This window comes from Poromitra crassiceps, assembly GCF_964638095.1.
Source record: "Poromitra crassiceps genome assembly, chromosome: 2".
In the NCBI taxonomy this organism is placed as follows: Eukaryota; Metazoa; Chordata; class Actinopteri; order Beryciformes; family Melamphaidae; genus Poromitra; species Poromitra crassiceps.
In genome coordinates this window covers 96,066,088-96,134,295 of record NC_139624.1, presented here as the reverse complement: position 1 = coordinate 96,134,295, position 68,208 = coordinate 96,066,088, and the positions used below count along the sequence as shown (strand labels likewise).

The following is a 68,208-nucleotide window of genomic DNA, read 5'->3' as shown; positions in this document are numbered from 1 at the left end:
CCGTCACCTAGGCAAGTGCGTCACTACTGCACTGACGACATTAACGACGTCACTCTGGGATTACTGCACTTGTCGTCACGCTAGGATTACATGTGATGCTGAGGTCGCTATGTCTCTAGATTACGTGTGGCGTGAGGCAGCGTGTCTGGTCTTCATCTTGAAACTAGGTCGAGACCATCATTACTTTTGGCTTTATTGCGTAGGGAACTGTTCTGGCCTTAAAGAACTTTGGTCTGCTGTCAGGCTTGAGGTTCAGTTTGACTGTGATTTCCTTCATGGTTCCTAGTTCTTCTTTGAACACCTCAGCATGTTTATCCAAGACTATTGTCAGATGTGAGTCCCCTTTACACACCTTGTGGATTGCCTGCCAGTCCAGTGTGATTTCCCTGAGCCATGAACGGCCTAGCAGAGATGGAAAATCCCCTTTTACCACGTACAGTGCTAGTTTCGCTTTTTGATCGTTCACCTCAACTGTGACATCAACGACCCCTTTGGTTGGCACCGACTCACCAGTGTAGGTTCTCAGGATTAGGCTGGTTGGCTGTAGTGGAAGGTGCTGCAAGTGTTTCTTGTAGACTGCATAAGACACTCTGCATAAGAGAGACTGCTGCACCTGTGTCAATTTCCATGCACACTGGTTTCCCATCCAGCAGCGGGGTAACCCTGTATGTATCTGGGCCTCCCTGTACTGACAGCACATACACTGTTGCCTCATCTGATGAGCTGTTGCCCACCTCCATAGTGTGGCTTGGCTGCACACTATGCACCGACTGTCCCTTTTTGAATCTCGCTTTCGGCTTTTTGTAGTCGTGCTTTGGTTTTCTGTCAACTCCCTTAGTTTTACATGCACGCTCCAGGTGCCCTTTTTTCCACATTTTCTGCAATCCACGTCCTTACTCCAACACTCAGCTGCAAAATGTCCGGTTTTGTCGCATCGGTAACATTTGTTCTGAGCTGCATTTTCTTCAGTCATAACCTTGTGCAGTTTTCCACTTGCGCTGAGCTGATGAGCCTCCCTGGTAGCTAACTCCATGGAAACGCTAATTTCAATAGCTTTGTCCAACGGCACTAGCTTCTCGTCCTTTATGCCGTTTGCTAGGACAAAGTACTCAAAACGTTCTGTGTAGGAGCTCCACTGTTCAGTATTTTCATCATAGGGGCCAATGCTATCAATTATCCCCGCCATTATCTTCTTAGCAGGTCACTGTCCTTTACAACAGCTCCGTTTTGCGTGACTGTAACGTTACTCACGCTGTTATTTTTCCTCTGCCACGCTGTGTCGTGCTTCCGACGATGAAGCTAATTAGCAGCTTGCTATTAGCCTCCAGCAAACACGGCAAAATACAGTCCAGCTTGGAATTTCCCTTCCCACCGAGCTTTCAACACACACAGATGCCGTTAATCCTCGTCGCCACTTTGTTGTGTCTTCCCTAGGGTATTACTTCAACTTATACCACTAGCTACAACATGAATTCAGCCAGAGACGGACTTCTCATTTGCAATGGTAGCTGGTTTATTTCTACAGTCACTGTCACGTGACTCTCCGAGTGGCTATACATGTCATGACTCATTATACCAACAGTAAAGGCAATAACCCCAATATATGACAGGGTTGGCAAGGCAGATCGGTATCTTCCCTGCCTTAAGGCACGCGCAAAGGTGCGCAAGCCTAACCCTAACCATTAACTAACCCTAACCCTAACCATTAAGTAACCATAACCATTAACTAACCATATCCCTAACCATTAACTAACGCTAACCATTAACTAACGCTAACCATTAACTAACCCTAACCATTAACTAACCCTCACTATTAACTAACCCTCACATTAACTAACCCTAACCATTAACTAACCCTAACCATTAACTAACCCTCACATTAACTAACCCTAACCATTAACTAACCCTAACCATTAACTAACCCTAACCATTAACTAACCCTAACCATTAACTAACCCTCACATTAACTAACCCTAACCATTAACTAACCCTAACCATTAACTAACCCTAACCATTAACTAACCCTAACCATTAAGTAACCCTAACCATTAACTAACCCTAACCATTAACTAACCCTAACCATTAACTAACCCTCACATTAACTAACCCTAACCATTAACTAACCCTAACCATTAACTAACCCTAACCATTAACTAACCCTCACCATTAACTAACCCTCACCATTAACTAACCCTAACCATTAACTAACCCTAACCCTAACCATTAACTAACCCTCACATTAACTAACCCTAACCATTAACTAACCCTAACCATTAACTAACCCTCACATTAACTAACCCTAACCATTAACTAACCCTAACCATTAACTAACCCTCACCATTAACTAACCCTCACATTAACTAACCCTCACATTAACTAACCCTAACCATTAACTAACCCTAACCATTAACTAACCCTCACATTAACTAACCCTAACCATTAACTAACCCTAACCATTAACTAACCCTCACATTAACTAACGCTAACCATTAACTAACCCTCACCATTAACTAACCCTAACCATTAACTAACCCTCACATTAACTAACGCTAACCATTAACTAACCCTCACATTAACTAACCCTAACCATTAACTAACCCTAACCATTAACTAACCCTAACCATTAACTAACCCTCACATTAACTAACGCTAACCATTAACTAACCCTAACCATTAACTAACCCTCACCATTAACTAACCCTAACCATTAACTAACCCTAACCATTAACTAACCCTAACCATTAACTAACCCTCACATTAACTAACGCTAACCATTAACTAACCCTCACATTAACTAACGCTAACCATTAACTAACCCTCACATTAACTAATGCTAACCATTAACTTATTCACCGCCAATGACGTCTTTGACGTGTTATCAGCAATGGCCTTCCCCGCCAAGGACGTGTTTGACGTGTTTTTGTTTTTATTGGTGCAGCGCCTGCAGCAAACACTTGCCCAGCCTGTGACACAGACACAGGTCCCTGCCTTCAAAGGGTAGCCGACAGCACGCGATCAAACACATACCGCAGCTGTTGTTTTGAAATTGAGCAAGAGGAAAAGCAGAGAACGGGTAACGCTTCCTTGTGCAGACAGGAGAAACGCCATTGAAACGCCCTCGGCGCGCTGCACGAGCTGGAGTCGCCTTCCTCTGTGCCAGCCAGGAGAAAACGGGAGAAAGTAATCAAGAGATGTGTTTGATCATCGGAGGAATGAGGAAATGATCGATCAGTTTGCGAGGGCGGTGAGGACGTGTTGAATAGCCGAGGGGAAAACGGGAACGATCAAATAGCAGAGTTGATATGACAGGGAGACATGGACGAGGACTGGTGTACCAGAACAAATCAAAAATAAACACAGGAACAGCTAGGCAGCAGCGGGCAGAAGGCACTCACAGCAGCCCGCTGTCCTTCTCAAGAGCTCTTCAGTTGGTTCATGAAATCGCTGGGCTGCGTGCCCTCCAGTGTTGCTCCTGGCCAATCCCAGCGCCACAGGGCGTGGTTATTGCTTATCCTATGTTGGGTTAGAAATCTAAAAGGGGGATCGTGTGTGTGTGTGTGTGTGTGTGTGTGTCTGTCTGTCTGTCTGTCTGTCTGTCTGTCGGTGTGTCTGTCTGTCTGTCTGTCTGTCTGTCTGTCTGCACACTCACACCGAGTAAACTGTATTGTTGAATGTAAAAAAAAAGCACTTCATGTGTGTATATATATATATATATATATATATTTTTTTTTTTTGTCATTTGTGTCCTAACGAATAATATTTACATGTCTGATGTCAATACAGTTCAAAATAAAAGAATTGAGAGTGAGTTATGCCTGAGATTGTGCCCTTTTACAAAAATGCTTTTTTCTCCCTTTTCTCTTCCCAGACAGGCTTTTTTGGTGAACATGGGGTGTATAAAAAGGGTTATAAGTAGAGTACAGAACATGCTAAAAGCTAACTTTCTTTTTGGGGGTGAAAGTAGAGACTTAGATCTTCATTTCGAGGTATTGGACATCACTGTAGTCCTAGTACAGAATTTACTGTGGGTCTTGAAAGATGACCAAACATTATGGAAATACTTGGCCTGTGCCAAAAATGCCAGTCAGATATTGGCAGTGAATGAGTTAACTAACCCTCACCATTAACTAACCCTAACCATTAACTAACGCTAACCATTAACTAACCCTCACCATTAACTAACCCTAACCATTAACTAACCCTAACCTTTAACTAACCCTAACCATTAACTAACCCTAACCTTTAACTAACCCTAACCATTAACTAACCCTAACCTTTAACTAACCCTAACCATTAACTAACCCTAACCTTTAACTAACGCTAACCATTAACTAACCCTAACCATTAACTAACCCTAACCTTTAACTAACCCTAACCATTAACTAACCCTAACCATTAACTAACCCTAACCTTTAACTAACCCTAACCATGAACTAACCCTAACCTTTAACTAACCGTAACCATTAACTAACCCTAACCTTTAACTAACGCTAACCATTAACTAACCCTAACCATTAACTAACCCTAACCTTTAACTAACCCTAACCATTAACTAACCCTCACATTAACTAACCCTCACCTTTAACTAACGCTAACCATTAACTAACCCTAACCATTAACTAACCCTAACCTTTAACTAACCCTAACCATTAACTAACGCTAACCATTAACTAACCCTAACCATTAACTAACCCTAACCTTTAACTAACCCTAACCATTAACTAACCCTCACATTAACTAACCCTAACCTTTAACTAACCCTAACCATTAACTAACCCTAACCATTAACTAACCCTAACCATTAACTAACCCTAACCATTAACTAACCCTCACATTAACTAACCCTAACCATTAACTAACCCTAACATTTAACTAACCCTAACCATTAACTAACGCTAACCATTAACTAACCCTAACCATTAACTAACCCTAACCTTTAACTAACCCTAACCATTAACTAACCCTCACATTAACTAACCCTAACCTTTAACTAACCCTAACCATTAACTAACCCTAACCATTAACTAACCCTAACCTTTAACTAACCCTAACCATTAACTAACGCTAACCATTAACTAACCCTAACCATTAACTAACCCTAACCATTAACTAACCCTAACCATTAACTAACGCTAACCATTAACTAACCCTTACCATTAACTAACCCTAACCTTTAACTAACCCTAACCATTAACTAACGCTAACCATTAACTAACCCTAACCATTAACTAACCCTAACCTTTAACTAACTCTAACCATTAACTAACGCTAACCATTAACTAACCCTTACCATTAACTAACCCTAACCTTTAACTAACCCTAACCATTAACTAACCCTAACCTTTAACTAACCCTCACCATTAACTAACCCTAACCATTAACTAACCCTAACCCTCACCATTAACTAACCATAACTCTAACCATTAAACATTGCAGCAGAAATTCTAAAGGTTCCTCAAAGAGCTTCAAAAGGTTCCTCAAGTAGGCTAACCCCAAGAATGGGTTATTCGAAGAACCTTTTCTTGAAGGTTCCTCAAAGCACCTGGGGGTTCCCCCACAGCGACAAGCTGAAGAACCCCTAACGCTTAGTTCACACAGACAAGCTACGCCTTGCCTTGCCTCAACCCACGCCTACGCCGAGCTGGGCATGAACCTGTTACACGCTTTTGTGATCACACCGCACGCCTTTTGCACTCCGAACCTGGAGCCGAGTCACAAGCGCCTCTCCTCTCTCCCGACTGTATTTTTTCACGTGTTGTCCAGAATTGTCATGGGTAGCCTCTAGGTAAAATAAATCTGATATATTTAATGTTCTATTGATGCTGGATATGTATAACCAGGTCTGACAGTCGGACATTTTAGAGAGGTGATCTTGCAAGAATATGTGCTGGCACAACAACATTGTCCATCTTGCTTCTTCGGTCGCTATTCTCTCTCATGAAGATTTGTTTGCCGACAGGGAGAAAGCCCCACGTGATAGCCACCCGTCAATCTCTCTCTCGCTCTCTCTCTCTGCTCAATACTGTTGTAGAAACTCCATTTTATTTTGAAATTCAGTTGACTTTGCCAGTTCCCACGGATATTGTCGCGTTTTTCTTTCATGCCTTGACAGAAAAGCCTGCCTGCACGCGCCTTGTCGGCGTGAAAATAGAACTCTCGCCTATTCGATAAAATCGGCAAGGCACAGGCAAGGCGTGGGTACACGCAGGGTTCAACCCAGCCTTAGGCTTCGTTCACACCGACGACCCAAGCCTTGCCTATGCCTTGCCTTTACCCACGCTTTTTAATAGGTGTCCGTTTTAGTCAACGAGGCTGTGTACACCGGCCGCCTGAGCGTGAACCCTGCGTGTACCCACGCCTTGCCTGTGCCTTGCCGATTTTATCGAATAGGCGTGAGTTCTATTTTGAAGCCGACAAGGCGCGTGCAGGCAGGCTTTTCTGTCAAGCCATGAAAGAAAAACGCGACAATATCCGTGGGAAATGGCAAATTCAACTAAATTTCAAAATAAAATGGAGTTACAACAGTGTTGAGCAGAGAGAGAGAAAGAGAGAGAGAGATTGACGGGTGGCTATCACGTGGGGCTTGCCTTTCTCCCCGTCGGCAAACAAATCTTCATGAGAGAGAATAGCGACCGAAGAAGCAAGATGGACAATGTTGTTGTGCCAGCACATATTCTTGCAAGATTACCTCTCTAAAATGTCCGACTATAGTCCAGGGCCGGCGCCAGGATGAAATGACTGAGGGGGCTGTTATAACTGGCAAGGGGGCTGATTTTTTTTTTTTTTTTTTTTTTTTTTATATGATATTTTTATATCGTAAAACATAGGTTATATACCCGCTATGCCTATTTCTGGACTTTTTAACCATAATAACCTCTGAAAAGCGCAATAACAACACAAGAAAGACTACTATTCAAAATCAAATAAAACATTTATTTCACAGCAGCAGATTAAGGCATTAATAGAGGTTCAAGGGTTCATATAGGTTCAAATTGAATAAATAGCTACATCTCTGACACCTTGTGACAACCAAAGCACAGCAAATAGCGCTTCCCTGCCAATTCTGAAACAACAGAGCTATGTTTACAGGGGGTAGCCTACATCAACTTAAACTGATCAAATTTGATGAAGACTGCAGAAACAGCAGCCTAAACATGTCAGGTACAAACATTGCCTAACTGGCCTTTATAGATTAACTATTCTTTAAAAAAAATATATATATATATATATATATATATATATATATATATATATATATATATATATATATATATATATTTTCAAGTGAGGGGGCCGAAAATTGAACTGAGGGGGCTAAGCCCCCTTGGGCCCCCTCGTGGCGCCGGGCCTGCTATAGTCAGACCTGGTTATACATATCCAGCATCAATAGAACATTAAATATATCAGATTTATTTTACCTAGAGGCTACCCATGACAATTCTGGACAACACGTGAAAAAATACAGTCGGGAGAGAGGAGAGGCGCTTGTGACTCGGCTCCAGGTTCGGCGTGCAAAAGGTGTGCGGTGTGATCGCAAAAGCGTGTAACATGTTCACGCCCAGCTCGGCGTAGGCGTGGGTTGAGGCAAGGCAAGGCATAGATTGTCTGTGTGAACTAAGCGTAGGTTCCTCCAGGAACTTATAGGGCCTATCTTTGTATGGCCGTGGGCCTCTAGCCTATCATCTCCCTCCCACAAGTGTCATTTTGCGCTCTGGCGAAGATACCCTCACTATATTCCAAGCGCAAGTTTGGGCGTTGCCTGTGCCAAAATAGGCGTTCGAGCGCAATGTGTTAGAAAAACACATTGACACCGGTTTAAACTGTGGAGAAAAAAAAACGCAATGTGACATGTCACTTGAATGAATGAATGAATGAATGAAAAAAATGTATTGGTCACCACCACCAAGCATATACACTTAGGTCACAACCAAAGGTTAGGGACAGAAGCAAACGCTTATGTAAAGCCCCCCCTTTTCTTACAATTAAAATAAGAAAATCATCATGTACTGAACATTGAATCCAATGCACTGTGCACATGCCCACATTGCACACTCACTATGTATAGTATGTATAGTCATATCAATCATTATATAAATAACAAACTGTACAGCTTTAGTTTAGTTATAGAAATAATAGAAATATAAATAATAGTATTATTTCAATACTATTTAGGAGTTTTTAGTTGATTTGATTTAATTTACCTACAGTTTCTGGGAAACGTAAGATGTAAAGGCGATGGAAGTAAAGTGGTATATATTGTATATTGTATATTTTCGCGTATTGGTTTGTTTCTTTTCTTATTGCAATATTTTAATACTGCTGTTTCTGCACCTTACCTTAGTTGTGTAACTTTTTTTATTTGTGTAACTTTTTTTATTGTCTAATTGTTTAATGTCATTGATGCTCTTGTCATTGATGCTCTTGTTGCTGTCATTGATGCTACTGCTGCTGTAACGCCAGAATTTCCCCTCGGGGATGAATAAAGTACTCTATCTATCTATCTATCTATCATGTTCATTCCTCAGACATTTTTGGACATTGTCCTTACTTGCCTTCAAATATACAACAAAGGATTTCAAGGAAAAATATCCTAATACAAGAAACAAAAAAAAGTAAATAAATAATACTTCTACTCTGCTTCTCATTGTCTTACCCTCAGAACAAACTCAGCCACAAATCAGAGGCAGAGTAGGGTGGGTCTTGAGTCAGACTTTACATCACTTCTTCTTCTAAACTAGTATGAACCCTTGTATTGGTGGAAATTCCCCCAGAGATAAATTACTAATATAAATTGATGATTTAGATATTGCATGCACTGGCCTATCTGCAAATGAAATGGTTTACTGCATATTCAACCAGTGTATCATATTAGAGAGACACAACTAATTATCTTCTTTAATTAAAATTGGCTAAGTGTGTGTGGCAGCAGTGTGGGTCACGATTGTGATGTCATCAGTGATGTCACTTGAGCAATTATGATGTCATCAGTGATGTCACTCAAGCAATTGTGATGTCATCAGTGATGTAACTTTGGCAACTGATTGCACAACTGTGATGTCACTCAGGTAGTTGTGACGTCATCAGTGATTTCACTGGAGCAAATCTGATGTGTGAGCCGATGGTGCAAAGTTGCAGGATGGCGCCTAGGTAGATGGGTGGGCGGTGTCTCTCTGTCTGTCAGTCACGATTTTGGGAGCCCGTGGAGCCGGCGATTTCCATAACTGCATCTGGAGACATCATCTCCAGGGATACTGTTATGTCAGATATCTATTGCTAAACATGGTCAAAGTTCCAAAACTTGAGGTTAACATGTAGAAATGCTGCCTGTGGGTCAAAAGCTCTCACAGAAGGTGATTAACAGCTGAAGTGAGGGAGAAATTAGCTGTGCTGAAAAACAGCTAAAACTGAAATGGAAGAACTGTAGTGTGTTAGAGGGTACACGAAGGAGAATACTGTCACAGAGGACTAAAGAGACGATTTACCATCTAAAGAAACCAGAAAATTTCACATTTGAGAAGCTGGAATCAAATCATTAAAGAAATGGCTCAAAATGATTAATAGATCATCAAAATAGGCAATTAATGTAATATTTGGCAATGAATCGATGGATTGACTAATTGTTGCAAGTAGTAGTAGTAGTTGTAGTTTATTGTCACTTCATGGTACAAGTATCACGAGCGAAATTCTGCTTGGTTCGCTCTCAGAGTCGGAGAGCAAAACCGGGTCGCCATTGAACAGCGCCAGCAATTTGGATTGGACAAAGCATATAAATGAAATAACTCAGAATTCACATTATTACTAGTTAGAAAAAGTAATAAAGGCACACTTCAATATTATACAATACAGATACATTTGTTGTAAATGTACAGGGTTACCAGCAAAGACAACCCACACCACGACACCAGGGAGGCTGCCATTACGGCGCCGGTTTGGTTCTTCGTGGGAGGGAAGGGGGGTGGGGGGGTGGGGGGGGTTTGCAAAGCGGGGGGAGTTGCTGGAGGCGGGGGGTGGGGTTTAGGGGAGGGGGGGCGGGAGGGGGGGGGTTTGGGGGAGTGCGTGCGTGACCGTGTGTTGGCCTGTGAGTCCTTATGGTCCATGGGTGTTTGTGTGTGTGTGTGTAGTCTGAGCCTCCTCCGGCTAAACACAGCGTTGCTGTGGAGATGGCCTCGTCAATTCAGTCCAGAGTTCAGGCGTCAGATGTCAGGGCGGGGGGGAGTGACGTTGGAGACGCAGGTTGCACTCAGGGCTTCAGGAGAGTTTTGCTGCTAGTGTCCTTGACGGCTTAGCAGGTGGCCAGATTAAATCCGTTGTTTTGGTTTTCCCCGGTGGGTGTAGGATCAACAACATTCCTCACACGAGTCAGTCCTGATCCTCAGTTTTAAACACTTCGGCGCAGCGACAGTGATATCTCCAATAAGTAATCAATTTTTACGATTCAGATCAGAAATCGCAATAGTCCAAGTACTCACTGCCCCGCTCATCTCGTTTATCGTGACGTGCAGCCTAGGGTCAATGACTGGGTACTGGGTACGGTGCGCCCACATCCCCTCGAACCCCACAGTGACTTAGGGTCACATATCCTACAAGCCAACGTGCACATTCAGCGGAGGAGTGATGTCATCTAGGACACCATGGCTTGATGCTGCTCAGAGAGCAGCAGCCAAATGGCATTTCAGAGAAAAGAAGAAGTTAGAGGTTATTGCATTATGATGTTATAATTCAGTAATTATAAGGTTTATGATCAGGTTTTGTTTATGTGTTTAATAGAGTACAAGTGGTAATCGATGTGTTCTAAATGTATCTGGCAGATACGTATGAAACTAAGGTTACAGTACAAGTACAGTAGAGTTAAAACATGAGTTTCACACACACAGGGCACACAGGGCCTGTGGGGTAACCATGCTGTGTGTGGCAATGTGAACGCATCCGGCACATGAGATGCAGCAGAACCAGAGAGGAACACTCACGTGTAGGATGTAACATTCACATGCATGCATCTGGAATCATAGATGGGCTTATAACCATGGGTAAAAGGGTAGGCAATGTGAGGTGTCAATGATCAATAATCAGTAATCAATTATATCTGTTGTGATTTGTGGTAACATGACTAAGCATTTAGAGGGCACATTCAGACACAAGGTAATGCAAAGTCATCAATGTGTTGTTATAACGATGGGTAAAAGAGGAAGTGGAACAGGTGCATGCTTGAGAAATATAGTGGTTGGCTGAAAGTGTGAGAAGATGTCTATGGAAAGTTACAGGCGTCGTAAGTGTTGACCACAATCAGGAAGGTCAAGTAGCGAACTCAGCCGGAAAGTGACCTGCGGTGAGGGGGAATGATCTAGACTCGCCTTATAGGGGTGTAAGGTGAGGCAACTTGCATTAGGAAAATGTGGATGCAAGGTCCTGTTTGGAAACAATGGACAGTGTTGTAAGAACTGCATGATTTGGCAGAAAAGTTATTATAAAAGACAGGAGAAATCATCAAATGGGGTCTTCGCGTCCCCCGGCGTGCGGATGCTATCTCCGAGCAAACCACGGACCTGAGACCAGCCAGCCAAGACCAGCCACGGAGCGAGAGTGAACACTTGCAGAGACCCAGTCTGATTTTGACGGGTAGGGACCTTTTCAACAACATTTAAAATGTAATTCGTATAAGGAGGTCATCTGTCGTTAACACAGATGTGGATAACACAGATGTGTGTCTAGATGGGCTTCTGGCTGATTTCCTCTGGTTAGGAAACAACAGTCTGCGAGCCGTCGAAAGAGCCGCCTGCCACAGGAAAGGAAGTGTGTTTTTAACTGTTAGATGATATTACCTTCCTCCAGGCTAGCGATTGGGAGGAAGTTTGATGTGTTTAAGCGGTAGTGAGCGAGCTGGCATAGTGAAATAGTATTGTGGGTTGATTTGATTTGAGACCGGTTAGCGGGGTGTTCATGGCTTAAAAAGGGTTGGTGAAGCCGTTTTTTCTTGAAACAGGAAATATATGATATGAGTGGAAAGAACTAATTTAAAACAGGAGATTACAATTTGTAACAAAGATTATGCATAAGTTACCTAGGCTGGGGCAATTTTATTATTGGATATATAATTAGAAACATAGCCGGCATTCATAGGAGTGGGTTTTGCTATAGAAAAGGACCTAAGACAAATTATTATATTTGGGGAGAATGGATAGAAATGATCCACAGTTACAAATGATTATTTCCATTATAACAGATGTGGGTACATAAATTATTTAAGTTTTTATTAAATGTATTTTCAAAATACAAAATACAAAATACGTATTTGTATTTCAAATACATTTTTCAGACCAGTATTTTGTATTTGTATTGTGATACATTTTTTGAGCAAGTATTTGTAATTTGTATCAAAATACTTTTATTTTCGCCCATCTCTGAGCGCAGACAGCTATTCTCTATGCAGTGCAGGAAATCCTTGCTTGGATACATTTACGCACGGCATGGATGTCACTCTCCAACACCTTGCGCGCCCACACACTCTTCTCTCCTCAGAATGTCACATTGATTTTCAACCATAGCCTACTGTACATTGCAGAAAAAACACACCTTGATTTAAAAATGAGAATTTGTTTGTCGAGGTTTTATTAGGCTACATAATTCCCGACCATACAGGTTTGTGGTGTGAGATAACAGTAGATTGCTTTTGAAAGTTGTGACGGTGTTGTGCCAAAAATGTATTTGCTGCCAGAAACTGATTTCGCTCCGTGGGACCGCGCACATCGCTGCCTCTCCCCACCCTGTGAGCCCCATGGCCGGCTCAAAACACCAAGGGCACCAACCTACCCCCACCACCCACCCAGCCTGCCTACCCGTCCAGCTCCCACCTTCTCCGGGGGAGACCCCCCTCCAGCAACCGGCGCACTAGCCGAACCTGCGCATGCCACATTAAGCATCCCTCCCCGGGCTACACACAGACTCCCGCCCCGCCAGACCCTCGTTCCCCTAATCCAATTCAAAACGCAAATCACTTTTTGGCACAACACCTGTAGTGTCCGGCCAGTACAGTAACCTCTTTCCCTGCAATTGCACGCATGCAAGACCAGCTTCTCCACAGCGTGGATGGCGTGACCACAGTCAATGGCTTAACCAGAGTGGACAATTCTGACATAGGCTATTGAAATAGGCTAGAAGTAAAATCTCACACATTCCTACCCTATTAAAGAAACAAATATTTTTAGATGTGTAGGCCTATGTTATAGCCTATATGAACGAAACGTCTAATTACAGTAAGCGCACGCTTTGGGACATGGGGATATTCACTGCGTAATTACGCGGCGGCCCTTTGTGTTTCAAATGGATCGTTCCATCAGCATCAATTTTTGTTATGAATCCGAACTGGTTCATCCTCCAATTCTCTCCCTCTCTCTTCCCTCACGAGAGAGAGAGAGAGAGAGAGAGGGGGGGGGGGGGGGGGGGATTCTCTCTCGACAAAATTACAGCCGCTGCGAAGATAGGGCCCATAGTTTTAACAGTGCAGGAGACCAGGTGGACCAAAAACAGGGAACAATGGCTTAGACTAGCTTAAAAGAACAGAGCAAGAGAGAGCATTGGTGGCATCAGGAGCAGGATGCTAACGACGTCGCTGCTGGCTCTGTTGCACCTGTCTCCCACACAGCAGTTCAGCTCTTTGGTTCCGATGATGGCCTCTGCCATGGTGGTGAGGTTAGAGCACATGGAGCTGGAGGCACAGCCCTTCACCATCGTCTGGTTCACCATCGTCTGGTTCACTGTGACAACAAAACAAGTTAGTGACTGGTCTTAATAGAGTTCACCATCGTCTGGTTTACTGTGACAACAAAACAAGTTAGTGACTGGCCTTAATAGAGTTCACCATCGTCTGGTTTACTGTGACAACAAAACAAGTTAGTGACTGGCCTTAATAGAGTTCACCATCGTCTGGTTCACTGTGACAACAAAACAAGTTAGTGACTGGCCTTAATAGAGTTCACCATCGTCTGGTTCACTGTGACAACAAAACAAGTTAGTGACTGGCCTTAATAGAGTTCACCATCGTCTGGTTCACTGTGACAACAAAACAAGTTAGTGACTGGCCTTAATAGAGTTCACCATCGTCTGGTTCACTGTGACAACAAAACAAGTTAGTGACTGGCCTTAATAGAGTTCACCATCGTCTGGTTCACTGTGACAACAAAACAAGTTAGTGACTGGCCTTAATAGAGTTCACCATCGTCTGGTTCACTGTGACAACAAAACAAGTTAGTGACTGGCCTTAATAGAGTTCACCATCGTCTGGTTCACTGTGACAACAAAACAAGTTAGTGACTGGCCTAAATAGAGTTCACCATCGTCTGGTTCACTGTGACAACAAAACAAGTAAGTGACTGGCCTAAATAGAGTTCACCATCGGCTGGTTCACTGTGACAACAAAACAAGTTAGTGACTGGCCTTAATAGAGTTCACCATCGTCTGGTTCACTGTGACAACAAAACAAGTTAGTGACTGGCCTTAATAGAGTTCACCATCGTCTGGTTCACTGTGACAACAAAACAAGTTAGTGACTGGCCTTAATAGAGTTCACCATCGTCTGGTTCACTGTGACAACAAAACAAGTTAGTGACTGGCCTTAATAGAGTTCACCATCGTCTGGTTCACTGTGACAACAAAACAAGTTAGTGACTGGCCTTAATAGAGTTCACCATCGTCTGGTTCACTGTGACAACAAAACAAGTTAGTGACTGGCCTTAATAGAGTTCACCATCGTCTGGTTCACTGTGACAACAAAACAAGTTAGTGACTGGCCTAAATAGAGTTCACCATCGTCTGGTTCACTGTGACAACAAAACAAGTTAGTGACTGGCCTAAATAGAGTTCACCATCGGCTGGTTCACTGTGACAACAAAACAAGTTAGTGACTGGCCTTAATAGAGTTCACCATCGTCTGGTTCACTGTGACAACAAAACAAGTTAGTGACTGGCCTTAATAGAGTTCACCATCGTCTGGTTCACTGTGACAACAAAACAAGTTAGTGACTGGCCTTAATAGAGTTCACCATCGTCTGGTTCACTGTGACAACAAAACAAGTTAGTGACTGGCCTTAATAGAGTTCACCATCGTCTGGTTCACTGTGACAACAAAACAAGACTGGCCTTATTACTGGGTTCAACATAACTAATAGGCCCATTTCACAGCAACCATTTAGAGGTGGTAAAGCAGGAAAGCATGTGTAATCAATAACATTAACGTGTTACTGTGCAGGTTAATGAGGGCCCTGGCCCCGGAACACCTAATAAGGGCTTTTCTGCTGCTTCCCTAGCTGCTCCTATGCAGTCTCATGTAGGAACTAGCTAGCAGCTAGCGGGTGTAGATCGGTCAAAAGAAAATAGTTCCTACATGAAACTGCTCATAACAAGGTCTGTGGGTTATCTTGAGTATCATGATTTCTGTAAAGAGACATTGCTGTTGAATTTATCAAATGTATTTCTTTGGCACTTTGAGCACCACAAGCAGAGTGCCATCCAGTTACATTGTATTGGAGAGAAGGCAGAAACTCTGCGGACGATGGCCCCTATTCTCCCACAGGCCTTCGGCGCTAAAACGGGCCTTCGGCGCAAAAAAACGTGCCTTGCGCCTGCCTCGGGAAGATATCAACATGGCTTTAGGCTGGTAAATGCACTTTAGACCGAATGGGCGTGGCGCACTCCCTGAATGTGCAAGAATGGGCGTTTCGGCGTTAAATATCGGCGTAATGATATCTTCCCACCTGGCGTAAATTTAGCGCTTTGCGCTTTTGAAAACCAGGCCTATTCAGTGCGCTGGTTGCGTGGAGCGCTCCCCTCTGGCTCCCCTCTGGCTCCCCTCTGTCACCCTTCTCTGTGTCACTCTCTCCCTCTCTCCTCAGTCTGACAGGCACAATACTCTCTCTCTCTGACTCCCTTGCTCAGACAGACACAACACACTTCTCATAGGAAAAATAAGTTGTAAGTTCACTGCCTGGGACGTCCCAGCATGCATTGTGGTACTCCATTTCGCTACTAAATAGCAACCAAATGAGCCGAAAACCTATATTAAGGGAGGATCTAAATAATGTGTAATGGTAACACAACCTGCAATTGTAGAACATTTCAATATTGGACCAAATAAAACATCGAAATGAAAACACCACCCTATGTGAAACATATATGTCTTCCTGGGCCTATATATATCTCTTGTCGATTTAACGTGATTTAGATAAGTGACAGCGGAACGCGCTTCTACTGTCATCTGCTATACTGTGATGTCCCCTCCAATAACTTGGCCCTACTTCACATTTAGTTTTACAATAAAAACACATTTATGCAATGACTTTACATAATGTAGGGTATATTTATGTGCATCATCCTTCCTGCAGCAGGCGAGAGAAAATGATATCTTTCTGGACAAACTTTCACCAATCTAATAGGCAATATTTTTCTAGCTGATGCATTTAGAACATTCTTTTCACTTTGATCTTGCTATAGTGTAGGGTATTTACATGCTTGCAGTATTTAAACTGCAGTTAGATTGGTTTGAGAAGCATAATAATATGGAATAATAGCCTATATATGGAGACAGACAGACTGGATGAAGGGAGGGGGGGGGGGGCAGAGAGCGCTTGGCTTTGTCTGGTTTTACCGGATTTGTCCAGGAATTGGAGCTTAAAAGGCAAGCGTGTGACTCTTAACTGCAATTCTCCAATGAGCGGACTATGCATAATTTTACGCTTAAAAGGCGTGGTTATAATGGTTGAGGCTGCGTGTATCGCCGATACCAAGATAGCGAGTGCGCTGGTCCACACCCACTAACTAGGCGGCCTAGCGCTAGGCCTTAAACGCAGTTTCTACGCCGATTGCAACGATAGGGCCCGATATCTCCAAAACTCAGCAACTCACACCAAAATGATCTAGATGGATAAATAGCACTGCGGGTGAGAGGGAAAATATGTATTTTGGATTTTAGGGTGAGCTGTCCCTTTAAGTTAAGTGAAGACCTTACTTAACAATGTGGTGTGATTACATAGTGAGTTGTTACAGCTTGTTACCTGTCAGTGTTGCTGTGACGCAGCGGTCCTCGCTCCCCCGGCACTCTATAATGCGATTGCATTCTAGCTCTCCTCCACCACCCATGCAGCCATAGCACTTTTTACCATTGGTAGAAGGGTAACGGGCATCTGTAAGAGAAAACTTACATTGTTTATAGTGCTACCAGATGAAATGATAAGGCTTTTCAAGCAATTCAGGAGACCCCCCTTACCTGTTACCTGTTGCAGAGGTAAGAGGAGTAAATATGGGGAGGTTACCAGATACAGTTGCACCGTTGCAGAGGTGAGAGGAGCAGCACTCGGTCGTCATGATGGTCCTGAAGAAGCCAAAGTTGACGGAGCCGTTCACACACTGAGCAGAGACGGCACAAAACTTCATGTTGAACGTGCGGTCTCTAGGAGCACCTGCACAACAGAGTGGAGCAAATTAACACGTTCACTGCCAATGGCGAGTTGACTCGTCAAAAAAATTCCAACGGTTCACTGCCAATGACGAGTTAAGACGTCAAAAAAAAAAAAAAAAATTTTTGACGGTGCTAAGTGGATCAATGCCCCCCACGTCTCCTATAAAAATATTGGAGCGACCGAACGTGTACAACCCATTCCACCGACCCACTAAGTGGCGACAGTGCTCTCCATTCTAGAGGAAGGCAAGCAAAAAGCAGTGTGGAAGCCATTCTCATGAAAATGGATTGGCGAAAACGCTTTCGCGCTTGGGAGCTGGCGGTGGGGTTTTGCAAATTTGCATAATAGATTACGGGTGGAACACACTTTGAAACACGCAGCATAAATAAGACCAGAATCGCAAAAGCTTCATCAAAGCTCTCAGAACCCCAAGAAACGAGCGAGCCCATCCATCCAGACTTGCCCAGCGGCCGCCAGGCAGACAGGCACAGCAGCAGCAAAGCAGTGAGCCTGGTGACGCGAGGTTACAGCAGCAGCAGCAACGAGCTTGTGACACGCCCGCTGCAGCCAAGAAGAACACACACGGAGGGAAGAGTTTGAAGGAGAGGGGTGTTTCCTGCTGTTATGGAGGAAATTACTGTTCAAAACTATTGTTTAGATGTCTGACGTCTTACTGATGCCAAAAATGAATGGTTAAAGTGACTGTTCTATCGAATTTCACAAAAAGCCGTTTATCTCAGAATAAATTTACAGACGCTGAAACCATGCTGTATTCAACTGCTAATGCTTACATAACTACTAACTCTACAAACTAACTCTTTTAGACAGAGAAAGCACACATTCTATTAGTTCTTTTGAGATATTGTGTGTTCACAAAATCCTAACAGAAACGAATCCTCGGCTCTTGAAAGATGAGCCAGAATCCTCAAAAAAACCCTCTGGCAGAAGCTAACTACAGTTTTGAAAAAACGGCTGGCAGTGAATGTGTTAAATGCTTTTTTATGGGGAATGTTCTTTTGTTGTTTTATTAGCCACGCAAAAATCAAGATGGCTGTCACACATGGGAGAAGTTAGCGGGGAAGGCTTTCTGTCATGAAGGGATACAACAACTCTTCAAACATGTTTCATTGCAATTAAAGGAAGGCTTTGCCATTTTTTCAACCAGATTTGTATCATTACAGTGTCAGTAGTCAGAGCAATCATAATATATATATATATATATATATATATATATATATATATATATATATATATATATATATATATATATATATATTATAATTAAAAAATATATATATATTTATATATATATATATATATATATATATATATATATATATATATATATATATATATATATATATATATATATATATATAAGCAATATCACACGAGAGGGAGTGCGGTTGTTGGCTAATATCGGCACTGCTGTGATTCGGTCGTAGGCACGAGGCCGCAGGTTTAAATGCACTTCCACATTGGCTTTATTTTTGACAGAGCTACCCTCTTGTATGTAACACATTTATGTGTGATGAATAGTTTACACTTTAGATTAGAAAGCCTTGTAAATTAATTGTAAATGATTTACACATCATTTATAACAGGTGAGGAACACTTAATTTACTAAAAGTTTATAGATGACTTACAACGCATTTGTGATCTGTTAACATAGCATGTATTAATCATCTACAAAAGTATATTCATGTTTTGTAAGTGATTAGTTCATCATTAACTAAAGGCTTATAATGACTTACAACTGAACGTTATTATGAAGTGTTACCTATGTGGGTATCTCATTTTAAGATAACCCTGGTTTTAACCCCTGTGTATACTTTATTCCTCTCTTCTAATGTGTCTTGTCATTTTAATCTGTGTTTTATATGTTTTTATCAGACTGTATGAGCTGCTTGGACACCCGAATTTCCCCAAGGGGATCAATAAAGTATCTATCTATCCATCTATCTATCTATCTATCTATCTATCTATCTATCTATCTATCTATCTATCTATCTATCTATCTATCTATCTCAACTAGACTAGTTTGAATTTTACTATGGGGCCAACTTTCACTGAGGCATAAAAAGTCCAAATTGGAGTCCTTGCCGACACCTAAAGACCACCTACCCAATGCCTAAACCTAAGTCCGCACCCGCCCAGGTGATGCCCCCCGCGTAATAGAGAGCCGCAGTAACGAGTCCGGAAATCATCGATGCTAACAGCCCTGGTTCTTCACAGTTTTCGCCTATGGGAGTTTTGAATGGGTTTTTGGCGCGATGCTTCCAATAATCTCTCTGGGCAACGCTGGCTTAATCAAACGCGAACCAGTGTTTAGTAACATCATCTTCACACATGAAGACCACTTTTATGAGTTTTGAAGCTTTTATGTGCCGTTAAAAGGGTGGCTAGCTAGCAAACGGCTAAATGAGACTACAATGTCGACGCGGATATTATACGTCATCACGAGTGAACGCGGAAATTCTTTCTCTCACAATCAATGCGTGGACGCCTATGCGACACTGTGTGTAGTTCTGGATTAGCTTAGCACAAGCTTTTTACCTCTAGGGCTCGCAGTTACGCTTCAAAACTCATGAAAGTGGTCCTCATGTGTGAAGATTATCCCGCTGAACCTTGGTTCGCATTTGATTAAACTTGCGTTGCCCACAGACATTATTTGAAGCATCGCGCCAAAAACCCATTCAAAAATCCCATAGACAGAAACAGTGAAGAACCAGGAAGTTCGGGACTTCCGCATTCAGCCTACAAAAATACGTCATCCCTGCGGCTCTCTATGCTTCTATACTTCCCAACTCATTGAGGATGATGAGCCCTTGACTTTTGGCATTCCATAAAACGCCCCAGTCTCCGCGGGACGTTAAGGAGGTCGCCAAAGGCACTTGACAAAGCGGTTCAGTGAGACGAGTTTGGAGTGAGAACGTGTTACAGATGCCAAAGAGTCTTACTTGCAGTTAGAGAAATGTAGTTAGTCTCCACTTTCACTGCTGCACATTGACTGGACGAAGAACAATTCTTGGCTTCGCCTATGCAGGTTCCTTCCAGGAAAGGGATGCATGGATTACTCATACAAGTCAGGTAGGTGTAGGCTGAGAGAACAGGGGGACAAGTCAAACAAGTTAAAAACTAACTTTTTGTAATATAAACATGTAAAGTAGTCTATTCTGTAGCTCACTGGAATCATTTAGACACCCCCACCCCCCCCCCCAACTTAAATACACAGGCTACCTACTGTACATCCAAAGCAGTTTAATGTTTATTCTACATTCCCAAACTTTTCACACCAAGTAGCACTCTGTACCAAATCCAATTTTCCAAGGATCACTTCCACTGCAGATGCCATCAATCCCTCCCACCAGGGTGGGAATCACACAGAGGCCATCAGGCCATGGCCTGCGTTGCCCCTCCCTCTGGCCGTGATGCCCTGAGATCCCTAAGGTCACCTTGGCAGTGCCCTGCTGCCAGCCTGCTACTGTCAGTTGCTTTAAAAGCGTCAGTGGTCTCAGTTGAATGTAGTCTGCTCGATGCAAAGAATGTGTACAGTAATTGGCTCATTTTAACACACATTTCAGAAAAATCACTCTTCACGATGTCATAGAGCAGTTGCCTTTGTGCCCTGGCATGTGACCTTGTGCCCTAAAAAAATGTGATGCCGAAAGCTAGATGGCCTTGCCCCTAAAATGACAAAATTCCCACCCTGCTGTCAATAAATTACCAAGATTGGACAACCCTTACCCCCATTCTAAATCCAAAAGAAAAATACAGCCCCTGATACCTGCACAAAATACCCAGGTCACATTAAACATGAAAACGCATGAAGGCCTAAGAATGAATATTGCTACAACAGAAGGAGGGAGTTCCCGGCTTGCAGCACAGGCAGCAATGAACATCTATCAGGGAGAGTTTCCAGAGAGCTTCTCTGGCGGGGAAAGAGGAACTGAAACTAGCCATGCTGCAGAGGAGATGGTCCCAACATGAAACAATGCAGAGAATGTTGCGCTGGACAAAGGCCTCGATGTCACTAATGCCATAACTAACCACAATGTGGAGGAATTGCTATCAGCCATCAATATCGTTGAACTGAAGGATGCCTGGTAAAGAAGGCTGGAGTAGGTTGTGAAAGACTGTCATATGCTGAAAGCAGTAACAGTATTACATTACATTATTAATCAATTCTGTATTAATCAATTCTGTAACCAGGCACTTAAATGTATGTAATGCCCCCCACCCCAAAATAAAAACTTTCTGACTTGCAATAGCATCAGAATATTCTTTCCATCGCCAAAATTTGTGTTATTTAGCTGCCTTTCTGACAAGCTAGTTAGTAACCAAATTGATGCCTTAGGCTGCTGAGTGTCCAGTATTGTCACAAGGGGGCCACTTCATGTATTTAAAAAAAAAAAAGAGAAAAATGCAACCGTTCGAATTCTCAATATTAACAATGTATTCAGTTATTTGAGGGACAATCTATTTTTTACATTAACAATTTATTTGTTTATATGAGGGACTTTGTTTTCTTTTTTTAGGGACAATGCACATTACTAAATTAGGCAGTGTTAATTTTCAACTGTCCCTTGGAACTCCAGCTAGAATTAGAACTGATCATAAATGTCACTTGACAGCTCAGTAATCCGCTCTGCCACTGTGTTGGCTGAAAGGCTGATGTTGCTTAAGTGACTTTTTTTCTGGACAGACGATATTTGCAACCGGCAACAGGCAACAGGCAGATACAGAGGGACGGCGGAGGAGGATAGGATTTGTGAATATTGTGAGCTGAAGGAAGTGGAGAATGAATTTCATTTTATTTTGTACTGCCCCTTGTATCATGACTTACGAGATATACTATTTAAAAAAGTTCACTCCCCTGAGTTAAACCTGTTAGATTTTGAAGAAGGTGCCATACTTGAATTTCTTTTTGATAACATCTTTGCTTTTTCCGAATATATCTCTCATGCGTGGGATAGGAGGAAAAAGATGACATATGATAGATAATTCATATATTTTACTTAATACACATTGTAGTTAAATCTGTGTTTTGCTGCTGATGCCGCGTGCTGCTGTGTGTGTGTTTGTACGGTTTTGTATTGTTCAAGCACCGTAATAGATATGGAAATAACTGTATGTTGATGTGTCTGATAATCCCATGTGGGATGGGTCATGTAAATTGTCCTGACACGTAAATAAAATTTTCATTCATTCATTCATTCATTCATTCATTCATTCATTCATTCATTCATTCATTCATGCAACCTGCAGCATGCAGTCTTTTAGAAACGTCAAGGTGTTCCCCGCTTTGGTGATCATCTCACCTACCAGTCACCACGTAACTTACTTCAACTGCTGCACCAGCCTCCTTTCTCCCTTCTGGAAGAGATGTTGTTGTATTGACAGCTCTTTTTGTCCCTCTCATCTCCCCGGTACTTTGCATCGGCTAACTGCTCTGCATGTTTAGTTGAATAATGTCGCTTCAGGTTATATTATTTTAGTATGGCGATTTTCTCTTTGCAAATGAGGCAGGCGGCATTCCCTTTGAACTCGACGAAAAAATAATCACTCTCCCACTTCTCCTGAATCTGTCTGTGCTCGTCATCAACCTAACGTTTGCCTTTTGACAGCGACATATTCACTTCTCAACAAAAGACAACATTTCAGCGTGCAAATGTTTTTATTTCACTCAGGTGAACCGAATCACCTGCTAATGAGGTGGATTTGACATGCAGTGATGATCCCGCTGGCCTGGAGTGTGAAGCGGTGTTGCCAGATACTGCTGATGGTTTCCAGCACAAAGAGTGCACAAAGAGTGTACAAAGAGTGTACAAAGAGAAAACAGCCCAAGGAACTGCACATCTATGTAAATTTATCTGGCAACCCTGGTGTGAAATGCGACTTGTCTGCATGAAGGCAGCGCCTCGTCCACGCGCCTCGGGAGAGCGCTCTGTGTTTTACAACGAGCGGAGGTGCGGGCCTGATTTCACTATAAGTTGATGTCAAGTGGGGGGCCGTATGAAATCGTTTTAGCGGCCGTGTCTGGCCCGGGGGCCGTGAGTTTGAGACCCCTGCCTTAGGTCTTCTAGTTTTATATGATCCCAGAAACTTCACTCTGGCTTTAAAACTGAGCCCACTACAGCCTCTAAAAGTAAATTTACAAAATCGTGATATTTCCTGAACATCGTGGTAGCCTACTCCTCCTGGAGCCGAAATCCTACAGTTCCCACAATGCACTGGGCTCGCGTGGCCTTAGATTCCACGCCCACCCCTCAGGCATTTGGCTGATATCAAACTCCAGTAGGTGGCGGTAATGCACATATATGTTTGCCAACCGCCATAAAACTCAAAGAAGAAGAAGAAGAAGGCTTCGACATAAAAACATTATGAGAAGAAAAAATCTAAAATAAAATTGCCTCCAAATTGCACCAAATTTAAACCGAAGTATATATGTCGGGAGATGTCTTCATAAAAAAAAATTCATTCATTTTAAGGCATTTTCCAAGGAGTTACGCGCATCTGATGTTGTAACTATTTCATGTAAAAATGTGTAAAAACGGGTACATTGCTCAGCGTTGATTTCGTTACTTCAACGCACCTACTACTAGATGTAAAATTTGACGAGCTTTCCAATGCTGCCAGTCCCGTGTCTGTCTGTGCTTCGGTTCCCGAGATATGGTCTCTTTGCAAGGAGCTATGGGAAGCTAATATTAGCTACCATAGGCTAGGCGGTCGAAAAAGATGGCTGCCTTTTGTTTTTCTTCAAGACCTCTGAAGGGGCGTGGAGGACCTCTAGAGGCGGGACCATGGCCCACATGGCCCACAGGCCCACAAGTAGTGTAGTTCATAGGTGCTCGACTTCCGCAAGGCTGGAATTGTCGCCCCGACGCGTTTTGCGTCAGAGCGTCATGGAAATAATGTGAGAGATGGTTGATAGCTCTGGCTGTAAACAACCAATTTCAAAAATTTCAACGGATTCGAAAACCTTAGGGGCGTGAGATTTAATATATATTCATATTCCCCATGGGAAAGCCATCCTTTAAGTTCTTTGGCGCAGAATTGTCAAAGTCATTTGGTGATTGAAACAGACAGCAACCAATCAGTTGGGGCTGAAAACTAAATACGTCACCAAATCAGTGGTGGATAGACTGGCATCCAGAGCCTAATGAAGGCTGCATTGGGGCTGGTTACCAGGCTACAAATTAAATTAGTAGCTAATTGGGTAATTGAGTGATGGGGTTACAGTATCCTACTGGTGGAAGTGCACGGACACAATGTGGCCTTCTGGTACAGTACTATCGTTTGTCGTCTTTCAGTGGTATCATATCATTAGCTAGACATTATTCTCTGTAAAGCCCTCTCAGATATGCTTCTGAATTACGGCTATACAAATAAACTTGACTTCGTAGTGTGGGGGGGGGGGGGGGGGGGGGGGTGGCACTGTATCATTAAAGTGCCCATCCCCTGATCTATTGTTTGTGTTGAAACAGGAACCTGTCAGCCAAACTGCACCCAGCACCTCTCCCTGAAGCCACAGCCTCTTTAGCCTATGCTAACACTGTGTTTGGATAGTCCAGCACCTCTCCCTGAAGCCACAGCCTCTTTAGCCTATATGCTAACACTGTGTTTGGATAGTCCGCCTGCCAACACTGTAGTCTACACTGTGGACTCTCTGCAGAGAGTAGACTCTCTACAGAGTATCTGTAACATTTCAACAGCTTATTCTTTTCCAATATTTTATTTTTCAATTTTCAGAACAAACAAAGCAACAGCCACAGCTGAAAAGAAGGTGGAGTGGGACTTCCACTCCTTCAAAATGAGTCTCTTTGCGACAGTCGTCCCCTGCGTCAGAGACTGTTGCACAGCCGTAGGAAGGAGCAGAGAAGATTCAGAACAGCCGAAGATGTGCAAGTTCCACCTCCGGCTGAAGGGTTATTTTATAGGCCTTAGAGTACCAGTCAAATATTTGGCCCAGAATCCGGATAGTGAAGAACAAAACCAAAAAGTGTGTGACAGTGTACCATCTGACCCTTGACACCTATCACATAGTGGTGAGACAGAAGGGTAGATCCTGTGCAACCTAGACTTGGAATAGTGAAGTCGGTGAGTGACTTTAAACTGGATCAGCTGGTGTCTGCTGTTGATTGAACAGAGTACATTTCAACAGCTTATTAGTTGACATTCAACAATTCAACCGTCTTTGTCTAGACGATGTGTTAAAGTGATACACCAACTTTTTGGGAGTGTACATGTTGTGACTCGGGTACTCACCACGAGATGGTATATTCATCAAAAATGCTGAGAAACTCAATTTAAGGTAAATAGATAGCCGGAACAACTTTCTAAACATGGCTGCCAGGCACAGTGTGCAGTGGTTTCACACTGCACCTCAAACAGACAAAGAGTAACCGAACTAATAGAGTATGACTGAAGTTACTTCCTTGTTTGCATGAGGCGCTGTATATAGCGCATGCACTGTACGCAGCCGCATGCGCTGTGTACAGCGGAAGCGCTGTGTAACAGGCAAACAAGGAAGTAACTCGGTGTGTGGATTTACTTTACGAAAATAAGTTTCACGTAACTGGATTAATATTTCATCGCGTGGTGAGTACCCTGAGTCACAACATGTAGCCTACATATAACTTTTTGGCGCTGTTAAAAATGTGTGTTTTTGGTGACTTTGAACGGCTGTACTGTTTCGTTCAATACTCACTAACTGGTCATCCAGTTAGTTGTAGCTCACTGTATACTGTACGGAGAGTGTATACTGTACGGAGAGTGTATACTGCACGGAGAGTGTATAATGCACGGAGAGCGACGGTAAAGGCATTGTGCATTTTTGCTGATTCACGCGAGGGGTCAAGCCGGGACATGTTTCCCCTTATCTCGGGGCATGGCAGGCTGCTGCCTTATCATGAACAGCCCAGAATACATTGATGTGCAGGGTATGCAGCACCGGGCCAAACCACTGGTCCATTGTGGTGGGCCGGTCTGGAGGGCAAAAATGCCAGGGCCAATTTTTTGTCCCAGTCCAGCCTTGGGTCTGAATCAACAATTTCAAGTATTTTTCATGCTCATATGTCCTCCATTTTTATTTATTTATTCCCCGTTAGTGCTAATTTTAATGTATTTATCCTGGTTGGTGCTCCACCCTCTGCCGATCTGGGGAGAGCCGAAACTGGCTCCATGCTTCCTCCGAGACATGGGCAGTAGCCAGCCGCTTCTTTTCACCTGACAGGGGAAGCTTCACCGGTAGGACATAGCACGTGGGAGGATCACGCTATTCCAACGAGTTCCCCTCCCTCCAAACAGGCGCCCCTAACGACCAGAGGAGGAACCACTTCAGCAACCAGGATATTGCATGTTTTGGTGTGGGGTTCCTATATGAAGGAAACCCCCAGGGGGCACGGGGAGAACATGCAAACTCCACACAGAAAGGCCCTTTTGACGACCCCACCCAGGCGGTGGCCACTCAAGGACATGCGAATGGGCACACACTCATTCAGCGCTCACAGCGTCCCAGGTGGGAATCGAACCCAGGGCCTTCTAGCTGTGAGGCGACAGCGCTTACCACTGCGTCACCGTGCCCCCATGCCTCATTTTATGATATCAAAAGCCAATGGGTGACGTCACGCTCACATAGTCCAGATATATACAGTTTTTGCACTACAATAACTTGTATTTTGGTGTCTTTGTGCAGGTTACCGCCCTTGCTGTTTTGCATTAGTTACATTTTAAGTTAAGTTAAGTTAAGTTATCCCGTTGGGGAAATTCATCCTCTGCATTTGACCCATCCTCTACTAGGAACCTTTCTAGAACTAGGAGCAGTGCAGCCGCAGTGCAGCGCCCAGGGAACAACTCCAGTTCTTTTGCCATTGCCTTGGTCAGGGACACTAACATACATGTCTTTTGGTGGTGGGGGAAACCGGAGCACCCGGAGAAAACCCACAAGAAACACGGGAAGAACATGCAAACTTCACACAGAAAGGACCTGGGACCCGACCGACCGGGGTTCGAACCCAGGACCTTCTTGCTGTGAGGCAACAGTGCTAACCACTGAGCCACCGTGCTGTCCATTTATGGTTTAGTTTTTTCCCCATTTTGCTCTAAGTGCCTGGTGTACTGGCATTGCCACTGGTGTGGAAAGGTTACCTACTCTCTGGTTTAGGAATCCCTTTTCAAGTTTGTTACTTTATATACTTTGAGTTTATTTCCTTTTGTTTAAATGACAAACCAGCTATAGGTAACTGCCCTTTGTGGACCCTGAGGAGTGTGGCCGTGGTGATGGGGATGTCCTTCCCTAAATCACTTGCATGCTATAGAGTTAAATGTGCACTAAACACCTTTGCTCACCTTTTTGCAGTGTGTGTGTGTGTGTGTGTGTGTGTGTGACCCGGACACAAACACGTGTGTTGTGCTTTATCGTTGGCCTTGTCCCGTCGGCCAGCCTTCCCTAGTCTTTGGCCTCTCCCTCAATTCCCCATTCCCCCTTAGTATGCAAAATATATTTTTATAGTAGAAATTCCCTGTTTGTGATAGTCAAAATTCTAACATAACAATCTTAATAAATGAAATATTTTTCCACTGTAGCTAACTTATTTTTCTTATAACTGCTTCCAGCGTTCTTTCCTTTACAGGCTTTTCATGAATACATATATTTGTGTGAGCTTGAAACCATGTGTTTCCTGACAGCTTTACCTGTGTGCATGTTATACTAAAAGGAGTGGGGACACCTCGGCATTCCGAAATGTCGGCACTCCGACAAAATTGTCGGAATGGAGATCTGTCTCGCCATTGCGAAATAACCCTAACCCGGGGGACCGGCTGGAGCTAACCTCTCCCAGCCCCCACGTCTAAACCTAACCTCCCCCAGACCCTAACCCTAAACCTAACCTCTCCCACCCCCCACGCCTAAGCCTAACCTTCCCCAGAACCTAACCCTAAACCTAACCTCTCCCACCCCTGTAAGCTAAATAACTCAATATACTATGTCGGAATGGCGGACCTAATATCTTTCGCAATGGTGAAACATTTTTTGGAGATAAAAAGGGCCGCCTCTCCGAAAGCATAGAAGTCAATGATCGGAATGCCGACACTTCGGAATGGCGAGATGACCCCAAAAGGAGTATTGCATTGAAATTCCCTAGGTGGGGTAGTTGGTATTCCAAGGTATCAAAGCCCGTTAGTAGGTCTGGTTACTTTTGCATATTTTTGTCTGTTGAAGCCGGTGAGACGAGTAGGCTACAGTAACACCACTTTATTTCTGGTTCCTGGGGGGTATTATGTCTCTATGGCCTCTATCTTCCGACAGGCGCTACCGCAGGCTTTGCGCACTGTTTGCGCATGCCTTAAGCCACGGAAGATAGCGTTCCGCCTTGCGCCGTCCGCCAGGTGTTCTGCCGAGTTTTGCTCCCCCGCCGAGCAGCAAAAAAAACATCCCCACCTCACGGGAGCTACTTGTAATGGTTTATACAGAAATGAAACTATTTCAAAGTGATATGATTGTCTGGTAGACATGACCTCCCTGATTTCTAAGTTAAAACAGCCCCGAAATATGTTGGGGATGCAATTCTCGGCGGGCATGCGGAAACGTTCACGGCACCTGTCGCAAGCGCAAATTAGAGCTGTGCCAATTCTGCCAAAAATCATCTGCGCCCCAAATGCCTGCGCAAACGGGATTTGGGCGGTCTTAAAGGAACACTCCGCCCATTTTCAACCAGCTTTGTATCATTAGAACATCAGTAGTATATCAGAAAACTGTAAACTGTTTTGAAGTCTGTCATTTAATTTGACAGTTATTGAGTGTTAAAGTGTGGACCAGTGACATCACTGGTCCACACTAACTCAAATGAATAACTCATTAACTCAAATCAACTCTCAATAACTGTCAAACTAGATGAATGAAGAATAGTTTGACAGTTATTGAGAGTTGATTTGAGTTAATGAGTTATTAATTTGAGTTAGTGTGGACCAGTGATGTCACTGGTCCACACTTTAACACTCAATAACTGTCAAATTAAATGACAGACTTCAAAACAGTTTACAGTTTTCTGATATACTACTGATGTTCTAATGATACAAAGCTGGTTGAAATTGGGCGGAGTGTTCCTTTAACTACCAGAATTATTCACAGGCGTGGCCAGGCAAGGCTGGGCATTACGTCAATCAAAACCAATCAGATTCCCGTCTCGTAATGGTTGTTTGCGCGAGGTGGCCTCGCCGAGGCATGCAATATGCTGTAATTCTCTCCATGCGTAATAGAGTGTACTCACTCGTGCGAGGACAGAGAGAGCTTATTGACAGATCGTCTGTGGTGCCAACGACCCTTCGGGTTATGAAGGTAATAGCCAATGTCCATTGTCCCACAAGTGTTCTCAATTAATTTCCCTCTTTGCGTTGGGATAAAAGTTTCTCAGTGAGTTATAGTTGATTGCCTCACTGAATTATCTGCTAATACCCAATTTTAGCAGCCGAATTTGATGTCTTGGCGTGGCAAGGCTGTGCTTAATGACATATCGTAAAGGAATTCCACTTTCCACTGTGCAAATACCTCTCTGCGCTGGGAGTGCACCCATAATCTTCGTGCAGAGCACCCAGCGCAGAGAGGTATTTGCGCGTAAGAGGTCCTTTTCAAAGCTCTTAGTGCAAAGTAATTGCGCGCTGCTGACGATAGGGTAACGCCATCTATCCCACATTTTAGCGCTGAAACGCCTGCTTTGGCATGGGGCAGCCAATGCCCAGTACAATTATCACAGGCATGCGCTTGTGTCCGCCCCCAATTTTCATTGCGCACGGCGTTAAACGAGCGCAAACGCAAAATTAGCGATTTTGGGAAGATAGAGGCCTATATGTACTGCATTTTTACTGTTCTTTTACATGAATGTTGTCTTTTTCACATTGTAATCTCTTTGTTATGCCTCCGCCGCCGGCGATAGCCAGGCCGGAGGCATTATGGATCCGGGTTGTCCGTCCGTCCGTACGTACGTATGTCTGTCCGTCCGTCCGTCCGTACGATGTTCGTTAACGCGATATCTGAGGAACGCCTTGACGGAATTTAATCAAATTTGCCTTAAACATCCACTTAGGCTCAAGGATGATCTGATTAGATTTTGGTGGTCAAAGGTCAAAGGTCACTGTGACCTCTCGAACGTCATTTTCAAGCTTGTTAACGCAATATCTGAGGAACGCCTTGACAGAATTTCATCAAATTTGCCTTAAACATCCACTTGGACTCAAGGATGAACTGATTCGATTTTGGTGGTCAAAGGTCAAAGGTCAAGTCACTGTGACCTCTCGAACGCCATTTTCAAGCTTGTTAACGCGATATCTGAGGAACGCCTTGACGGAATTTCATAAAATTTGCCTTAAACATCCACTTAGGCTCAAGGATGATCTGATTAGATTTTGGTGGTCAAAGGTCAAAGGTCAAGGTCACTGTGACCTCTCGAACGCCATTTTCAAGCTTGTTAACGCGATATCTCAGGAATGCCTTGACGGAATTTCATGATATTTGCCTTAAACATCCACTTGGACTCAAGCATGAACTGATTAGATTTTGGTGGTCAAAGGTCAAGGTCACTGTGACCTCTCGAACGCCATTTTCAGGCTTGTTAACGCAATATCTCAGAAATGCCTTGACAGAGTTTCATCAAATTTGCCTCAAACATCGACTTGGACTCAAGGATGAACTTATTCGATTTTCGTGGTCAAAGGTCAAGGTCACTGTGACCTCACGCATGCCATTCCCAAGTTCGTTAAAGCGATATCTCAAGAACGGCTTGATGGAATTTCTGCCAATTTGGCTCAAACGTCGACTTGGGCGCAAGGATGAACGGATTACATTTTGGTGATCAAAGGTCAAGGTCACTGTGACCTCTCCAACGCCATTTTCAAGCTTGTTAACGCCATATCTCAGGAATGCCTTGACGGAATTTAATCAAATTTGCCTCAAACATTAACTTGGCCTCAAGGATGAACTGATTACATTTTGGTGGTCAAACTTCAAGGTCATTGTGACCTCACGAACGCCGTTCCCAAGTTCGTTAACGCAATATCTCAAGAACAGCTTGATAGAATTTCTTCTGATGTGGCTCAAACATCGACTTGGACGCAAGGATGAACTGATTAGATTTTGGTGGTCAAAGGTCAAGGTCACTGTGACCTCTCCAATGCCATTTTCAAGCTTATTAACGCGATATCTCAGGAATGTCTTGATGGAATTTCTTCGAATTTGCCTCAAACGTCCACTTGGACTCAAGGATGAACCGATTACATTTTGGTGGTCAAAGTTCAAGGTCACTGTGACCTCACACACCCAATTTCCAAGCTCTGTAACGCAACATCTCAGGAGCGCCTTGACGGAATTTCTTCCAATTTGCCTCAAATGGAGATTTGGACTCAAGAATGAACTAATGGCGGAGGCATAAGTCCGCGTTGCGGTCGTTCTAGTTTCTCTATGGTCTTGTATCTATTTTATGTAAATCACCTGTATTTCCGCCTTTATTTATATAGGGAAGGCTCTTGAGAGCAAGCTCTCATTTTCAAGAGCGCCCTGTTACAAGGAACACAAGGGTTTACAAACAGACAAGATAAGAGCAATAAGAACAGATGATAATCAGCTAAAACATGTGCATTTCTCAATCCTCATGTAATGCAGTGTGCTCTCGAGGAGTACTTTAAACAAGTCCAGAGAGATCAATTGCTCCAGCTTACGGCCGGGACACACATCTTGCGTCTGCTGTGCGTCTGCGTGGCGTCTGCATGGCGTTACCTGTTGATTTTCATTTCGGCGCCCATGTTAACAGGTTACAGCAGCGTGAGCAGCCACACCACCGGCATCAGACGCGCGTCTCAGGCGCGTGTCTTGCAAGGCGTGAGACGCGCGTCATCTAGAGAATAGAAGCGACGCCTATTTTTTCTGCTTACCGCGCGCGTGTCTCTAGCGTGTCTCTACACAAATAGACACAAATAGACATTAAAATGATATTTTACAGGGGCAGCCACAGCCAATCAAGGCTCGTTTTGATTTGAGACGGAAGGATGAGCTGAGCTCACAGCTGAAATCAATACTGCCTCGATTACGAAGTGAGCCCAAAATCAGTTAAAATCATAATTGTATTGTTTATAGCAAATTTAATAAAAGGTAAACTCTATAGGAAGAGAGTTGGCAGACAGACAGCAGCGCACAGCAGCCACGCTGCCTGTGTGGATGCCGCGGGCGTGCCAGCCGCAGCCATCACGCCACGCACACGCACTAGGTAGGTACACGCAAGATGTGTGTCCCGGCCGTTAGAGTGTCCTGGAGCACATTCCATTTAAGGGCATTAAATGAAAACACAGTCTTTCCTTGTTGGGATCTCACCCGTACAATAACTGGTGTTGATGTGAGTAAGAAGTGAAGACAGATACAGTGGAAGCTGTCCAATCAGGGCTTTGTAAATAAATAAGAGGCAGTGCTGCTCTCTTCTAGCTGTCAGAGAGGAGCCAGCTCACTTTTTCATATTTTTTCATACTTTGAGTTGCTTCCGTGTGTGAAATTTGCTATACAAATAAACTTGCCTAGTCTTTTTGCATGGGAGGAGTTCCTTGGATCTAAACGGGGACAAATTAATTTCCATGGCTGGTGACGGTGGCGTGAGTGCTTGGTGCAGCCTGAGGTGACCTTTAGCTGGGCGGGAGGGGCTCCGCTCGCCCGGGCTGGGAGAGGAGAGGAGAGGAGAGCGAGGGAGTGACTCATGCAACCCGACACCCTCAGCTCAGAACTGATCCTCTGTCTTCCATTCTCTCTCGCCAGTTGCATTTTCCGAATTTGGCCTTTTTCCGAATTTAGCATTTTCCGATTAAGACGTGGGTTATTCCAGTATTATTCGGGTTTTAGGAGGATTCTTTGATCATGTATACAGCGCATTCGGAATATGCGTCTCCATCAGGGTTTTTACCGCAGTTTGCGACCCATGTTGCCTGTTCGTGGTCAACTGATGTGTGCTATAAATCACTAAGAGGCGATATAATCATATAATCCAACAACAACAACAACAGTTGGTATTGAAAGCTACGTAACAGTCAAGAACACGAATGGCGCGTTTCGACAGACAGTGGGCCCTATCGTCCTACAGGCGCTATCGCTTGTGCATCGGTTTGCGCGCCTCTATCTTCTCTGCCTCTTTGGCAGGGATGATAGCAGTCCGCCTCGTGCAAGTGCCAATTTGCATTCCAGGGGCCGGTTGCACCAACTGGTCTTAACTATGCCTGGTCGTAACTCCTACGTCGGTCTTAGTTAAGACCATGGATTTACGCCTGTTGCACCAACACGGCTTACTCTGGTCTTAACTACGCTGGTCGTAGCAATGCGCGTTCATGTGAATTGTCGGGGAATGCCCTCTGATTGGCCCACATGTGCCTCGCGCCGTCACCCACTACTGTATGTGCGTCACTACACCCTCCCTCCTCCCACCCCCCTCCTCCTGTGGAAGCCCCGGGGGAAAATGGCGGCGGCGATTAGTGTCAGGGAGTCTGAATGAAATTGAATGTAACGTTCCCAATTCTATGTATTACATTCTAAAAAAGTAACGGCAACATTTGGGAAGGCTAAGCCACACAACTAGTTAGTTATAATCTAACGTCGTGCTTTCAAAGACGGCGAACTGGCGGTGTTACGACGATGACGGTCAAAAAGGTCTCCGCGGAGATCTCTGCTACGCCTCCTCCTGACGAGGCGTAGGAGTTACGCCTGGTCTTAGTGAAAATAAGGCTTAAGTCGTCTTGGTGCAACCGGCGTAGCTGTTAGGTCGTAAAGTTACGACCAACTTAGCTTAAGACCAGTGTAAGACCAGTTGGTGCAACCGGCCCCTGGTGTTCTGCCGAGTTTTGCACCCCCGCCGCCAAACGCATCCCCACCTCACGGGAGCATATTGTAATGTAGTGGACTTGGGGTGTCCACTGGATTGGGGGGGGGGATGATTGACAGTTGATTAAAGACTAAGAGCTTTCACCTGCGGCTGCCCCTGTGCTGCGGTGCCTCCGCTGACAGAGACTCTGCGTTAATGATCCTCAGCCGGACTTGATTGGGAGAATGGGGAACAGTTAAAGGAGAGCCGAGCGAGAGACACTTTATTCTGGGGAGCGGAGCTCAAGCTGATCGGGACAAGTTTGTCCGGTCAAGCCGTCTATGTGACTGAACTGCTTAAATGGTCACTGCACTCACGGGAGGGGGGTGCCGTGCGTGACTGTAGAGTTGCCGCGGTGAAGACTTATAGGCAGGCATTAGTGTTTCCAGTGTTAGGGCCGAGGTTAGGCTTGGGGAAATTAGGAGTGCTCTCTCCAGCTTCCCAGCTCTGGTGTGGGGCGTCTGATACGCTGTCGGCCGCCTCCTCGTCTCAGCGCTGGACCAACGGTTCCCCCACGGGCTCTCGCTATATGAGCCGTGTTGGATCAGCGCCACAAGCCCAGACCCCGGGGGAGGGTCGCAACGACATGGCCAGTTAAGTGGTCTTTTAACTAGGACAATTATTATTGTTTTATGTATAGTTTTGTTTGTTATTGTCCATGTCTGTTTAAGTTTACTTTGTTGATTTTAAACACTTCTTATTCGACAGCATATGGAGAACCGGGGGGACTGGGGGAAGTTAGCTATAGGCATTGGAGCATTACAGGTCTGTCCCACCCTGGCTAGTCTGTGCGCGCCTCTGAGTGTGAATTAAAGCGGGCCTATAGCCTACGTGTAGGGTGAACTCCTGTGTGCCTCTCAGAAGGGTGAACTCCTGTGTGACTTAAAGTGTGCCTCTCAGAAGGGTGAACTCCTGTGTGACTTAAAGTGTGCCTCTCAGAAGGGTGAACTCCTGTGTGACTTAAAGTGTGCCTCTCAGAAGGGTGAAATCCTAGGTGATTACACCTGGTCTATTTGCATTAAGCAATGTGTGATCGCATGTTTACTGCCATACTAGTTTAAAGGGCTGTTGGGCTTGCTGTGATTTGCTGTGGAGGGAGGGCTGGTAGACTGGGGGGGCTGACCTGTCTGAGGGGGGAATGTTTTAGGTGGGCCAGTTCTCAATGTGGGGTCCCATGCTGTCCTTACTTATCTTGTCCGAAATAAATGATATATTTTTCTTACGTCGTTGTAAGTGTGTGTTGTTCTCAGGTATCTGACACCGGACCATCCGGATAAACAAAGGTGGTGGCAGCAGTGCTTTATAGCCTACCCAGTTAATATAGCATCCTTAAAGGAGGTTTATCACAGTAATACAGAAACGTAACTGTTTAAAAATTATATTATTGTCTGTGTAGACATGACCTCCCTGTTTTTAAGTTAAAACAGCCCCACAATATGGTGGGGATGCAATTCTCGGTGGGGGTGCGGAACTCACAACACTCAACACCGCCACTGTTATTTGTACATGGTGCCTGTATCTGTTGCCTGTTGCGTGTATCTGTTGCTTGTTGCCTGTTTCTGTTGCCTGTTGCTTGTCGTTTTTGTTTTTCATATTATTACCTCTGCTTGTTGCCTGTCACCGTTTGTGTTTTTCCTGACTGTTAAGCGTCTTTGGGTTTTGAAAAGCGCTATACAAAATAAATGAATTATTAGTATTATTATTATTAATAATAATAATAATAATAATAATAATAATAATAATAATGATGATAATAATGATAATAATTAATTTTATTTATAAAGCGCTTTTCAGTGACCCAAAGAAATTATTAGAAAGATTTGTGTTTGAACAAATCCAGATTTTAACGTTTCGGTCCTAAGACCGTCTTAGGTATATATGCTATTTGCACCTGTGCAAACAGAATGTTAATTATGTTTGAGTATGTTTAAAGTATCTACATGCCATTTGCACCTATGTGCAGTGAATATGTCACTGTCTTTGACTTGTCTTATCACTTTACTGCCTTATTGCTTGTTGTTTCTCTTGTTTTCCTGCACCTATGCCCTGTTATTTTGCACTATGTTGTAAACGGAGTCCACAGCACAAGAATTTCACACGTGATACTTGTACTACGGAGTGACAATAAAAAATCTTGAATCTTGAATCTTGAACCGTCTTCAGATTCTTGGGGAATCTGAAAAAGGTCTTAGGACCGAAACGTTATTCTTTCTGTTAAATAAAACTTTTTGCATTTGGAGACAGTGTGCGAGACAAATAAGAAATGAACAAACACATATGGAGACAAACAGAGTCATAGTTGCATTCACCACAGGCATGTTCTCTCATGCAGGTGAGAGAACATGCAATTTTTTTTGGCCTCTAGGGGCATCACGCAATGAATAGGCTACAGGAAGTACAAGGTGGCCTCCCTCCCAAAAGTCAATATAACCCACAATAGAATCATAGAAACATTGAAATGTAGCATTCAAGTCAACATAGGTAAATCAAATAACAATAAAGATGTACTCAAGCAATACAAATGTATAGTATGAAAAAACCAATATGAGCATATTAAACTTTTTTTTTTACTTACAGTACAGCAATGATCAGTTCAAAGGAAATAAAAGCAATGTCTATAGGACTAAGACAATGACTATAGGTACGATGCCTTTTTGGTCATAAGCCTTCCTCTCTCTCTTTCCGAATACTGTTGAGGTTGGCACCGGATAGCAGCCGTCATTATATTATTACATCATTGAATACTGTTGAGGTTGGCACCGGATAGCAGCCGTCATTATATTACATCATTCTTTATGATAGAATACTGTTGAGGTTGGCACCGGATAGCAGCCGTCATTATATTACATCATTCTTTATGATAGAATACTGTTGAGGTTGCACCGGATAGCAGCCGTCATTATATTACACCATTCTTTATGATAGAATACTGTTGAGGTTGGCACCGGATAGCAGCCGTCATTATATTACATCATTCTTTATGATAGAATACTGTTGAGGTTGGCACCGGATAGCAGCCGTCATTATATTACAGGAGGGTCGAAGGTGGTCACGCGGTCAGGGCCACTCAATCCGCTGCTCCGGAACTACTCTGCCGGGACCGGGGGAGGGGGAGGGCTCTGGTACGTAGAGGGACCGGGCTCTGTGGGTTGCCACCCGGCCGGGTTCCTCCCTCGTCTCACCAGGTCTACGACCTGTGCGCTGCACCAGACTCCCCCGCTCCAAACATCTCATTCCGAGGTGATGGTATCTTAGTGGACACCATGCAGTACCAGTACTTGGTGGCACTGCAGTCTCCACTTGCGGCTTGAATGGCCCTCCTAACAGGCCTCTCGTGGGTTGTTGGGCTTCTTCCTCACGGAAGACGCAGGCTGGGGAGCTAACCCATACTGCTACCCGGGTGCCGTCCCTGTTCCGGCTGTCAACTGACTCTCCAGTAGTCACTAGTCTTTCCTGGTTGTCACGTAGTCTATTCCTATGAGTCACTGGCTAGGCCAGGCTAACTAATAAAGAAAAAAACATCGCATGGATGCATAACTGGGACGTATCCTCAGTGATGTACCCTGGGGTCATAGGATGTTTCGGGTCTCGCAACATCATACACCCTCGCCCAGGTGACCCAGCCGGGGCTGGCCAAGCCCCAACTTACGTCCCAGTAGCTACCCACGGTCAGCCCTATAGGGAGGGTCGAAGGTGGTCACGCGGTCAGGGCCACTCAATCCGCTGCTCCGGAACTACTCTGCCGGGACCGGGGGGGAGAAGGGCTCTGGTACGTAGAGGGACCAGGCTCTGTGGGTTGCCACCCGGCCGGGTTCCTCCCTCGTCTCACCAGGTCTACGACCTGTGCGCTGCACCAGACTCCCCCGCTCCAAACATCTCATTCCGAGGTGATGGTTGCTATCCGGTGCCAACCTCAACATTATTATATCATAAAGAATGATGTAATATAATGACGGCTGCTATCCGGTGCCAACCTCAACAGTATTCAATGATGTATTATATAGTACTATAGTTGTCCTGCTTGTTTAGAATCTGTACATTTATGTCTATAATACTTTCCTATGTGTGTACATTTTTATATCACTTCTTTTCTAATTGTTAATTGCTGAACACCTGGTGATCTGTCATGTGATGTATTGATACGGGTATTTAAGATGGCGTCTCTCTGCCACCTCAGAAAGCATCTGAGGAAGGGCCGGTGTGGCCCGAAACGTCACGCTGGTTTGCAAATTAAAAAAACCCAATGGGAGCTCTTTTGGTGTGCGGATCGTTCTTTTTCACTGGCACCGGATAGCAGCCGTCATTATATTACATCATTCTTTACGATAGAATACTGTTGAGGTTGGCACCGGATAGCAGCCGTCATTATATTACATCATTCTTTACGATAGTCAAAGGAAAAAAAACAACTCACCTGTGGGCAGGAGCACACTCCCACAGATCAGTATGAGCAGCAGATGCATGTCAGGATGTGAGTGGAGTCTGTGGCTCAGAGTCTGCAGAGTTCCAGCGTTAAGTAGTTGTGCTCAGTGGGCATACTCTCATATCAGTGGGCGTGGTCTCAGATCAGTGGGCGTGGTCTCATATGACACAAAATCATTGAGAAACAAAAACAAGCCTCTTTATGTGGTTGTTATTGAGCTGGCAGAGTGCTGCTCCTCCCACACACACACTCTTCTCAGACAGGGCCCGCCCTGATCAAGTTGGTGCCCAAGGCAAGGCTTTAGCTGGTGCCCTTTGCATCGATAATTCAGCTCCAATCAATGTCCATACACTCACTGAGTGTCAAACATACGGCCCGGGAGCCAGAACAGAACCGGCCCGCTAAAGGGTCCAATCCGGCCCACAGGATGACATTGCAAAGTGTGAAAATTACACTGAAAAGTCTATTCCAAGCTCATGTTTTGTCACCTAATTTGATGTGAAGGACCAGGTTTCAGAAGCAGGTTACAATATTAAGTCGTCTATTCATGTTTTCTCTATTCATTACTAAATAAATGGTCAAATATTTTCAATAACCCTTGAATATGGAGAAGAATAGCACAGTTGCTGTCAATTTGACTGACAGTCAAATAGTTCGACTTTTAAATATGTTATCTAGGTTTTTTATTTGATGCCTGTTTGTCTTTTAAACCGCACGTGGAAAATCTGACTAGGAAACTAAAAGTGAGGCTGGGTAAGTGAGGCTCATGTTTCTCTTTTACTGCTAAAAAGAAACGTATGGCTGCTACCTTTTTACCAGTTCTATATGGCGATGTCTTGTGAATGCCTGCTCCACTTCAGTGCATATGTTGGACACTGCCTACCATGGTGTTTAAGAGTCATCACTGGCTATAGATCACTAACCCATCACTGCACTCTGTATACTAAGATTCATCACTGGCTATAGATCACTAACCCTGTGTCTGTCACTGACTTCTCCCTAGTGCCCCCTGTCTGTCACTGCCCATAGAATTCACCATTGGGCTTTCCCCTCTGTCTACACTTCCGTCTCTAGACATGACTTACTTTAGCTTGGCACTGCACACGGAAGAGAGGAAAAAGCTCAATGGTGAATTTTGTGTGTGTGTGTGTGTGTGTGTGTGTGTGTGTGTGTGCGTGTGCGTGCGTGCGTGTGTGCGTGTGCGTGCGTGCGTGTGCACATGTGTGTATGTATGTTTACTATAGGGTTTTGGCCCCTAGGCATGCAGCTCGGCTGCTGCGTGTCCTCGCCCGCAGCCCGCCTGCTCTATTGGCATACACAGCGCATGACATCACTCACTGATGACATCACAATTGCTCGAGTAAAGCTGGAAATATACTTCCGCGATCGCCTCAACTTGGAGCCTTGCCGGCGGCAGCTGATCGTACACACTCGAACGTCAGCTTGACGAGGGGTCGCAGGAGAGTCCCCACCAAAATGAGTAAAACTGTAGGATTTCAATGACTAGAAGTTAGTCCAAAGAGAGAATGTAGTGCATATACTTTCACTCTCTCCTGTTATCTCCTATTATACTCGCACTGTTCGCGTCAGCTGCGGAAGTATATCAAGGCTTAACCATCACTGATGGACACTCATGGAGTGCTGGAGTGACATCACTGAAGATGTCACAAAGCCTATGACATCATCGGTGATGTCACCCGAGCACCTGCGGGGCCTCGCCCGCAGCAACAGCAGATTATATGGAGTGCCAACAACAAGAGTTTCATGGGGTGACGGTGCACTGGATCGATGCAGATACTTTGAAACGAGTGAAGATAGCTTGTAAAAGATTCAGCGGCCGGCACACGTTCTCCGCAATTGCAACAGAGCTAGAGGACATTTTCTCCTGATATGGACTGACCAACCATAAAGTGACTGCATGTGACGATATGGACTGACCAACAATAAAGTGACTGCATGTGACGATATGGACTGACCAACCATAAAGTGACTGCATGTGACGATATGGACTGACCAACAATAAAGTGACTGCATGTGACGATATGGACTGACCAACAATAAAGTGACTGCATGTGACGATATGGACTGACCAACAATAAAGTGACTGCATGTGACGATATGGACTAACCAACCATAAAGTGACTGCATGTGACGATATGGACTGACCAACAATAAAGTGACTGCATGTGACGATATGGACTGACCAACAATAAAGTGACTGCATGTGTGACGATATGGACTGACCAACAATAAAGTGACTGCATGTGTGACGATATGGACTGACCAACAATAAAGTGACTGCATGTGACGATATGGACTGACCAACAATAAAGTGACTGCATGTGACGATATGAACTGACCAACAATAAAGTGACTGCATGTGTGACGATATGGACTGACCAACAATAAAGTGACTGCATGTGTGACGATATGGACTGACCAACAATAAAGTGACTGCATGTGACGATATGGACTGACCAACAATAAAGTGACTGCATGTGTGACGATATGAACTGACCAACAATAAAGTGACTGCATGTGACGATATGGACTGACCAACAATAAAGTGACTGCATGTGTGACGATATGGACTGACCAACAATAAAGTGACTGCATGTGACGATATGGACTGACCAACAATAAAGTGACTGCATGTGACGATATGGACTGACCAACAAAAAAGTGACTGCATGTGACGATATGGACTGACCAACAATAAAGTGACTGCATGTGTGACGATATGGACTGACCAACAATAAAGTGACTGCATGTGTGACGATATGGACTGACCAACAATAAAATGACTGCATGTGTGATGATATGGACTGACCAACCATAAAGTGACTGCATGTGACAATATGGACTGACCAACAATAAAGTGACTGCATGTGTGATGATATGGACTGACCAACAATAAAGTGACTGCATGTGTGACGATATGGACTGACCAACAATAAAGTGACTGCATGTGACGATATGGACTGACCAACAATAAAGTGACTGCATGTGACGATATGGACTGACCAACAAAAAAGTGACTGCATGTGACGATATGGACTGACCAACAATAAAGTGACTGCATGTGTGACGATATGGACTGACCAACAATAAAGTGACTGCATGTGACGATATGGACTGACCAACAATAAAGTGACTGCATGTGACGATATGAACTGACCAACAATAAAGTGACTGCATGTGTGACGACATGGACTGACCAACAATAAAGTGACTGCATGTGTGACGATATGGACTGACCAACAATAAAGTGACTGCATGTGTGACGATATGGACTGACCAACAATAAAGTGACTGCATGTGTGACGATATGGACTGACCAACAATAAAGTGACTGCATGTGTGACGATATGGACTGACCAACAATAAAGTGACTGCATGTGTGACGATATGGACTGACCAACAATAAAGTGACTGCATGTGACGATATGGACTGACCAACAATAAAGTGACTGCATGTGACGATATGGACTGACCAACAATAAAGTGACTGCATGTGTGACGATATGGACTGACCAACAATAAAGTGACTGCATGTGTGACGATATGGACTGACCAACAATAAAGTGACTGCATGTGACGATATGGACTGACCAACAATAAAGTGACTGCATGTGTGACGATATGGACTGACCAACAATAAAGTGACTGCATGTGTGACGATATGGACTGACCAACAATAAAGTGACTGCACAGTGTGCTCACCACTGATGATGCCCAAAACGGTCCATGTGTACTCCCTCCCCACCATAGATGTGCAGCCCTACACTTGATCTTATTGTGAACAGTGAGGTTGATAAATAGCTGGCATCTAATCCAGAATGGAGGGCTGTTTATCGTAGTGCTACAGGCAAATGTTCAGCACTGTGGACGAAGGCCAGCCGCTCCACAGTAGCATCAGAGTGCCTGGAAGAGATCAGTAAAAAAAAGCTGATTGTCCCCACAGTAACCCGGTGGAACTCATTCCATGACGCCTATGCACGGATCATAGAAATGCCCCTTGCCGACATCAATAACCTCTGCACACAGTTTCAGATTAAATGTATGAACAACAAGGAATAGCAGTTTCTAGAAGAATACTGTTCCATTACGAAGCCTTTCACAGTCGCGCTGGACATTCTGCAGCGTGAGGACACTTGTTTTTATGGGACGCTTCAACCAACGCTAGAAGGTCTAATGACCAAAACCCTGGCAGTGAAACATGGCCTATCGCAAATGACCGCTGGACTGCCTGACTTTATTGTGGAAGCAATCAAAGGTCGATTTGCCGCGACTCTCGACTCCAAGGATGCGCTGCTGGCTAAGTTCAAGCTGCGCTGAGTAAGAGAAGAAGCCAGAAGAGAGCACATTAAGCACCTGCTCACTATAGTGCCTTTTAAACATGAACTCTGGATCATGTCCTGCTAGAGAGAGCAGGATATTTTCAGGTTTTGCCTTTCTAAACATCAGGGGTCTTTGTTAAGAAACAACTGGATATGAGCCGTTTTTTCTGCCAGTGGGCGGGGGGGGGGGGGGGGGGGGGGGGCGGCGCGGTAGCATCCATCGAAAACAAGAAATGTGATAGGAAGCAGCTGTAGCTATGAGGCAGTCAAAATAGTGGTCGCACCGTCGTCAATCACTGTGGGTGATCTATTTTACAAGTGGCAACTAGTCATATCTGACTAGTTTTAAATGTAGGCTATTTCTCCCCACAAAAGTTTGATAGCCTATCAGTCAGTCAGCTCCTATCCTCTACGCAGTGGAGAGGCACACAACACTGCCTGCTGATATAATTGGCTGCATCACGTTAGCGACAAATCTGGAGACTTCAAAAAGCATGCCGTTGGTTTTAACGGAGTCTAGCCGCAAAACGCGACTATTTCACTCGAGTACCTCTCCCATCATAGTCGCGCTCGCCCGACCCCTTTATCGAGGGAAAGTTGCACATTTAGCGATCTACAAGCTTCAAACATGCACCAATCACTAATATAAACTACGCACCTTGTTGCCACGGATGTTGTCGAGCAGGCCGCGCTGAGGCCGCGCTTTGTTAACTCGTATTTTAAGAAAGTTTGGGTTATTTGTGTGTCCGGAAACATTATTTTCCCTTCTCCAACGACTCTTCTTCTTTTTTGCTGCTCACCGGTTCAACTGCTCAACTGCGCCACCGTCACAGAAACCTGTGACTGACAGAACGACACAGGGCAAACCCCATACTTGACACATGATGTAATACCCCATATCGGTGGGGTTCATCACTGAGAAGATGGCCAAGAACACACAGCTGTCGGCGGAGGATCAGAGGAAGAAGAGATGGTTGAAAGAAGATTCCCCCTCCTACAAAGCCCTTCATGATGAATAAACACTTCCTCCAAGACCTGCAGCAAATGACGCTTTTCAAACACACAGGTATGATCATCAATGACTTAGATGGGTTGCTACTGACATGCACGCAGGAACACCAACATTGTCAAATGACATAAATAATGTAAGATATGTCTATCTTCATCAGGTCATGCAAACACATAAAGTACATTGCTTGTAATTTCAAATGTCTATTTTCAGTTATGTATCTTTGTTTTACCAGGGCAACTAGAGGTGTTCCACAATGTCCTTCTCAAATACTGTCCCAAGCGGCTCCATTTCGAGTACCCTTCCACGCAGGCGCAGACAATGTACTGTATGTTGGCAGTCATGGATCACAATGAAAACCACACCACAAAGCGTGAACAGGCTACGACGGCGGGAGGTAAGTTCCAAACATAAGATAAAAGGCGTAAGGCAAGTTCACAAAAGGTATCCCAGTGTGTAATAGTGTGACTGACTGGCCCATTAGTTTATGTATGTGATGGGTTTTTGTTATTGTAGTTGTTTAGTTCATGTTATCTTAGAATGAAAGCAATGTAGTAAAAGACTAATAAGAATAAAAATCATAACTGAGCAATGTTTTTTTTCAACATTACATTTCTGGTGATACCAGACCAGAAAATATATAGAATTACAGATCTAGACGTCTACGGTGCGACTACATATGTTTCAGTCATTCATGAATGTGTATGTCATTTCAGGCCTCCCAAAACACAACATTGTGTTTCCAAGGCAGTCGCAGCAATGGATTTCACGACCAATATGAGCCGACAACAAAGGTCTTCAGAGATGAACTGATGGAGCAAGTCATTGAGAGACACTTGGATCCCACAGTCAAATACAAAGACACCTCATCACGTGCTCAAGTCCCTCGACTGGCTGCCAACATCGCCAAAACACCAAAACCCAGCAAAGAAGAAGTCCATGTAGTCAGTGTCCATTCGCCCGGTCCGGTTTCAGGCGATGAGGGGAAGGTGGAGAGGAGAGATGGGATCCACAGTCGGCGTCGGACTCTGCTGGCCAAGCAGGGAGGACTTCGGTCTGCGAGAGGAGGGCAGCGGCTCTGCTCTTCAGGTAGCAGAGGAGAAGATCAGGATGGTTGAGCAAACGTCCTGTTGCAACAAGTGGCTGCGTAGAAATAAGGGGCCCTTTACACGAGGACAGTTTCTGGAAGAAACGACACAATAGCGTTTGCTTCACACCTTTTCCTTCACACCTTTTCCTTCACACCTTCTCCCTGTTTACATGAGCGCTGTTGAATTTTTAAAACGCCGTAATGTACATGCCAGGTCGCTAGGTGGCAGTGTGATCACCTTATCCTTTGCCCATACAAGGACGCTTCTGCATGACGTAATTTCGTAATCGTCTTTCCGGTTTTAAACACTGAAGTAGAGTACGCCTACCGCAGTCATTTAGACTTGCCAAAAAGCTGTTTTCAAGCTAAAAAAAAAACCCAAACTGTTTTAAAGTTTTAATATTTGTCGGGTGAAAACGTAACATATATGTGACCAATTTATCAGAATAACGCCTATTGGAAATCTTTAACGAGCAGCGAGGACCGGGAGCGCTGACTGTGATCTGTCAAACCGCACTGTAGTTAGGCTACTGGCAGTGAGAAAACACTGTCAACGTGCTTTTATAACTAACGTTAAATGCCGACCGGGTACAGCCATCGGCTCCTCGCAGCAGTAACGTTATGAACATGTAACTGAAGTTGGCCGCAGTGTAGCTTAATTCTGAATGTTGCCAAACTTCATTCATGACGTTTTATTTTGAAAATGGTTGCCAACTCGCGCACGGCTATGGCTTTTTGTATGGAATTATTTACCTATCTAAATACAAGAGGTCGTTCAAGCAATTTGAGAGCATGATTTATGAATTTCACGTTCAGATTTTGGACCCTTGGACTCAAAAAGCCGCCGCCTGTAAATTTGCTTTGCTTGTCCTCAAACTGTTCTCTCACACTCAATGTTTTCTGCTTGGACAGATTTCCTGCCCTTGTACTCAAAAATCCCCTGCTCACACTTACATTTGCTCTGTTTGTGCTCAAACTCTGTGCCTGCATGCAAATGTCCTCCCCTCCCCCTTCAAACTGCTTCTGTGCGCTCTTGAAACTTCTGATCTTGGATCTCTTCTCTCCTCTCAGATTTGTTGTGCAACAATCCTGTCAGAAATCCACAGCCAATAGAATGCCAGGATAGTGTCACATGATTGCTGGGTCAGGGATCATGTGACACTATCCTGGCATTCTATTGGTTGTGGGTTTCTGATAGGGTTGTGTCACAGAAAATCTGAGCGCAGACAAAAGATCCAAGAGGAGAAATTCCAAGAGAGAGCACACTCAGTTTAAATGGAGAGGGGAGACATTTGAATGGAAGCACAGAGTTTGAGCACAAGCAGAGAAGATGTAAGCGTGAGCAGGGGATATTTGAATGCGAGTGCATGAAATCTGTCCATAAAAGAAAAGTTTTGAGCGCGAGCGTAAAGTTTTGAGCGCGAGTGTATAGTTTAAGGACAAGCAGAGTAAATCTGAGCACACGCAGGGGCTTTTTGAGTCCAAGGGTCCAAAATCTGCACGTGAAATTGATAAATCATGCCCTCAAATTCCTTGAACAACCTCTTGCATTATGATAGGTAAATAATTCCATAGTTCCCCTGTGCTTTTACAATGGGCTCAACTAGTTGACCAACTAGTGGAATGTTGAGAGTGGGGGTTGGAGTTTCACTCTCTGCCTCTGTTAAAAGCACCAATTTGTCCATTCTCACTGTGGAGTAGGCTACAGGGCCCAACAATATGTATGCGCACACACACACACACACACACACACACACACACACACACACACACACACACACACACACACACACACACACACACAATATATATATATATTTTTATATTTAGATTTTTTAAACCTTGCCTTTTCCCATGTCCAACATTTGAGATGATGGAGAGGAGAGTGAGATAATTCCAGCTGATTTGTAATCAAACATACAGAGCTGATTTGGCCTCCAATAAGAAAAAAGTTCTGTACTACTTGCCTCGTCGGAGGAGGAGCAGGAAGAGCAAAATGAGAAATAAGTAACAGAACAATAATTTGACTTTTATTTGAATTAATTATCAGTAAATATCACTAACAAAACAGGATTCTGAAAAATGTCCCAAAAGCAAGTTTTATCTTAAACAACAAAAACCTCAGGACGAGCCCCCATATGTTACAACCCGGCTCAAGGAAGTAACAAAAGAGGGAGTCATACGCCAAAGTAAAATTTACAACAATAATTTTTCAACAAAACTAAAGGAGATAACACAAACTACATTAAATAAACACACAAACAGAACAATTTTGGTGCATCGGTGAGGAGGGAGAGAGACTGAATGGTCTGAAGGCTTTTAAAGCCATGGAGCACACTGGGCCCAGGTGCACCCAATCAGCCTAACGAGCCCAACCAGCAGGCTCCTGCAAGGCAGGGCCAGGAGAGTGGGAGGGTCTTCACACTAAACATAATAATGCTACTGACTAGTAGTCAGTAGCGTGTAGTCAGTGACTACACAGTTAAAAAAACAAAACAGCAATGGCTGTATTAATGCTGCGTTCCAAACAACTAGGAGGTTGAGATTTTCCGACCTCATACTAGAAAAAGTACAGTGGAACGCCACTCAAACTCAGAGTTCCCACTTGTAAACTGACTAGCGTCGCCCAACACAGAACTGTGCCTGGAACGCTTTGACGTCGGAAAGCGGACATTTCAACTAGGAAATTCCGACCTCCAAGTTGTCTGGAACACAGAATTAGCTTTTGACAGTAATGCAGGAACACCTTAATAGACCCCTTTCACAGGGGCAATTTTTTGTCGAAAAGGCAGGGTAAACACACGTGTAAGCAAAACACTAATGAGGGTTTCCAACTTCCATGATTGGAGGAAACCCTCATCAGTGTTTTGCTTGCACCTGTGTTTACCCTGCCTTTTCGACACAAAATGGCCCCTGTGAAAAGGGTCTATTACCCTTGAATCAAACAACACCTGCTTTCAGTAACCATGAGCAAAATACATGCAGCGAAGTGGCTGTAAATGAAACAGTTTTTACATATATACAGTCAGGGGTGTCATGCAAGCCAAAATTCTGAGTGGGCAACATTCGGCGGCGCTGACAAAATGTGGCTGTTTTTTTAAAATGATGGCCGTTGGAAGCCAAATTTAGATGAATATCTCATTTTAAATGAACATTAGATTAGGCTGTTGTGATGTCATTCGTTTTTCATAGAAACTTTTACAAAATGAGGGTGCATTACTTTTCAGAACTGTGACAGTCAATTTGATTTGATATGGGCCTTTTTGGGGGTCTTTTTCCACATGACTGGACTTCACACCAGGTCTTCCTGCTCCTCTGTGGCTTCTGTCTGAGTTGCAGTGAGGGTCTCGTACAGCGGCTCATTCTCATACTCATGATCAGACAGTGACTGATGGAGAGAGAGAGGACACAGACAAGATGAGAAAATGTCAATCTCTCTCTCTCTCTCTTTCTCACACACACACACACACACACACACGCACACACACACACACACACACACACACACACACACACACACACACACACACACACACACACACACACACACACACACACACACACACCTGTACAGTCTGTGCCGGGTCATTCGGTTCTGTGGTGGACTTCAGAGTTTTCTTCTTCCTGAAATGAATCAGTCGACCGATACACATTAAACAAAAACTGAAACATAAAGTATCAAATGAAACGAGCAGTGACAGAATTGATGGATTTTTACTGGGTTACCTCAAAGACATCATTTACATAATGCACTTTTTCATAAGGCAGTATTGGACCCCTCCTCTCTTCTGGCACAAATTACTGTCTTTCAGAGGCGAGTTCATTTTTAAAGCTAGAGTGAAGAAGGGTACTGGTAGGATACAAAACTATACGATTTTGGCGAGGGAAAAACTGCCATAGCCATATTCAAAGGGGTCCCTTGACCTCTCACCTCAAGATATCTGAATGAGTTTTTTTTTTTTTTTTTTTTTTCTCTGTCCGAGCTGTCTGTCTGTTCCTGTGTTTTGTTTGTGTGCTGTTTGGAAAAGATATATATATATCTGAATGAGAGTGGGTTCTATGAGCACAAGTCTGCCCTTTACATGACCACTTTATGCTAATTCCATGCCATTTTTGGCAAAAACCATGCAGTTTTTTGCGTGCAGTAAAAATGTGGTATTTTCACCTATTCTATTTGAATATTTCTGCATACTGGGGTGCCTAAACAGTCTTGGATTGACATAAATGGGGAATGACTGGAACACTGAGACTCTTGTGGATTCAATGAGCTCAATTGCATGTGTGTGTGATGCTGTAGTTCCCCAGAACGACCCTTTCATTTAAGTGAGACCATTTTTGACCTCACTGTATAAAATGACCTATAGTGACCTGTAGGATAATGACAGCCTCATGGAACTTTACAACCACAAACTAGAGACCTGCAGCCTGTTGCACCAGCTGAACGTAAGTTCTGTCTTAAGTTAGGGTGTAAAGTCCACACTAACTGCTACGTTCAAACTAGTTAGTTTGACACTAAAGTTGTGTCTTTGTTGAGTTGCACCACGGAGACGTAAGTTACATCTTAACTAGTAGACCCTAAAGTCCATACTAACCAAAATAGTGTCGCAGACAATGACGTGTACAGTATCTGTGACCAATCAGTGAAAAGCACGGTGGAAACGGTGTTTATTTATGGTTGTTTAAGTAAGTGAGGTGAAAACAGGACATGTTGCCCACCGCAAATTAGTGCTTTCATATTTCATCAACACTAACCAAATGAGAACGTTATTGAGTAACGTTCGTTTAGGTTCATATTACTGTTAACGTTTATCTGTGAGCTCTTTATCAGTATTGTAGGCTAATTTACCACCATCCTGCCTCGCTAAATTGTTGCGGTTATTTTAATTTGTATGCAGTGCTGCAGCTTGTGGGAAACAAAAGCGTGAGTCATAAATATCAAAGGGTGTAATAATTGATGACGGAGAACACGTTACCGACGCAAAACAACGATGCGCCACGGTGTCAAGTTGCAATCCGTGCCAACTGCTATTTTACGGAGGACTTTACACCTAGTAAGACGTAGGTGTAAAATTTAAGTTCTAACTTATGCCTACGTTGTAACTATTTCACTTGGTGCAACTCAAATATTTTTAGTAGTGCGTAAATTGGGACTTAGTGAGACTTTACGTTCAAACTAGCTTACGTTTCAACTTACGCACAGCTGGTGCAACCCACTGCTGGGACATTCAGGGAATGTATGGCCTTCCTATGTATATTGACAATAAGGGGCTTTCTGAGCAAATCCAGAACAGAAGTACTCGCTGCCCAATCGCAGAAAAATGCAATTCTTACAGAAATCTCCAAATGTCAAAAGTGTTTTATACCAAATCACAGAAATACTTTTTCTATGGTGTTCCTCAAGGTCTTGGTGTCAAAATGTGGGATTTTGGAGGGATTTTCAACGATTTTGATCAATTCACGGGTGGTCGAATATGGTTACATTTTGCACCAAATCTGTGTAACAAATGGGGAGGTATCAAAATTATGAAAAATCAAAATTCCATTCTGTGTTAGCCTACCTGATCCGTAGCAGGTAGAGGAGACACACAGTGATCAGGGTCAGGAAGATGAGAGTAATCTTAGCTGCATTCAAATACATTGTTTCTTTCCCTAGAAATGGAGACAGACAGATGAGATATACCTCACTCAGAGGGGTGCGTCAATATATCAGTTTGTCAGTTTGCTGATATGTGAAATATCAGTCAGTCAGTCGTCCACCTCTGATATGATGGAGGAAAATTCTGACATGATTTATTATTTTCTTTGCACATGCAATTATTCATTTAATGTAGTGCACGCTCATTTATAGGCTGCATGGAGACTCTGGAGACAATGCCGCATGGGCGCACGTTTTTTGGGTGTGGCCAAACTCATGTCAACTCATGCGCTCAGTGCCTGTGTCCCTTCTGCAGTCTTCTGCATGTGCGGCAGGACCAAAACGGTGAGCCAGTCCAGGTCTTCCGTCCTCTTGTGGTCTGGAAATGGCTCGAGCTGGTCCATGTTGTTGTTGCAGGTTCAGATGAGCTGGGCTGTGAGCAAGAGTCATCCAATTTATAACCTCATCAGCAGGGAAGGATCACTGATGATGACATCACAATTCAGTCTATGACATCACTGATGATGTCACATGTATGACATCAGTCGGTGGTGTTTGCATGCTCAGTTGATGGATTGTGTTCGTTTACTACAGACACTGATGGTGAACCTGCGACAACATGGACCAGCTCGAGCCACTTCCACACCACAAGAGGACGGAAGACTTGGACCAGGTCACCGTTTGGACGTGCCGCACATGCAGAAGCCTGCAGAAAGGACACAGGCCCCCATAATGTATTTAGGAAATTAAAAATTAATTTTTTAAAATGATTTAAATCACTCTACCTGTTAGAGCGATGAGATGGCTAGAAGAATTTGTAGCTCCTAATGGGTTCCTGGCCTCACAGTAATATTCTCCACTGTGTTCAGATGTGAAGTTAGTGATGGTGAAGGTCTGTCCTGATGTGTTTGGTGAAGCTTCGTTCTTCTTGTACCAGGTGTAAGTAGCTGCTGGGTTGGCATCACTGCTGCACATCAGAGTCACTGAACCGCCCTCCACTATTTCACCAGAGGGGTTCACCCACAATGAGGGAACCTTCGGAGCATCTGGAAGAAACAATATTAACATTTTACTTTATGATGAAGATGTGTTTTTATCATGGATGTGTTTTATCAGGCCTGTGAATGAAGATGATCGTCATGTTGGTGAAGTCCAAAGGTTGAATAATTTATAACGTTTAAGAGGCTATATTAGAGACAAACTGGGATTGGGGAGATATCTACTAGGGTCACCCCAATATTAAATACATGCAGTCATGGCACAGTACATTAGGTCAGTGGTTCTTAAACTTTTTCACATCAAGGACCCCCTAAACTGACATAAATTAGATAACGGACCCCCATTTGATATGATTTTGTCCCAGGGTCCCACATCTGATAAGATTTGAGCTGTTAGGTTTTATTGCATAAAGTGTATGAAACCCATGACCAAAATGTCATACATTCTGTCATTGTGTTACGGATGAAATTATAGGGTATATATATATATATATATATATATATATTACACCATATATATATATTATATACCATAACATATATTAACCTTTTTGCTGGGGATGGATCCTGCTCAAGGACCCCTGGGGGTCCCCGTACACCACTTGAGAACCACTGCATGAGGTAAAAGGCTCCACCAGATGGCGTTATGTTAGTGACACACTGGAGTAAACTCACACACTGAAGGAGAGCGGAAATCCTCAAGTCCTTCTACAGCACAGGAATAGCTGTCATTAGGATAGAAGAGGCCTAAATAAGAAGAAGAACCTCCTTGAAGTTTGTGTCCATTCTTGTACCAGGCGTAGGAAAGAGGATCAGCTGGATGGCAAAAGATGTGACACGTCAGCTCTGCCCGGGTACAAAACTGATCGGACTGATCGTCTGATCGTCTGATCACCAGCACCTGGACATCTGGATATATGGACATGGAACAGAAATATCATTAGAAACGTTTTTCTTTTTATGGATTTTTCTCCCATTTTAACCCCAGTTATACTTGGCCAGTTCCCCTCCCCCCCGACCGACCAGAGGATTCAAGATTCAAGATTTTTATTGTCACTCCATGGTACAAGTATCACGTGTGAAATTCTTGTGCTGTGAACTCCGTTTACAACATAGTACAAATATAACAGGGCATATGAGTGCAAAAACAACAAGACACAACAAGCAATAAGGCAGTAGAGTGATAAGACAAGTCAGAGACAGTGGCATATTCACTGCACATAGGTGCACATGTCATGTGCATACTTGGACTTACTTAAACATTTTGAATTCGACGTATTTGATGTACAGGTGCAAATAGCATATACCTAATTAAACATACAATTAAACATTACACATACATAATGGTAGCATCTACAGTGCGGTACAGTACAGCTACTACACTATTTGTGTATGTTAAGGAGTCTCGTGGCCTGCGGGAAGAAACTGTCCCTCAAGTGATTTGTGCGTGCTTTTGGGACCCTGTATCTTCTCCCTGAGGGTAACAGGGAGAACAGGCTGTTGTGGGGATGGTTTGTGTCTTTGATGATCTTCAGGGACCTCCTGAGGCACCGCTGTTTATACAGTTCATGCAGTTCTGGCAGCTCACATCCTGTTACGTGCTGGGCCGCACGTCTCACTCTCCGTAGCGCCCTGCGGTCCATGGTGGTACAGTTCCCGTACCAGGTGGTGAAGCAGCCAGTCAGCAGGCTTTCAATGGTGCCTCTGTAGAAGTCCCTAAGGATTTCTGGCCTTAGCCCAAATTTCTTTAGGCGCCTGAGTCCGTGTAGTCGCTGTTGGGCCTTTTTGACAACAGTGGCGGTGTGACTGGCCCATGTCAGGTCCTGGTGGATGTTGACTCCCAGGTACTTGAAGCTGTCCACCCTTTCCACCACTGTGCCGTTGATGGTGATTGGGGGGTGTGCGCCCCCCCCCCCCCCCCCCTCCTATAGTCTACAATGATCTCCTTGGTCTTGGAGACGTTCAGAGAGAGGTGGTTGTCCTGGCACCACTGTTCTAGGGCCTTCACCTCCTCTCTGTAGGCTGTCTCGTCGCCCCTGGAGATCAGCCCCACGACTGCTGTGTCGTCTGCAAACTTCACGATGGTGTTAGAGATTTGAGTCGCCACGCAGTCGTGGGTGTAGAGGTCGTACCAGAAGGGGCTGGAGACGCATCCCTGGGGCGCTCCTATGCTGATCGTCAGTGGGGAGGAGGTGAGGTTGCCCACTCTCACCACCTGGCGGCGGTCTGTCAGAAAGTCCAGGATCCAGTCACACATTGCTGTGTTTAGTCCCAGGACGTTGAGCTTGCTTACCAGCCTGGAGGGTACTATGGTGTTGAATGCTGAGCTGTAGTCCACGAACAGCATTCTCACATACGTGTCCTTCCCCTCCAGGTGTGAGAGGGCAGTGTGGAACACGTGTGCTACTGCATCCGCCGTGCTCCTGTTGGGTCGGTATGCAAATTGGAGCGGGTCGTGGTCCGGGGGGAGTGTGGGGCGGATCTTTGATATGACCAGCTTTTCAAAGCATTTGCTGGCTAGGGGCGTGAGGGCTATTGGGCGCCAGTCATTTAGGCTGGTCACTTTCTGCTGTTTGGGGATGGGGAGGCACTCGTGCAGCGACCAGGACACATAGCCCACCGGCTTCCCACCCGCAGACACGGCCAATTGTGTCTCTAGGAACGTCTGGAGCCGGAATTAAGTATGGCTGCCAGGAATTGAACCCGGGTCTCAGCGGTGGTGAGTGGTCTTACCTCTACACTACCCCTAAACTTTTACTTTCTCTCTCTCACACACTCTCATTCTCTCTCTCTCTCTCTCTCTCTCTCTCTCTCACACACACACACACACACACACACACACACACACACACACACACACACACACACACACACAATCACGATCTAATGTCAAAGATGTTGAACACCATTTGGAACCGAATGAACAAATCATTTGATTAAAAATATTACCTGTGACAGTCAGAATGACAGGTGAATCAGTAATTGGCATTGAACCAGTTGAATGCTTTGTTAGGAAGGTGAACTTGTACTCAGCTGAGTCAGTCTCTCTCAGGTCTGTGATTCATGGAACAGAAATATCATTACATTACATTACACTACATTACATTACGTCATTTAGCAGACACTTTTATCCAAAGCGATTTACAATATCACATTTTGTCAACAGTACAGAAATCAACTATGCAACAAAGTCAATGACAGCTAAGACATTTTGATGGAATAGAGTATTACTTGTAGAGAAGCAATAACTAACATAATATATATATATATATATATATATATATATATATATATATATATATATATATATATATATAGAAAGGGGAGAAAGATGTTAGATGTGTTGTTAGTTTTCGCTGAAAGATCGTGTGTGCACACACACACACACACACACACACACACACACACACACACACACACACACACACACACACACAATATAATTTCCAATATGTTGAACACCATTTGGAATCAAATTAACAAATCATTTGATCAAAATGTTACCTGTGACAGTCAGATTCACTCCAGATGAACCAGTAATTTGGATTGAACCAGTTGAAAAGGTTATTACTTTCAACTTGTACTCAGCTGAGTCAGTCTCTCTCAGGTCTGTGATTCTCAGGCTGCAGTTATTCAGATCACCGTGATATTCCACACGACCTGCATACTCTGAGTCTGTTGTCACATCTGTTGCATTACCCTTCTTAAACCATAATGTGTTATTAACTGTGAGAGCAAAGTTAGCTGGGTAGGGTGGGTATCCATAGGTGCAGTGTATGTCCACTGTTGATCCTTTTAAGGCACATATTGCCCCAGGTCCTGGGGGCCCTGTAACACAGAGCACATCAGGAACCAGAATCAGATTGATAAAAACATTAGAACAGATGTACATCTGTAGTGGAGCTGCTGCATTATGTCAGACCACAGGCCTGGACTACATTTCTTAAACCCACTTTGGCATTCATATCATCTTGGCTGCAGAGTCGTGCCGACCCACCAACTGGATAACCTGACACTGCCAGATGGGGGCGGTATTATTTTCACAAACCATGAACACAATACCGCCCCTGTCTGGCAGCATCAGATAACCAACTGGAGGAGTTACAGTGAAGGGTCAAAACACCTGTTGAGGGTTGGGCATCGTCTGATGACATCAGCTCCAGGTCAAAGGCTACAGTAATGGCAAGAGTGACATATGAGGCATCTCACGATGTACTGAGGAATCAATAATTGATTAGTGAATGGCTGTGGCTAAGGAGGAAACATGCTAGCTGGGGAGCTCGCTAAGGTAAGATTGATTGTTTGTTGTTGGTCATGATTGACGGTCCGCATCAACAGGGCTGAATCATTGACAGTGGATGTGTCTTGTCTAAAAATGGGTAGCAAATAAACAAACAGTGTCTCCGTCATCATGCTGGACATAAACAGTAGCACAACATTTCTCTGACTTCCTTATTGCAGGAAAAGCTAATAGGAGGAGCTAATTGCTAACAACTGTTGGATTAGCCAGAAAGTTGCTAAAAGAAGGAGAGAGCTATGGTTGCTTGAGCAGAACTAGTATACGTTTAATACAGCAGGTAATTAGCTGCTGTAATGAAGAATATAGCCAAATTAACCAGGTTTAGAGCAGCAAAAATGCAACAGTAGCACTAGCCTACATGAGGCGTTTAAGGAACCTCTGTAAATTGGGGCACGGTGGCTCAGTGGTAGAGCTGTCGCCTCGCAGTCAGAAGGTCCTGAGTTCGATTCTCGCCTGGGACACTGTGGGCGCTGTGGTTGTGTTCCCCCCCATATCTTCAGTGCCTACTGCCCAGGTGGGGTATCTCGTCGTAAGGGCCTTTCTGTCTGTGTGGAGTTTGCATGTTCTCCCCGTGCTCCCCCAGGGGGGTTCCTCCGTATATAACCCCCCCCCCCATTAAAAACATGCAGAAGATCAGATCGTCATCGTCATCCGACCAGTGACGACAACATCCGAAGTTGGTCCCCGGGCGCTGTACGAGAAAGCGACCACTGCTCCTGGCCTGCCCCCCCGGAGGAAAGGACAAGCCAGGATGGGTTAAATGCAGAGGACAAATTTCACCGGCCACCGTCAGCATGTGTGTGTTTGTGGCCGTCCGTGCATGTGTTGATGTGTAATCGTGTGACAATAAAGACGGGCTTGTCCGTCTGAAATCGCGTTTAATTCTAGCGTCTACTTATACATGTAGGCAGACGCGGTGAGGCGGTTAGAGGACATCTGTAATATATCGAAAATAACCTGGGTTACAGTTACATGACAAGATCTTTTTTGGGCGGGTCGTGGCTCAAATAGTTTGAGAACCACTGTGTTACCAGACATGAAAGTAACTTTGCAGTCTGAGCCATCATACTGCGCTGTATAGCCTATGCTGTATCACACTGTAGCACTTGATTTTTCTATTAGGATATGTATTTTAGTGAGGAAAAATAACTGAAAGATTTTAATAACCATTAGTTTTGGCCTTGGTGCCCTACATGTTGGCCGCGATGCCCCAATAAGTTTGTATTAAAGGCCAATGTGTCCTTGGCTTAAAAAAATGACTTAACCGTTGTGTCCTACTAGTCCATCTGATGGATATTTCCTACAGTCGCGTATGGGCCGTTTCGACATTTTTTGATTAAATGGTCTGAAATTAAGGCTAGGTATTTTTTGGGGGTATTTGACAAAAATCAATCATATCTATCATCTTTCTACGATCCTAAGACCTTGTTTCAAAAATACTCCTCAATTTACTGTTAGTCCATCTGATGGACCCATTGACTTCCATTGAAAACACTCTATTGGTACTCCCAGCAAATTTTAACAAAATTAATTTATTTCATTTGTTTCAGCGGGCATCCTGGACCAAATACCTTGAAATTTGACCTTAACACATTGAGTGCCAGCGACGCCATATGGCGTCATTAGAAATTTACCGTAGGCTGCCAGCGACGCCAAATGGCGTCAGTAACTCCAAATTGTTTTTTTGACGGGGGGGGGTCGATCTAAGCTTCTTACGTCGCCTCTAACAATATTGTAGCTATTGGAGGTCGATAACCTATTTTACAAACCCATTAGGTGGCGACAGCACTCTCCTGATCAGAGAAAAAGGAGCCAAACACACAGAAGAAGTCGCTGGGGAAAAGTCCATTGCGCTGCTGTTTTTAGTAGCCAGTATCACAGCCTCTAGAGACTTTACAGCGGGGAGAATGGACAAGTAGCAGCATGCGTACATGAGAGAGAGCCGCCCCGCGTAACGTACTTACCGTACCCTAGTTAAAGTGAAAATTTAAAAAAAAAAAAAAAACGATTTTACGATTTTCATTTTTTTAACATCGTCCCAAATAATTAATTCGATTACGATTCAAAATCGATTAATCGCACAGCCCTAAGTGATGTCATAGGTATTGTGACATCATTCCTGCCAATCTTTGACACTAGGCATCTTGCAGTGGTGACTTTTGTAAAACACCCCAACCTGCCCATAATATCAGACCCAAATCCAGTTTGTCTTTATGGAAAGGAAAAAAAAATAACTTTTTTTTTCTTACTGTACTTTTTTTTTTTTACTGTACTTACTGTACACTGGCATTTGAGGGGTTAAAATTCGAATAGGTATGAAATGTTGGTATGAGGTATTAGGGAAGAAGTTACCAATGAATTATAAACAGTCAAAAATTTAAAAATTCAAATTAATATATAAATTAGTACAGTATTACTCTTAACACGTTCACTGCCGTTGACGAGATATCTCGTCTTAAAAAATCCAACGGTTGACTGCCGTTGACGAGATATCTCGTCTTAAAAAAAAAAAAAAAAAAAATTGACGGTGGGACGTGGATCTAACCCTTTTACATCTCCTATATAAATATTGGAGCCACCAAACGTGTACAACCCATTCCACCGACCCACTAAGTGGCGACAGTGCTCTCCAGACTATTGAAATCCGAGCCAAAACTGCAGGGAAAAGCTTGAGGAAGCCATTCTCATACTGTAGGCGAAAACGCTTTCGCGCTGGAGCACAACTGGTGGCGCACAACGGTGGGGGGTTCCAAAAATAGACTGGGTGGAACCCACTTTGAAACACGCAGCATAAAGCCCAGAATCGCAAAAGATTCATCAAAGCTCTCAACCGAAACCCCAAGAAACGAACGAGCCCCATCCAGACTCACCCAGCGGCCGCCAGCAGACAGGAGCAGCAGCAGCAGCAGCAGAAACGAGCTTGTGACACGCCCGCTGCAGCCAAGAAGAACACACACGGAGGGAGGAGTGGGGAGGGGGGTTTCCTGCTGTTATGGAGGAAATTACTGTTCAAAACTATTGTTTAGATGTCTGACGTCTTACTGATGCCAAAAATGAATGGTTAAAGTGACTGTTCTATCGAATTTCACAAAAAGCCGTTTATCTCAGCTTAAATTTTCAGACGCTGAAACCATGCTGTATTCAACTGCTAATGCTTACATAACTACTAACTCTACAAACTAACTCTTTTAGACAGAGAAAGCACACATTCTATTAGTTCTTTTGACGATATTTTGTGTTCACAAAATCCTAACAGAAAAGAATCCTCGGCTCTTGAAAGATGAGCCAGAATCTTCAAAAAAAAACCTTGGCAGAAGCTAACTACAGTATTGAAAAAATGGCTGGCAGTGAATGTGTTAAGGTCCATCAGATGGACTAACAGTAAATTGAGGATTATTCGTAATTAATTCTAGACATGGTACATTATGTAATGTTCGGATTGTATTTATTGCATATTGTAGTTCTTATATGTTGTACTGTATTGAGTAAAGAACAAGACAATTAAAGTTACTACATTTCAAGATATAACTTGTAAGCCTAATTCTGAGTAGGCAACATAAATATGATCAATCTGTCCTTTCTTTGTCCCATACGAAAATGCTTATACAATTTCACTCATATTTCGATTTCAATCATGAGAGGCCAGTTGGTAGGATTTAACGAACTTTATTTAGCAATCGGCATGCATGGCAGATACTTTGGCGCATGACTCCATTAGCCAGTGGCGCTGCTCTTGAGGCAAGAGGAGGGCATCTGCATGGGCTAGGAGATCCCCCCCCCAGTGGGGGATCAGGAGTCACGACTCGTTGGTGGCGGACTGGGGAGGTGGGTGGGGCAAAACAACGCTTCGGAGGACGGCTCAGGGGAGATGGACTGCCGTGAAGCTGCTGCTGCTATGATCGGCCAGAGAGAGAGAGGTGACGTAGAACCCTTGCTATATATATGAGAATTAACTGACGTCATATCTGATGTCATTACAGACGTCATACTAAGACTTTGACTGACCACGTCATGCTAGAACTTGACTGACGTCAGGGGGTGATCGGATTAGATTATGCACGAATGGCCTTCAGCTTGAAATATGGTCTAGAGACCTCACTTCAATCATGAGAGGCCAGTTGGTAGGATTTAACAAACTTTATTTAGCAATCGGCATGCATGGCAGATACTTTGGCGCATGACTCCATTAGCCAGTGGCGCTGCTCTTGAGGCAAGAGGAGGGCATCTGCATGGGCTAGGAGATCCCCCAAAAGGAAGATCTGATTACCGGAGGTTAATTGAGATCTGCGGGCACCGGTAGTTGATTGAACTTTTCTGGCCTTCGACCTTTTGGCGACTTACGGCTATTTGCGGCTGGCGCTCCCAACTCGGTCGGGCCTTCGATCTTGGTACATTAGTAATTGATTGTACTTTTCTGGCCTTCGACCTTTTTAACGACTTATGGCTACTTGCGGCTGGCGCTTCCCAACTCGGTCGGGCCTTCGATCTTGATCCCCCTACTTGCGTTGCGGCTGGCGCTTCCCAGCTCGGTCGGGCCTTGCGCGCCGCACGACTTGGCCTTCTGACTGACCCTGACTCTCTCTCTCGACTCTCTCTCTCCCCCAAAAATGGTCCGGGAGATTTACTGCGCCTACTGGGCGCTGTGCTTTTCGGGGAGCCACCACCAACGAGACATTTTGGCACGGAGCCCGGGACACTGTTTGTTGCCATGCTCGCCGATTGAGGAAGGAGGGTTCTTTGGGCCACGGTATGGCCGCCTGCTCCGGGCGGGTGTAGCTGGAGAGCTGATGAAGACCAGCGGGAGCGTCCGCTTGAGGTGCTGGATGACTTAGGGGTTGGTGACTTAGTGACTTAGGGGTTCCCAACTTGGCCTGGGTGACTTAGTGATATCCCAACTCGGCGCTGGACTTGGATGACTTAGGGGTTGGTGACTTAGTGACTTAGGGGTTCCCAACTTGGCCTGGGTGACTTAGTCGGAGGGCACTCCTTGCACGGCGGCTGAGGTGGCCGCCCCGATCCCGAAGGAGTGGCTGGAGTAGTTCTTCATCGGGAGGTTGCCATTCTGGAGCGTCCGCTTGAGGTACAGGATGAACCAGGATCTTGACGTGTGGTGACGAGGTGCGATGAGGAACAGGGGAGCCGGGGCCAGTCTGAGGCCTGAGCCTGATGTAGCGAGCCATGGGGAGTAGATTGTTTCTAGGAGTTAGGATGACTTAGGGGTTGGTGACTTAGCGACTTAGGGGTTGGTGACTTAGTGACTTAGGGGATGACTTAGGGGTTGGTGACTTAGTGACTTAGGGGATGACTTAGGGGTTGGTGACTTAGTGGCTTAGGGGATGACTTAGGGGTTGGTGACTTGGTGGCTTAGGGGATGGCTTAGGGGTTGGTGACTTAGTGGCTTAGGGGATGACTTAGGGTTTTTTTTTTTTTTTCCTTCCTCTTAGTTGTATTATTACTATTGTTATTAGTGGGCGTTTAATGATGGAATGATCGGATCACAGACCAGATAAGTTGTCAATCAACTCGCTTTATTTAATCAAAACACAAGGGACACCTACAGTACATGTGGTGTTTTCAAAGCAATGTAAATCAATATCCCTTTTTTGGTGGGGGGGGGATCCTTTGCGGGCAGCCGGAACGGGGGTGGGCGTCCCCGCAGGTGCTACATGCGTGCAGGAAATTACATTTGGGATATGTGCACACGTTTTCATTGAAATATCTGCAAAGGGAGCTGGGGGTATGGGTATGCACCTGGGAGGACTCGCTGGTGGAGGGGGCGGCGCCGGACTGAAAGGCCGCCTTTGGGCAGAATTGTGCGGAGTGCCCCGGTTCGCCGCATGAGTAACAGGTGTTCGCCGGCCGCCCGCTAACCAGCGACATGAATATCTGCATGTCCATGATGGACCAGTCAAGCCGCCTATTTGCCCGAGTGATCATCAGGGCGGCTTTAGCGGAGAATGCTTTATGATATTGGTAAAATAGTTTACCGTGGCTGGAGTAGAGGTCCCCTATTAGCGCTAGATATTTGTCTAGCTCATGGCGGCGCTCTGGGTACACCTCACAGATCACGTCACGGTAGACGCCGAACGTGTTCAGGAAGTCACATAAGGACAGGTCTTTGGACAGGCGGGGGTCGGACGACTTTAAATAAACAGGGCCCTCTGGGTCACCCGTAGCCTTCCTTTTACACTCGGGAGATGGCAGGAGTATGCTAACTAAGTTGATGTCTCTGCCCTTCAAAATCTCGGACCTTAGCCTGGGCGAAATATTGGCGCAGGGAGAAACAAAAGACATACCGAATGGGATGGCAGGCATGGCGGACGCCAGAGTGTTCATCTGGGCGGGTTGGGTGGTGGTGGGGAGCACGTCGGCTTGCTGCATGGGCGGGGGTAGGATCGGCTGCTGCGCCAGCTGGGCTGCTGCGAACGTGGGGGGAATGGGGGGGGGGGGGGTTTCCAGGGCGCTCAGACGGGCTTCTACTGCTCTGCTCGCATCTAGTAGGGACAGCAGGATGGCTCTTGACGACCCCTGTCGGCTCGGCGGAGCTACGAATGGGGCCGCTTCCGCTTCCGGTGCGGCGTCCTGGAGGTCAGTGCGACCAGGAAGGACGAGGCGTCTCGCGGCGGCCCCGCGGCCTGCGTCTCCCCGGCGGCTCCCAGCTCTCGGGGCAGCTGCCTCTACTGGTCTTCGCCCGCGGCCTCTCGCGCGTCCGCGCCGAGCGGCCTCTCCTTCCGGCACGCTCGCACGCGTTCTTGGGCGTCCACGGGCCGTCGCAGTGGCGCGCCCCGTGCCACGGGAACGCGCGCTGGGCCTTCTCGTCGGGGCTATGCTAGCAGCCTGTGGTCCAGCCGCTTCGCCAGCGTCTTCATCAGAAGCCTCGGAAAGCAGGTACGCTCCGTGGCCGGTCCGGAACAGGGAAGCGATGTCTAAGCTGTCGTCGCTATCCATGGACAGCTCTGGCTCGGAACTCGACATACCGGAATGGAGTGGGGAGTGTTGAAATCTGCGGTGAATATCCACGGGTGGAGAAGGCTTGAGGATGCTGATTCGGTCTGCAGATGTGGAGCAAAACAACGCTTCGGAGGACGGCTCAGGGGTGATGGACTGCCGTGAAGCTGCTGCTGCTATGATCGGCCAGAGAGAGAGAGGTGACGTAGAACCCTTGCTATATATATGAGAATTAACTGACGTCATATCTGATGTCATTACAGACGTCATACTAAGACTTTGACTGACCACGTCATGCTAGAACTTGACTGACGTCAGGGGGTGATCGGATTAGATTATGCACGAATGGCCTTCAGCTTGAAATATGGTCTAGAGACCTCACTACACTCAGTTTACTATTTGCTTGTTTATTCTGTTTCTTCCTGGTTCAGGTCTGGGCAGTTCCCTGAGAGACTGACTTGTACTTGACATCGTATACATTTAGACTTGGCACTTGACTTGAGCACCCGGTGAAAGACTGGTTTAACTGGGTTCTCCCTGCTGTGTCTTCCCTAGTGTATTACTTCAACTACTACTAGTTACAACATTAAAGCTGCATTCAGTGATGTTTTTGTGTTAAAATAAGTGTTAAATGGCTCTATATTCTGACAGCAATCAAAATGGTGAGGGGTTATGTGTGTTTTCTTCACTCCATACAGCAGAGCTCAGCAATCACTTCACTTTCAAAGTTACGGCCCTGATCCGAATGCAATCGCTCAAGTACGCCATACTTCATAAACCATTTCCTCAACAACACCTTTGCTGTGGTCTCTGCTTTTGCGAGTGGAAAAAGCTTGAGTGAACTTTGTAAACACATCTGTGATTACCAACATTATCTCTTTGCCATCCGTAGCTGGTTCAAGCATTGTGAAATCAACTGCCACCACCTCTAGAGGTCTGGATGCAATAAATGCCTTCATGGCTGGGTGAATCTTGAGATGTGGCATTTTGGTGAAAATACAGTGCTGGCATCTGTATTTTATGAGTATATTAGAGGTTCACAACTGCCCAATTTAGTTGGTTTAAAAATGAGTTGGGAAAGAGACCTGGGTCAGAAGATATCAGAGCATAACTGTAAGAAACTCTTTGAATCATGATGAATCATGTTACCCACGTGAATCGCAGTCACAACTCATTTGTTATAAGATATTGAATAGATCCTATTGGACCCCCTCCAAGTTAACAAGACTCAAACTTAGAGAAAGTGATACATGTTGGAGATGAAATGATAAGGTGGGAACTCATATGCTATATGAATGTGACAAAACATATGTGGGATGAAATAATTTCTTTCTTGAACAAATTGTATACTTGATCAAAAATCCCACAAAATGCATACTGGGATTATTACTGGACGATGTAATGTCAAAACGCCAGAGATTTTGGTGGCGATTATCTATGATAACAGGGTGCAGGATTACTCTGCGCCACTGGAAATCGCGCACCTTATCCACCTTTAAAGAATGGATAGAGGTATTAAGTACAATGGCAAGTTATGAACGGGTCACGTACAGACTGGCTGGAAGGGAGGTGTGTGTGTGTGTGTGTGTGTGTGTGTGTGTGTGTCTGTTTGTTATTCTCTTGTGTGTGTTAGTGTGTGTATGTTGTATTTTACGTTCGTTGTCTGGCTGGATGTGAATGTTTTTGCTGGACTGCAGACTTGTTTCTTTGTTTTAGTTGGACAAACCTTGAATGGAGACATATTGTATCATGCATGTAACTAACTGTCATTTCAATCTGTATGTCTGATTGGAAGGAGAGCTCCGCACATCTCTTTTTCGGGCAGGTGCGTCAGACAAGAACAGAATTGTCCATGAATGATCTTAGTTATTCATCATATAACATTTGTCCCTATTTAGTGCCTAAAATGAGCTTTACTTTATACATTGTTTACTTTATCCATTGTTTATCTATTTAAATATGTATTTCCAAATGTTTGATGAACATAGACTTCCTAATTATTGTTATTTTTCTATACATAATTCAGTGGCTATGTCTTTTAGAAATGATTGTCTTGTGACAGAGCTGCAGGCCCGTCTTCACGTGTGAAGTTCTGATTGGCTGTGACAGAACAGCCACTCCTTATTTAAGCGGGCCTCATCATGTCTGTAAACCATTTGTTTGAAAAAGGTCGGTGACCGAAACGTCACAGAATAAATTCTTATTTGCAAGTTTGGACGGTGTGCGGGACTCCCTTTTTACAATGTGTATGTCTGACCAAAAACATTAATAATAATAATAATAATAATAATAATAATAATAATAATAATAATAATAATAATGATAATGATAATAATAATAATAATAATAATAATAATAATAATAAAACTAGAACGACCGCACCGCGGATTTATGCCTCCGCCATTAGTTCATTCTTGGGAATCGCGTTCGTGAGGTCACAGTGACTGAAGTTCTGAACTTAGACCACCAAAATGTAATCAGTTCATCCTTGAGGCCAAGTTAATGTTTGAGGCAAATTTGATGAAATTCCATCAAGGCATTCCTGAGATATGGCGTTAACAAGCTTGAAAATGGCGTTGGAGAGGTCACAGTGACCTTGACCTTTGATCACCAAAATGTAATCCGTTCATCCTTGCGCCCAAGTCGACATTTGAGCCAGATTGGCAGAAGTTCCATCAAGCCGTTCTTGAGATATCGCTTTAACGCACTTGGGAATGGCATTCGTGAGGTCACAGTGACCTTGACTTTTGACCACGTAAAACTAATCAGTTCATCCTTGAGTCCAAGTCGATGTTTGAGGCAAATTTGATGAAATTCCATCAAGGCAATCCTGAGATATCGCGTTAAAGAACATTGGACGGACGGACGGATGTACGTACGTACGTACGGACAACCCGGATCCATAATGCCTCCGGCCTGGCTATCGCGGGCGGAGGCATAAAAAGTGATTAGATAAAATGATTAGGAGGCAAAATGGTGCTTTTTAAAGGAGAGTGGGTAACTTGAGTCCTTGGTTGACAAAATGGCAACACTTTTACATCCTCTACAGAGATATTGAATGATGAACATAACATCACATATAGAGATATTGAATGATGAACATAACATCACATATAGAGATATTGAATGATAAACATAACTTCAGGTGATTATTCTTGTACTTGAAAGCCACACTAGAAGTGAGCATGTGATTTCTAGTCAGAAGAATTGTAATGTAATGTTTCTTCAAAGAGTTTTTGCAAATACTTTTCTTGGTTTGTTTTGATTAGGTGTCAGATAGGTTTGTCATATAGGAGAATGCAATGAGTGCCAGCAAGCAGACAAGTCTTTATATAGATCTTCATGGGCCTGGCGTAATGGCATATACCTTTCTGTGATTAACTGTGGTTATTCTGCTGGGAACATACGGTACCTGTGGTTGTGAACACAACAAGTGTGTGGTGGTGCAGAGGATTCCCATCCCCATAGCAGGTGAACTGTCCAGCATCTGCTTCCTCCACTTTAGAGATCTGCAGATCCCTATCCGTTACCAATCTTGACCTGAGCGATGTGGCAGTTTTGCCTAAAGTAGACAATATACAGTATGTTAGGGTAATGTGTACAGCAATCTGGGAACCCAGAGTATATTTATAGACATTTTCAAATAAAAATAGACTCTAAGTTCCCAGATTGTGTGTACAGCAGTTGTTGTTGTAACACAATATATTGTGCGGTATTTGTGTCAACAGAATGCTTTTTTCATAATGCTCGTTTACAATGTCCTCCGTCTCTTTTGTCTTGTATAGCCTACCTCTGCGTGACTGGCCGTTCAGCATATCACCATCAATAATCACATCTTCTCCACGTCTCCATTCCACCTTCCTCCTAATTTGGCCAGCCCCACACTTGATCACGACACGCTCCCCTGGTTTCGTGTGGACCACGGTACTTTCAGCTGAAAGTGCACCCAGCACTGAGAGGGGAGCACACACACCCGCACGCGCGCTTCAGTTATCACAATAAGTCACGTGAGAATACAATGAGCTTTGTGTATTTAAACACTGACAAATTGATGGTTTTGCATGAATTCGTTAAGACTTTTGATGTGAGGTGAAAGGGCAAATTGTCAGGTTTAATTTCAGGGTATCTTTAGACATTGAAGAAGATTACCATAAATGTTAAATTTTCATATAGCATTTTTTTTTTTTATGAAATTACTTCTTAAAGTGTCAGACACATTATCAGGATCTACATATCTTGTTGTCAACTCATTGTATACTTCCAAAACATATTTTACATAATTTACAAGTGTAAATCATATAATATTCACTCACCAAAGCCAAACCACACAATGCTCCTCATGTCTGATATTGGATCCGAGAGGATGATGGGAGTGTGGCTGTAATGACAAAATCCTGTTCTTTTAATGTCACTGTGCTTGAGAAATTCAAAAACGTTTATTTTTTTTATTTTTTATCTCTGCTGTATTTAAAGGCCCATTCCGTTGGTTTTGGCGAGAAATAAATGTGCACAAAGTGTTTATTATTGGCACTGAGTGAATGCGCCTTGACGTCACTTAAAAATGGCGACCAGGGGCGTTTCTCTCCGACCAGCCGTTCAGAAGATACATGGAAAACCGCAGTTTCGAAGTGGATAGCATCTCCCGCCACAGCTAGAGGATGTGACGTCTCGCGCGTTCACGTCGAGCTTGCCTCTTGTCCTACGCTAACAGGAAATGGCTGAAGTAGCTTTTAACGTTACGCTCGTCGCTAGCTGCTAGCTAAAGGAAACAACAAACACAGACTCCAGAAAAAGTCCAGACTAAATAAATAAATATTTATCTAATGAAGCCCGTCTGGCCAGACAGCAGCAATGTGACCGACATCGGGGGGAAACTAGAGTCAGGACTGTGTTTTCGGTTCATGAAGGGAACTTGCTGCTTGTAGCTAGTGTAATGTGGTTTTGACCAGATAACGTTAGCTGCTTGCTAATGGATTTTCAAGATTCAAGATTTTTACTGTCACTCCGTAGTACAAGTATCTGACCACCTGGTCAGAAACTCTGCTAACATTACCGTCTTGTGTTAAGTAATGTAACCCTAACGTTACTACCGTTATGCTTATGGTCATGGAACATTATTGTTTGACTGCATTTAG

The 68,208-nt window shown here is 44.3% G+C and overlaps 2 protein-coding genes across 2 annotated transcripts; both read right to left on the bottom strand.

Moving 5' to 3' along the window:
- Positions 1–12,970: 12,970 nt before the first annotated feature.
- Positions 12,971–38,805, bottom strand: LOC310772219 (urokinase plasminogen activator surface receptor-like). The gene is made up of 5 exons (XM_083631981.1): positions 38,745–38,805; positions 20,408–20,548; positions 17,301–17,447; positions 17,043–17,171; positions 12,971–13,751 (listed from the first exon to the last, which is right to left on the bottom strand). Exons 1-5 carry the CDS (start codon positions 38,791–38,793, stop codon positions 13,546–13,548), a joined length of 672 nt encoding a protein of 223 aa, XP_083488107.1. The 5' UTR covers positions 38,794–38,805; the 3' UTR covers positions 12,971–13,545.
- An 8,479-nt stretch (positions 38,806–47,284) lies between these two features.
- Positions 47,285–67,414, bottom strand: LOC310770868 (uncharacterized protein; the record flags this gene model as incomplete). The annotated part of the gene is made up of 10 exons (XM_083631860.1): positions 47,285–48,580; positions 48,759–48,816; positions 50,751–50,841; positions 51,613–51,873; positions 52,501–52,734; positions 54,775–54,879; positions 55,330–55,653; positions 66,486–66,635; positions 66,864–67,007; positions 67,387–67,414. The coding sequence occupies 10 exons, from the start codon at positions 67,412–67,414 to the stop codon at positions 48,485–48,487; spliced, it is 1,491 nt and encodes a 496-aa protein (XP_083487986.1). The 3' UTR covers positions 47,285–48,484.
- Positions 67,415–68,208: the final 794 nt, after the last annotated feature.

Bases quoted from the DNA above. Each gene is read 5' to 3' on its own strand.
- LOC310772219 (XM_083631981.1), bottom strand. From the start codon at position 38,793: ATGCATCTGCTGCTCATACTGATCTGTGGGAGTGTGCTCCTGCCCACA. The intron at 20,549-38,744 runs GTGAGTTGTTTT...CTGTTCTCTCAG, and splicing joins GAGTGTGCTCCTGCCCACAG to CCTACACCTACCTGACTTGT. The intron at 13,752-17,042 runs GTAACAAGCTGT...TTGTTGTCACAG, and splicing joins CGTCACAGCAACACTGACAG to TGAACCAGACGATGGTGAAC.